Genomic DNA, 72,089 nt, shown 5'->3' with positions numbered 1-72,089 from the left:
AGCATTTGTACATCTTTAGTGAACTGCTTCTTCAGACCCTTTTTCCAGTGAAGTCCATTCTCTTCCAGATTATAAAACCATGCTTAGGAGCTTGAACATGTAAAGCAGTAGTTCTCATCCCGGTTGTACATTAAACTCATCTAGGGAGTTCCAAAGAAGTATGGTATAATGACCCCACTTCCAAAGATGCTGACTTAATTTATGTAAAGTATGTTTAAAAATCTTCCTTAGAGAGTCTAAGTTGCTTCCAGGGTTGAGAAATGCTAACACTCTCCCTCAAGCCTATCTATATTTCTTCCACACTGAACCTAACTTAAACCTTCTTTCATAGATTGCTTGGGAATCCTACAAGATAGCATAAATAGCTCTAGTAAAATGAAGCACTAATTCAAACACTGGGGAAAAAACAGAATGAGATGAATATTCATAGCCACTTAGTATATATAAGTCAAGCAATCAGCAGCTTATCCAGCAGGGTCAGTGCTAAAGTGCTTAGACTTACTGGAATCATTATTGGTCTCTTCCTTTCTGATTAAGAGAAAAAGGTAAAGATGTCCCTAAGAAACCCAATTCAGGAGCAGTATATTTGTAAACAGGGAGCTAAACAGAAATGTGTTCCTGTTGAAAAGCAGAAAAATATTTACTTCTATCTTGGTTGTTTATGGAATTGTAGCTGTACTGCAGAAACAAATGTTGTTGTGCTTGGTTTATTCCCACTCCTGAAATGCCCAAGGAAATGTGAGCAGACATTTTTTTTAAACAAATGGCAGTACTTTTATTAAGCAGCTATTCTGCATCTGCCTTCTTGTTGTTTAGGGAAAAGCAGGGTACTTGTTATTCCCAGGATGTGTTGAGTCAATGAAATCAAATGAGAAACTCTGTTCCTTCCAACATCGTCTTGACAAATTGGCTAGATTTTTTTTTTTAAAATCAGAAGCACCTCACTGCTTCAAATCATCAATCAGGAGAAATTGCTTCATAAATGTTCTTTTTCTTGGCCTTAAGTAAAATGTGTTTGCTCCTTCAATGTTCAAGAGGGCTGTTAATGCCTTTGAATACTAAGAGGGAAGCTAACATTCTTTCCTAACATTTCCTGCCATTGCCTGTGTTTATTTGACAAATCATCCCATATACTTGAATCTTACTTTATACATCTATCGTTGATTATCATTAATTATCTCATTCGGTCTTCTTGTAGATATATCCATAAGCAGTTTGTTAATATATCAAATTATAAAAATATTTAGCATTTTAAACAAACACATAAACACCATCTGTGCAACATAGTTGCAATTATTGTTAGACAGAGGTAACCAGAACTGAGGCATGGTAGACTGGTTGGCATTTGACAAGTACTTTTGTTTTCCTCAGGAAAAAAGACAAGGTGAATGTATTTTAAGAGAAGGCAAGACAAGCATAGGGCATTTAGAAACCCTCCCCTGTATAATATAGAACCCTGTACTTTATACATTTTAACTTAAACTTGTATACCTGCTTGTCCAAAAGATATAATAGAAATGGTTGAAGGAATTGAAAGAGTAAGGGAGGACGGGGGGGCGGGGGGTAGAAAGACTGATGTTATTATTATTCTCACAGCCTAATTTTACCTACCAAGCCCAGAGCAATATTCAGCTAGTGAAAGGAAGTCTATTATTTTTTGCCTCCTTGAGAGTTAATAATACAAAAATGCAGATTTTTGAAAAATATGATCAGTCCCTAAGGAGGTTGCTCCCATCTTCACAATATGCAAATCCAGCGAAATGTAGCCAACTGTGCAGTTTAGCAAGGATGGGGAAATCCAACCCTCGAAGAGACAGCATTGTTTATTACTGTCTGAAAATGCAAATGTCAAAGCCTAGGAAAGATATGGCTGAGATTTTTCTTGTCTGGCAGACAAGCAAACAACGTAGGCAGTAGCCCAGGTAATATCCACACATTATTTTCTTGAAGTAGAAGGCAAGAATAAACGAAGTTCTAGAATAGGCAGCTATCATCCAAAAGACACTGGGTGTACCGCCAGCTATTATTACAGGCCTTTCTCCTTCTACCCTGCCTTTCTAGACAGATACCATCCCCTGCTCTTACGCGGCCCCTATCTTCTCTTTTAGGCAGAGTACAGCAAAAAAAAAGTAAGAGCTTATGAACCAAAGTGAACTTGGTACAAATCTCCATCACAAACACACCATGTGACCTTAGGTAGAATATTGACCTTTTCAAACTCAGTTTCCTTAGTATGAAAATGGGCATAAATAAAAGCAGGAGCTCAAACAATACAAAGGAAAGAAGGAAGGAAAGAAGGAAGGAAGGAAGGAAGGAAGGAAGGAAGGAAGGAAGGAAGGAAGGAAGGAAGGAAAGGAGAGAGGAAGAGACAGTGAAAAGAGTGGAAGGAGAGGAGAAGAGGGAGAAGGAATGGGGAGAGGAAGGAATTGAAAGAGTAAGGGAGGACGGGGGGGGGGGTGGGTAGAAAGACTGATGTTATCATTAGAATTAAATCAAATAGTTTCTCAACCAACCGTAGTTCCCTATCTGTTCACTTTTTCTTCAGACTCTCTCAGTCCCTCTCCCTTTTTTTCTTCTCAGAGCATTGACAATACCATCAAAACCATTGACATAGGAGGGAACTACCACCTCCAGGACTGCTGATGGTCATGGCTAGGTAACCCATTAACAGCACAGCACAGAGATGACAGATGGCATTGACATGGTTCGATCAAGTTAACTCTCCCAGTGGCTGTCTTCATTATAGGGAATAGCAAAATATCATTGGGGAAGCCTGCTACTAATCCATCTGCTATGATTTGGCTTTTGTTTAATACCCCTCTCCCTAACTAAGGCTTATTTTTAAATTATCATTATTTTGCTCTACTGAGGAAGAAAACTAAAACATAAAATAAAACAAAAAAGATCTTGAGTGGGCTGCAAGGAAAAAAGGGACCTCAAAATGTAATGATAACTAGCATTTATGGATAACGATAATTAGCATTTATTGAGCACTTACTAAGTGGCATTCGGTTTAAGTGATTTATATATTTTATCTCACTTAATCATTATAACAAATTCATAAGGCAGGTATCATTACATATCATCACTCTTTTACAAGAGGCAATAGAGGCACAAAGAGTTTAAGAAATGTTGTCAACTAGACCTTGAGCTGGAAAATGTACAACTGGAATTAAAACCCAAACACTGATTCCAGAATTCTTGAGCTTAATCTTTATGCTGAGAGTAGGCATGGGCTTAGAGTGGACAGTCACAAATTCAAGTATTGGCCCTACCATATAAAGACTGAGGACATGTACGCTCCTTAAACTTAGTGAATCTTCATTGCTGCATTCGTAAAATGGAATTGTTCATAACTTCTTATCATAGAAGTTGGTTGAATGTTAAGTTAGGTAATAAATATAAAAACTTGAGCATCGGACTTGACATAGAGTAATGTTTTAATAAATGTTAGCTGTGAATAATTTCATTTTATTATGGAGGTAACAGAAATGGCAGCATTACTTTGTTTTAATGTGCTAATTTTTGTATATTCATCACAACATAGGCACAATAGACATTGGTGCAACTGTTTATATTTCTTGTTAAGCATTTATTCTTACCTTGGGAAAAAAATCAATTAGATTATGAACACTTCTCATGAAATGGTTTCTGCTGTTATGATAAATTCCTGAATAGGATTTAAAAATCCTGGAGAGAAGTGAACTGTGTACAATAATAAATTTCTACCCTATCATCCTGCTTTCTTAATACTATCTAATCCTTGTTGTTCCATCCAGGTCATTAAGAAACTGTATGTGAAGAGCCCAAAGGAAAGCAATGTTGTGGAAAAAATTAGAGTTTGAAAGTCAGACACTAAGATTCTTTTAGCTCACAGTCTTGAGACAAATACTTGTTTTGGTCTCACATGTTGGATATGCATGAATATACACAAACAACCCCTAAGTTTACTTTGAAAAGGGATCTGCTACAAAATAATAGCTCCGGGAGGAAGCAACCTTAAAATGATACCAACTTTATCAAATCTACTTTCATAGTTGTGTGCTATTTATTGGCCTTGAGCTAGCAGATTGAATAAAGTGAGGAAAACAATTTAAACTCCTTTTTTTCCTTGTAATGATATGTTGAAAAGTGTTCTCAGTTCTCCTAAATAACCCCAATCATCATGTCTGAATAATGTTTCAACTCTTCAATTTGAACTATTACCTAAGGTGTTTGTGATTAATGTATATTTTTCTCACACCAACCAATTCTAAAGAGCACTCAGTAATTTTCATCTTTCTTAAAAAGCCCTGTAGCTGGGGAAAAACTAAGACTTCTAGGAGTGAAATAAAGGTAAAGAGAGCAGTGAAAAGGAATAGAAAGTTGGGCCAGATTGGCTTGTGGTAACAGAGGCTTGGGAAAGGGCAACTCGGGGAAGAAAGGTGTGGTGGTTTCTCTAAATGCCATCCCCATCCCAGCCTCTTTAAAAGACACATGACCCCACATGAAAGAGCAAACAGCCTCTCTTTTCTCCAAAGCTATGTGGAAGCTTATGAGATTCTTTTTTAAAAAAAATATTGTCATCGTTTCAAGTACGATCTGTTTTAATTTTATATTTAAAACAAATCAGAAAGGAAGAGAAGATGATGGTGATGAAGATACTGGATCTCTTTCCCACTTGCCAACGAAGTAAGCAGTCCTAAGTAATATTTGATACTCACCAAAAATAGAAGCTCGTGAGAGAAGAAAAGAGGGCAAGAGTACATATGAGAGAGGGTGAGAGAAGAGAGAGAAGGAGGCAGGGGAAGTGGAGATATGGAGAGACTGGGAGAGCGAGAGACTGGCCAAAAGAATAATCATAGTTGAAATCCCTTCCTATCTTGCCTGATGGATTTTCTCAGAGGCTATCCAATCCACACATTAAATAAGCCTCCACAAGGCCACCCCACTATGATACCAGCCATGACACATATGTAGGCCAGTTAAGGAACTAGCTACATGCACTTTAATAAGCTGCCAAAAATAAAATTAAAATACAATAATAAAATAAAATAAAATTAAATTAAATTAAAATAAAATAAAATAAAAATAAAAAAGGTGAGAGACTCTATGTGTGTCATTTCTGGAGTAGAAGGTTATTTTATAAAGCAAATTTAAGAGTCAATGATTATTTTTACTTGCAAGTAATGCACATGCATATGGGCACATATTCAGGAGCAGAATTGGTAGTACTAAGAAGGAAAGTCATCTCTTATATTTATCAGAGAGCATTTCTGATGGCCAGACATACCTATGGGCAAAGACATTTGAATCTTGGGCTCCTCTAGAGGAGAGAGAGGGGGTGGGTGGGGAAGGAGAAAGAGAAGGAAGCAAGGAAGGAGGAAGAGAAGAAGGGGGGAATAGAGGGAGAGAATGAGGAAGGGAGAGAAAAGAAAAGAGAGAAAACAGCCATGGAAACAACACTCCTCACCCAACAGATACAGAGCTTAAAATATTCATGTAGATGAGTCTAGAAACTCTAGCTTAAGGTTGAGGAAACTACAGTTTGAATCAGAAATGACTTGTCCAAGGCCAGTATTTATTGTATGACATAAATAACAAAAAATCCTGGCTTTTCAATCAGGCAAGTTCTTTTTAAAATTACCCTCCATTTCTTCTTAAAGAGACAGCAGATCGGGGGCCCAGTGTGCTCTCGTCCCCAAGTCTTTAATGACTACCAGTGTTAAGAATATGTAAATGACCTGACCCCATCACCCAGTTGTCTTAAGACATCTCTAGAATGCTCCCCCTTCGCCCACACACATACACACACATACACAAAATACCCAGTTTGTTCTATTCTTTTCTTGTATTCAATTCTTGTACTATTTTGAGTCTTCATAAATTGCTGACTCCAATCTGATGGATCAAAGAGAACTATCGAAGCTGAAATCTGAAGAACACAATTCTGTGCATATGTGCTAGAGAGAAGTGGTTACAGAGTATGGGAGTTATCAGTCAGAATACGTCCAGTTCTGCTGAAGTAGCATACATTCCAAAATCTCAGTGGCTTGAAAAAGATCAAAGATTTCTTTCCCACTCATTGTACTTGTTTACTGAGGAGCAGATAAAGAGGCCCAACTGAAGTGAGATTCTAAGCTGACTTTCAGGTTCACTGAGATAGAAGCAAAGAGGATAGAATGACTGTACACTGACTCTGTAATCACTAGCCCAGAAGTTTTGCAAGTCACCTCTGCTTAAATGTCACGAGCCAAAAAGATTGACATGGAAACCCTAATTATAAGAGGGCAAGGAAATACAACCATACTGTGCTTGGATGGAAAAAGAGTCAGAGTATTTGTAGACAACCTTTATTACTCCTATGAGGAAAACGACTTTTATGGAAGTGTTTCAGGTATGTGCAAAGTCCCAAAGACAAGAGACAGAAAAGACTGTGCTGAGATCCAATGGGAGTTCAGAATTACTGAAGCACAAGGTCCAAGAGTAGAAATTGTAAAAGATAAAGCTTGAGTACAAAGCCAGGGGAAGATCACTCAGAGTCTTGAAAGCTACACTAAATAACTTGGAATTTTATCCTAAAAGCAATGAAGCAATGAGGACCGATCAAAGGTTTAATGGTGCAGCAATACAATTAGATTAGCTTTTGAGATCACCCTGATGAAAAGTCTGGAGAGAAACAAGAATAAATTCATTCATTTAAAAAAATTCAAATACAGTACTGTGTGTCAGGCACTGTGCTAGTTTAATGGAGTGAAATAGAACAGATTCCCTTACTTTTGAGCTTGAAATACAGTGAATGTAGGGAGAGCAGTTAGGAGCCTGTTGCAATATGCAGGTAAGCAATGAAAGAGGCCTGGACTGAAGTATTAAGGTATTGGAGATGAGGATAGAGAGAAGTGGGCTTATTTGAGAAAAAGTGATTGGCTGTGTGTGGTCGAGGAGGGGAGAATTCTGTAAAAATATTTTTTTCTGATTGAGACCATAGGGTGGATGAGGACGTCACTTACTGAGAGGGGGAATACTGCTGAAGAAGCAGATATGGGCAGAGAGGAAATTGGAAGAGTTCCATTATGGCCCAATGTTTGAGCTTATAACTAGATTCCTGTGTCTGTTTGTTTTTATCAGTTGGATTTGATAATACCTTAAGTATTCAGAATATTTTTTATAGCTAACCTCTGGGGTTTGGTGACTGGGCATTTATAGCACTCTCCAGATGCTGCCATTGGTAGCTCCATTCTCATCTCCTCCCACAAGTTTCTGTCAAAAGGAAGATGGAGAGATTCGTAGGGCACTCGCCTTACCTCTCCCAAAGATGAGGCGCTTATTCAGATAACTTCATCAAGTGTTCATTCCATTCAGAGGCTGTTATGGACTGAATGTTTGTGTACTCTCAAAATTCATATATTGAAATCCTAAGCCCAAATACAATGACATTGGAAAGTGAGGCCTTTGGGAGGTGACTAGGTCATAAAGGTGGAGCCCTCATGAATGGGATTGGTGCCTTTACGAAAGAGGCCCCAGAGAGCTCCCTCACCCTTTCCATTATGTAAGGACACAGCAAGAAGACAGCTGTCTATTAATTAGGAAACAGGTTTTTACCAGGCACTAAATCTTCCAACACCTTGATCTTGGACTTTTGAGCCTCCAGAGCTGTGAGAAATAGATGTCTGTTGTTTATAAGACACCAGGATATAGTATTTTGTTATATAGCAGCCCAAACTAAGACAGAGACCTACATGCCATCTGTCTTATTCATGAGTGTTTATATTCCATCGTATATTATTAATTATTATTATTTTTATTAGTATTATTATTTTAAATTAAGTTTATTGGGTAACATTGGTTAATACAATTATGTAATTTTCAGGTGTACATTATCATTTGACATCTGTATATTCTATTGTGTGTTTATCACCCAAAGTCCAGTTTTCTTCAGCTACCATATATTTGATCTCCTTTACCCACTTTACCCTCCCCCAAACCCTATATTTGACCCTCTTTACCCCATCTACCTCCCCTGACAACCCTCACCCCATTAGTAACCATTAGTCTATAGAACTCTGGTAACCACTAGCCTATAGTCTATGTCTATGAGTCTCTGTTTGTTTGTCCTGTTCATTTGTTGCTTTTAGGTTTATATCCCACGTATAAGTGATATCATGGGATTTTCAAATTTTTCTGTCTTGCTTATTTTGTTTAGCATGATTATCTCGAGGTCCATCCATGTTGTCACAAATGGCAGTATTTCATCTCTTCTTATGGCTGAGTAATATTTCATTGTGTATATGTGCCATAGCTTCTTTAGCCAATCTATTGCAAGACACTTTGGTTGTTTCCATGTCCTGGCCACCATGAATAATGCTGCTATGAACATAGGTGTGGACTATCTTTTCAGATATGGGTTTTCAAGTCTTTGGGGGTAAATAACCAGTAGAGGGATTGCTGGATCATATGATAGATCAACTCGTAGTTTTTCAAGGAAACTCCATACTGTTTTCCATAGTGGCTGTACCAATTTGCAGTCCCACCAGCAGTGTATAAGGGTTCTTTTTTCTCCGCATCCTCTCCAACATTTGTTATTACTTGTCCTGTTGATTATAGCCATTCTAACAGGTGTGAAATGGTATCTCATTGTGGTTTTGATTTGCATTTCCCTAGTAACTAGAGATGTTGAGCATCTTTTCAAATATTTGTTGGCCATTTGTATGTCCTCTGGGGAGAAGTGTCTGTTCATGTCTTCTGCCCATTTTTTGATTGGATTATTTGTTTTTTGTTGTTGTTGTTATTGAGTCGTATGAGTTCTTTGTATATTTTGAATATTAGGCCCTTATTGGAGGTGCTGCTTACAAATATATTTTCCCATTAGGATGGTTTTCTCTTTACCTTGTTGATGGTTTCTTTTGCTGAGCAGAAGCTTTTTAGTTTGATGCGGTTCCATTCATTTATTTTAGCTTTTACTTCCCTTGCTTTTGAGGTCAAATTCATAAAATCCTCTTTAAGTCCAAGGTTCTTCAATTTAGTTCCTATGTTTTTTCTATGTGTTTTATTGCTGCAGGTCTTATATTTAGTTCCTTAATCCAGTTTGAGTTAATTTTGATGTGTGTTGATAGACAACAGTGTAGTTTAATTCTTTCGCAGGTGGCTTTCCAGTTTTCCCAGCACCATTTATTGAAGAGGCTTTCCTTTTGCCACTGTATGTTTTTGGCTTCTTTGTCGAAAATTATTTGCCCATATACATATAGGTTTACTTCTGGACTCTCGATTCTGTTCCACTGGCCCATGTGTCTGTTTTGCTGCCAATACCATGCCGTTTTGATTACTGTAACTTTGTAGTATAATTTGAAGTTGAGCAGCATGATGCCTCCAGCCTCATTCTTTTTTCTCAGGATGACTTTGGCAATTCAGGGTCTTCTGTGCTTCCATACAAATCCAATAATGTTTTGTTCTATTTCTTTAAAAAACGCTGATGAGATTTTGATGTGAGTTAAATTAAATTTGTATAATGCTTTAGATAATATGGTCATTTTAACTATGTCAATTCTTCTGATCTAAGAACACAGAGTATCTTTTAAGTTCTTTGTATCTTATTCGATTTCTTTTAATAAAGCCTTATAGTTTTCATTATATAGGTCCTTCACTTGTTTCATTAAATTTATTCCTAGGTATTTTATTCTTTTTGTTGCAATTGCAAATGGAATTATTTTTTCTATTTATTTTTCTGACATCTCATTATTACAATATAGAAAAGCTATAGATTATTGAATGTTGACTTTATATCTGGAGACTTGACTGTATTTTCTTATTGTTTCTAGTGGTGTTCTTGTGGAGTCTTTAGGGTTTTCTGTATAGAGAATCATGTCATCTACAAATAGTGATAGTTTGATTTCTTCATTTCCTATTTGGATGCCTTTTATATCTTTCTCTTGTACTCGCTAGGACCTCCAATGTTATATTGAATAAGAGTGGTGATAGTAGACAGCCTTGCCTTGTCCCTGATCTTAGAGGGAAAGCTTTCAGTTTTTCACCATTAAGTATTATACTTAATTGGTTGAGGGCTTGTCATAGATGGCATTTATTATATTAAGTTACTTTCCTTCTATACTGATTTTGTGAAGTGTTTTGTTCATAAATGGATGCTGTATTTTGTCGAAGGCTTCTTCTGCATCTATTGATATAATCATACAATTGTTATGTTTTAATTTGTTTATGTGGCGTATCACATGAATCAATTTGCATATGTTGAACCATCCCTGTGCCTCTGGGATAAAGTTCACTTGGTCGTAGTATATAATCTTTTTAATATGTTGCTGTATTCGGTTCACTAGTGTATCATTTAGGATTTTTGCATCTGCGTTCATGAGAGATATTGGTCTGCTTTTTTTGCGTGTGTGTTATCTTTACCAGGTTTTGATATCAGAGTAATATTGGCCTCATAAAATGAGTTGGGAGGAATTGCCTCCTCCTTGATTTTTTGGAAGAATTTGAAGAGAATAGGTGTTAAATCTTCTTTGCATGTTTGGTAGAATTCACTGATGAACCCATCTGGACTTTTACTTTTTGGTAGGGTTTTATGATTGTTTCAATTTCCATACTGCTGATTGGTCTATTTAGATTTTCCAGTTCTTCTTGATTCAGTCTAGGAAGGTTGTGTTTTCTAAGTACTGGTCCATTTCTCCTAGGTTATTAAATTTGGTGTTATATACTTTTTCTTAGTATTCTTGTATGATCCTTTGTATAGCTACAACGTCAGTCGTAACTTCCCCTCTTTCATCACTGATTTTGTTTATCTGTGTCCTTTCTCTTTTCTCTTTAGTGAGTTTAGCCAGGAGTTTGTCAATTTTATTACCCTTTTCAAAGAACCATCTCTTTGTTGCATTTGTTTTTTCTATTATTTTTTTGTTTGTTTTCAATTTCATTTATTCCTGCTCTAATTTTGATTATTTCTTTTCTTCTGCTGACTTTAGGCTTCATTTGTTCTCCCCTTTCTAGTTTTTTAAGATGAAGCATAAGGTCGTTTATTTGGGCTCTTTTTTTGTTTTTGGAGCTAAGCCTGTAATGATATGAACTTTCCTCTTATGATCACTTTTGTCATGTCCCAAAAGTTTTGATTGTTATACTATCATTATCATTTTTTTCTATGTATCTTTTGATCTCTCTTTTTATTATTTCTTCTCTGACCCAGTTATTCTTAAGTAACATGTTGTTTAGTCGCCATGTATTTGTGTTTCCTCCTGATTTGTTTTTGCAGTCGATCTCTAGTTTCAAAGCATTATGATTAGAGAATATGGTTGATATGATTTCAACCCTCTTATATTTGTTGAGGCTATCTTTGTGTCCCAGTATGTGGTAGATTCTTGAGAAAGTTCCATGCGCACTAGAGAAGAATGTGTAAGCAGCTATTTTGGGATGAAAGGCTCTGTAAATGTAAATGATGTCCATTTGGTCTAATGTGTCATTTAAGGATATTATTTCCTTATTAATTTTCTGTTTGGATGATCTGTCCATATCCAACGGTGGGGTATTTATTTCCCTTATTATGATAGTGTTTTGGTCTGTTTCTCTCTTTAATGCTGTTAGTAATAGCTTTACATATTTTTGGACTCCCTGATTGAGAGCATAGATATTAATAAGTGTTATGTCTTCTTTGTGCATGATTCCCTTTATCATTATGAAATGTCCCTCAGTATCTTGCTTTACCTTTTTGATTTTGAAGTCCATTTCATCTGATATTAGCACTGCTACTCCCGCTTTTCTCTGAATGCCATTTACTTGAAATATCATTTTCCATCCTTTCACTTTGAGTCTATATTTATTTGTCTTTGGAACTGAGATGTGTCTCTTAGAGGCAGCATATGGTTGGGTTTTGTTTTTTGATCCAATCTGTAACTCTATGCCTTTTTATTGGTGAGTTCAATCCATTTACATTTAGGGTGATTATTGAAATATGAGGTTTTCTTATAGCCATTTTATCTTTTGCTTTCTGGTAGCTCAGTGTTTCCATTGCTTCCTTATCCATGTGTTTCTGTTTTCTTTATTTTGGTTGGCTTTTGTGTGTTTCCCCTCTGGTCCTTTTTGTTTTATGTTATATACAACAGTTCTGAATCTTTGGCATGTGGTTACCATTACAAATATGTAGAGGATAGTTATATGTATACAGTTGTCCATTTTCTTCTACACGTGCTTTATCTCCATTCCCCTTTGTGAATTTGGATCTTCGAATTCCCCCTTTTTCAGTCATTGTTGTCTTAATATGTTCCTATGTATGCTGAAAGTTCATCACTATCTTGTTAAACAATTCTCTTATTATTTAAGCTTAAAATAACCTGTTCTTAGTAAGGTTCCACTCCTTTGCTTCTATTTGTCTTAATTGTGTTTTTGTTGTTGTTGTTGTTTTTGGTCATTTTGTTTTAAGTGAATTGACCCCTTTCAGTATTTCCTGTAGTGCAGGCCTTGTGCTGGAGAATTCCCTCAGTTTTCGTATGTCTGGACAAGTCTTAATTTCTCCTTCATATCTAAAGGATAGCTTAGCTAGGTACATTATTCTATGCTGGTAGTTCCTTTCACTTAATAGTTTAAATATTTGATTCCATTTCTTTCTGGCTTGTAAGGTTTGTGATGAGAAGTCTGATGATAATCTAATGGGTTTACCTTTATATGTTACCATTTTTTTTCTTCTTGGCTGCCTTGAGAATTCTGTCTTTGTCATTGATTTTTGATAATTTAATACAATGTGTCTTGGTGAAGGCCTTTTTGGGTTGAGATAATTGGGTGTTCTGTTGACTTTTTGAATTTAAGCTCTAGCTCATTCATTCCTTTGGGAAGTTTTCATCAACTATTTGCCTAAAAATGCTTTCTAATCCCTGTTTCTTTTCCTCACCTTCGTTAATACCCATTATTCTTATGTTTCCTCTCCTGATGGTATCAGCTAGTTCTTGAATTTCTCTTTCATTATTTTTCATTCTTCAGTTTCTCTCTTCTTCCTTCTGATTTATATCTAGATTTCTCTCTTCGTTATCACTGATCCTTTCCTCCATTTGGTTGACTCTATTTCCCAAGCTTGCTATTTCATTTTTCAACTCTTGCAGTGTGTTCTTCATCTCCAGAAGTTCTATTTGGTTCTTTTTGAGGGTTTCACTTTCCTTGCTCTGCTCATCTAGTTGTTTTTTCAATTCCTGAAATTGTCGATATGATTTTTTTTGGGATCTCATTGAGTTTTTCAGAAGTACCATCCTGAATTCTCTGTCATTTAAATTGCATATTTCTATGTCTGTAAGCTTATTTTCTGGAGATTTTTCTCTTTCTTTCTGAAATGGCTTGTTACCTTGGTTGTTCATGGTGTTTAATGGACTATTTCTCCACCTGGGCATTGATGGAAGTGTATTCTGCTGTTTTTCCAGAAAGAAGATTTATTATACAAAGGTCTCTATTTAGCCCGTTGCAAAGAAGGTGCTTTTCTTTTGGTTTCCAGTAGGTGGCATCTAAGCCTCTTGGATCTCTGCTTTATATAAAGTCTTAATAATGTTTTAAAAATTGTCTCGTAAATATTTAATCACACTCACTTCCGTCAGTTTCAGTCCCTGTCAGTGGCAGTGGCAGTCTTGGCAGCATTTGCTCAGATTCCCCTGGGGCTCTGAGGTGATCAGTTTTGGAGGGTATGAAGGGAGGGGTCCTCTAGGTTGGGGGTTCGGGCCAGCAGCTCAACCTTGGTTTTGCAACTGTGGCTGGCACAATTCAACTGTTGTTCCTCTGTAGGCTCATCCCACTCTCTGCTTTCTGCCTCAATTATTGGACCCTGCAGCTTTCCCAGGCAGGGCTGTTCAGTGAACTTGCTGCAGGAACTTGCAGCAGGAACTTGCTGCTTCTTCTCCCCTCCCCCTCTTCCTACAGGGAGCTCTGGTGGCTGGGGGAAGCAATTTCTTTATTACTCCCATTCCACCACCCAACGCCTGGAATTCTGACCTGTGGTAGCTCTTATACACAGTTCCCACATTCAGACATGCTGGATGTTTTTTTTTTTTTTTTTTTTTTTTTTTGGTTGAGTTTTATATGTTTAGCTTATTGTTGTTTCAAGGGGAGAGATCTGGGGATGTCTCTCACTCTGCCATGTTTCCAAAGATCTATCTTCATTGTATATTATTAAAAGGCAAGATCCATATTAACATTTTAATGGCTTTGGACAGTCAAGTGTTGGTGAGGATGTGGAGTGATGGTAACTTTTCTTTAGTGCTTTCAAGAGTTTAAATCATGCACAGATCCTTTGACACAGTTAATTCACTCCTAGGTACATACCCTAGAGACTCTTATGCATATATGCCCAGGACCCATGAACTGAAAAGAAATATATTGCACAAGTGTAATAATGAAGATTGGAAGGATCCAAATATCCAGAAAAAGTAGAACCTACAAATAAATTTTGTAGATTCACAAAACAAGTACACCTACAAAAATAGGTTGGTAAATAATACCAAATCACAAAAGTGGTCAACATTATAGATAATTCTCACAAACGTGATGATGAATGTAAGGAGCAAGATGAGAAAGAATACACAGTATGATTTTTTTTAAGCAAGGTTCAAAATAGGCAAATTATTTAGAGATGCATACATACATAGTAAACCATTAAAAAAAAAAACCAGGAATATGTCTATCAAAAAGTCAAGTAGTCATTACCTCTGGAAAGATTGGAGTTGGAGCAAGAGAGAGACACAGGAATTGGGAGCTTCTGGAGAGCTGTCAGTGCTCTTTCTTGATGAAGTTAACTGTTACACTTGGGAGAGGAATGAACCTAAATCCTGTTCTTAAATTTTGATTCTGAACGCAAAGTTTAAATCTTGCCTTAATGTGGGTTCTGGAATCTCCATATTTATCAAGAAAGGAGGTTTTTAGTGGTAGGTCTAGCTGAAGAAAAGTGGACGAAGGAATTGGCTGCTGTTGGATTGCAGTAACTGTGAGAAGACATTAATGCTGGGATCCTTTGACTAGCTTTGTTCTGGGGACTGGCACACTGCTGCCCCAAACGCAGGGGTTACATCTTTTGTTTTTTTCTACATAGATGGGGCATCCTATAGTTTTATTATTTCTTTTAATTTCAATCTCAGTCACAGTGGCTTTCAGGGGGCTCTTCTTTTCACCAGAGGGTTAGACATGCCCCAGAGTCACCTTCTGCACTGTATTTGTACAGAGTGATGGTTTCCTGAAGGTCTTTGTCTTGATTATGATTGCATACATTTCTTATTTATAAGTTTCTATTGCATTTCTTTTTTTTTATTTTAATGTAATAGATGAGATTTACATGAATTAACTTATAAATACCGCTAAGACATAACATTAAATTTAAAAAGCAGGTTACAGATATATACAGAATAATACCATTTACTTTTTAATGATTTATTTCTATAGGAGTGTATATGTTTGCTAATGCAGAAAAAAGGCCTAGCAGCCAGACACCAGTGTTCTCAACCTAGGGTACGGGTGTAATTTTTATCCCCTAGAGAATATTTGACAATGTCTGGAGACATTTTTGGTTGTTACAACCAAGAAGTGGGCGCTCCTGGCATCTAATGGATAGAGATTAAAGATGCTGCAAACTATAGCAATGAACACCATACCTCTCACTTCCAAAAAGAGTTATCCTCCCCTAAATGTCCATAGTACCATTGTTGATAAACTCTGCTGTTCATCAAAATTAGTAGCAGTGTTACTTTCTGGGGAGGGAACTGAGTTGGTAAGATATTTAAGGATAATTTAGCTCTAACTGTAGAGTTTGAGCATTAAATAAGAGACTGCTTTATTCCATAAAATATTAATAAGAGTAATAAAGTATAAAAGTAATGCATTTCTATTACAAAAAGCAGGAAATATATAAAAAATGATTACAAAGAAAGAAATTAAAACTGTCTCAAAGCCACCATCCAGAATTATTTGGCATATTCTTTCTAATCATTTATCCTGTGTATATTTCTGAATACATATAGAATTAAGTTATGAAAATAATGTTCATACTCTGCATACAGTTTGCATATTTTCACACCTATATTTTTATGAACATTTTCCATGTCAACAAATATTCTTTAAATACAGAATTTAAGTGCCTTAAATTCATGAAGCATTCACTCTTCATGAATGTACCAGAGTGGTATTTTCTAAAATAAACTAAGAAGTATTTCTAATAAAGCAGTGTTTATATGGTTAGAATATATTCAAGTGGAGACAAATTTCTAAAGCAAGAGGTTTCTGGGGAGAATAAGCTGTAGTAAAAAATATCAACTTCAAATTTCAGTCAGATGATGATCTTTTTCCATTTTCAATGCTGAACAAAATTAATGAAAATTAATATAGAACACACATTTGGATATAGAAATTTGAGAGCTGGTTGAAAACTTAGAAATATATTACTTAAAAATGTTGCTATAGCAAGAAGCCTACTAAAATACATATAATTGCCACTTGTGGTTTAATTATTCCATTTTCTCAAGAATGTAGTTTGGAGCTCAAGTATGCATACTGGCTAGTGATTAACCTTCAATTGGAATGTAGAGGACACCAAATAGCTGTTTAAACATCTCCCTTCTTGAAATGCCACTAAAGTGAATTAAATTGCAATTTCTATTCACGGATTAGAGCAAATTGCTCATTATGGTCAGGCGGATGGAGACCTTGTGACGAGTAGGAGGACACTGGAGTGGGAAATGACTGCCTGCAAGGGGGTTTGTGACAGTGAAAAGATGAAGAAGGTGAAAAAGCAAAAGCCCTCCCTGGCTAGCAGGCCCCCCACCCTCCCCCAGCTCAGCTTTTCTGCATTTGATGAACCTGTTAATTGAGTTCCGGCTGGCTTGAAAATGCTTCAAGATCACCACCAGATTTTCATTTGCCTTACCTCTGCCCCGTGCATTTGCCCTTACATGCCTTCAGAGTAGCAGGGAGATTCAGTGGAACAACTGGAATTAGTTTTCTTAAGTGCCATCTATTCAGAAAATATTTTTCTCTTTTCTGGCAACAGAGTGATGAGATAATGATTCTGAAATGAGGCAAAATTGTGACAGCTATGTTTCTCTGTGGCTGAAGAACTTTGGAATCAGAATCGCCACTGGTTAGCTGTGTAACTTTGGGAAAGTTGCCCACTGTCTCTATAACTCAGTTTCTTCTATCTATCCAAAGGTAAGAGCACTAATACCCATTTCTTGGGATTTTTTTGAGGATTGGGTGGAATAGGGAGATATTTGAACAGGCCTCAACTGAATGATGAAGGTTGTTAGCAAGCAAAACACACACACACACACACACACACACACACACACACAATCACCGACTCCTTCTATACAGCCTTTTCCTATTTTTCTTTAAAAAAAAAAAAAACCTGCCTCTTCTCATAGCTGCTGATAAAGAAGCAGAACATCAATATTTAACATACAGAAGCTGTGATGTACATTCAAATTGTTGAACATCTTTTTGGAAATTCTTAAAGCAAGTAACTCTTTTATTGCCCTTGCCTCACAGAATGCACTGGCCTTCACTGCTGTAGAGTTCTTCTTTTTTTTATGATGAAAGGAAAATATGTTAACATTAAGGAAAGGTTTGTGATGTTTGAGCTGGATCCAATTCTAGAGCTTAAATCCAAAGCTGGAAAGTGTTGATTTCCAGAAAAAACTCTCTACAAGGTTATCATGTCCCTAATTCTATTACATGTTTGACAGCAATTTTAGTTGTATGGCCTATTTTGTCTTAAGGTTGAGATTTTTTTCTAGTTGGTCAGAGTTAAAATGATTCCTTTCTGGCTTGCCCAGAAAGCTTTGTTACTGAAGCTGATTTGGAGGCTTGGCAGAAATGGTAGACACCAGATGGCATCTAGTGAAGTACCATGAACAAGTTCTCCACTGAAATTCTTAGACCATGGAGTAGTAACAATCTGATGACTCAGATGGAAAAAAACATGGAATATATCTTAAAGAATGTTATTTGGCAAGAACGCCAACATACAGGCCCAAGAAGAACAAAAGTTCTTTACAAACAACTTGATACTGGGGAAAGTAGATAACCCTCTGAGGGAACAATAAATACACTGCACACTGCAGACTTGGGAATCTGTTCTTGCCTTGCCTCTTTGCCTGGCTTCCAAGTGGATTGCCTGATGGATAGTCCGTGCAAAGTAACCACTGGATGTTGCCTTGTTAGTCAAGTCAGTTTCGCCTTCCTAATGATTGAATAACCTGACAGGTGAAATGATCTCCTTAGTCCTTGTCTTCAAATCTCTCAGGTTTCCATATTAAGAGGCCTTTAGCCTCCATCTGCAGGCCAATTTTTCCTCCAGTCTCTAGAACCAATTATTTTCTTGAATTTTAGAAAATCCAAGGATTCCTGTAGACTACTTTCTCTCCCTTGCTCTGTCCTCACTATGACCTTGAGCTGCAGGCCTAATAGATGTGTTCTTATCTTTTCTTGATGCCCCAACATTTGTTCTATACATTGATTTCAGTAATTGATCTCTACCTTAGTATCTTGACCCAATCAGATTTCTTTGGGACTGGACTTGCTCCTTGTGTTGGAAAACCTCCCTAAAGACAAGACTCAGGGTGCTGAATGGTTATCCCCATACTAAGTACTTGCAACCTAAAGCCAGACTCCTTCATGCAGGTTTTTTTGTGGTCTCAGGGACACACCTACCTGTAGTAGCCCTTAGCCGGCACTACTAATATGTCTACCTGCTCAGTCTTCCTTAACACTTTACCTGTTTATTTTCATTTTTTAATTCCCTAAACCATTACCTCATCACATGTTGTAAAATTAGTTCATTCAGAAAAAATATTCATTGAGTGCCTATGGTAGGGACATTGGTCACAGTGATGTACAAGACAGAGGACATCATCTTCACAATGCTTCTCACCTGGTGGGGCATGCAGACCATGAGATGGGAAGTTATCAAATGCAAAATGCTGTGGTAGGGACAATGTTGGATGCTATAGAAGCATTTTGGGGAAAAATCTGACACAAATTTGGGTTTGAAAGAGGACATCTTGAAGGAAGTGACACAACTCAATATCAGAAAGTTAAGCCAGACACTTGGAAAAAGGTGACAGAGAAAGTAAGGAGAAATTATATCAAGCAGAAAATTTAGATCAGTTGAAGACCAGGGTATGAGAAAAAGAGAACATAGCACATTTGGAAAAAGTTGGGGAAAAAAGCGAGCAAATGAGCTGGTTGGGTCCCAGATCACACAGGTAAGAAGTCTGATCTCTATCCTAAAAGCAATGGCAGAGCCTTGAACATTTGTAGATAGAGAAGTGGTAAGCCATGTGGGGGATATAGATACCTAATCTTATTCCTTTGATCTGGTACATTCTGTTTGAAACCCAAATCAGGATTCTGACAGCTAGTTGTATTAATTATCATTGAAGGTTTTGTCAAAATGCACCAGAAAAGCTTTATTCATATCTCATAGACATATTCTCATCTTAATAGTGGATATGGATGATTCTACTAAAAATAACAGTTCTTCATTTGATGGCCACAGGCAACTTTGGTTGCTGATAACTTTGCTATTCTAATGACTGAGGTATATTTTGAAATAATAATCCACAAAAGGCATCTTATTGTAGGAAATGAAGCCAGATTGTTCTCCAGATGCTATCCTAAGAAAGAAAACATTGGAGTCTAATTAAAATTCAGCTTAAGTTATATTTCACTAAGGCTTTATGATAAGTATTTCCAATTGCTAGAGAAAAAAAAAGACTCTTACTGATAATCTATGTCTATACCCTTCCAGTCAGCCTTATGCTTATTTTTAAATATTGAGAGAGCAAGTGAACTTGCAAGAATCCAGTCATATCATCTTTAAATGCACTTTATCCCCCAATTAATATTTAATAAATATTTTGGAAAACTTGTTAACTCCTAGCTTCATAAGGAGAATTTTTTATTTTTATTTTTTGAAGAAAAAATAACCAAAACATCAGAATGAGCCCTTAGTAAGAATTAATATAATGTGTCAATAGATGCTGCAGTCTGCAGTATTATTACTATAATCATCTTTCTTCATTTTTCCATTGTTTATTTGGAGCTAGACTGGATGGGTGAGACATAAATTACTTTTTTCTTCTTAAACAAAAATGAGGAATATGTTTTCTATTCTAGGCCCTTGCCTTACCTTTAATCTTTACCCTTTCCTATGAGACACACACACACACACACACACACACACACACACACACACACATGTTTAAGTGCATGCACACATGCAATCATCCAGATGCTAGATAGGTGACAACTGTTTGTTTTAATTACAGATAATTTAGAACATTTTACTTACCTTTTTAGAAATTTTAAAAAATACTTCAAGAAACATGGAATACATGATATTCAGGAAACTCTACTATTCAAGAAATACAAAGTATGTTTCTCAATTCTATGTTACAGAAAATGAAAGAAGAAAAAACAAAACAAAACAAAACAAAAGGACAGAAAAAGTGAAGAGAGGTGGAAATCTAGAAATATTCCAACAAACTCTCCACCTCTTTAATCATCTTTTTTCCAGGAAAAAAGTACTTTCCCCAGGCTTTTTAAAGCTTCATTAGACATAATTGTAGGTAAAAATTTGTGCACATTTAATTATACATCTTGATGAGTTTGGACATACACATACATCTGTAATATCATTACCTCTATCAAAGTACTAAACATATCCATCACCTCTAAAATTTTCCTTATGTGTGTATATGTGTGCATGTCTGTGTATAACAAGAACACAACATGAGATCTTTGCTCTTAATATATTTTAAACCACACAATACCATATCGTTAACTACAGATACTGTGTTGTACAGTAATTCTCTAGAACTTATTCACCTTGCATAACTGAAAAGTTAATACTCATTGAATAACTCTCATTTCCCTCTCCCTCAGTCTCTGGCAGTCACTTTTCTATACTCTGCTTCTATGAGTATGACTACTTTAGATACCTCATTTAAGTGGAATCATGCGAAGTGTCCTTCTGTGACTAAATTATTTCACTTGGTATGTTGGCCTCTAGGTTCATCCAGTTGTTGAAAATGGCAGGCTTTTCTTCTTTTTAAGGCTGAATAACATTCTACTGTATGTTTATACCACATCGAAAATAATTATTTCTCCTTCCATCTACAGATTTCAAATTTATACTTTTTCTACATAAGAATTAAACTTAATTTGAAGCCTAGATCAACACCAGAGGCCACAGTTTCCCCAGACTGATGATGTCCAGGACTCTTGGAAGTGCAGCATGTACCCCCTACTGTTTGTCACTGTTGCCTCATTACTGCCCTGCTGGCCACTGCCTACACATTCTGGGTGGGTGCCCTTTTTCAGGGGCTATGTGTATAATCTGGCTCCTTTATGCATGAGCCAGTTCAGAATCCTGCATACTGTGAATCCCTCTCTAGTTAGAGAGAAACCAAACAGAGAGATAGGCAAGACGTGGCATCCCCAGTACTTAACAGGAGTACATGGTCTGTGGTGGGCACCAAACAAATATTTTATGAATATTAAGTAAGTTAGAGGCTGTACTTTTTGTTCTCACTGAAATACAAACAAATTAAGTAATATACACAAATCTCTGGTATTTACATTTCAAATCCTATTACTTTTTGATGTTTTCAACCAAAGCTCTCTGTATTGTCTTATGTTGATTAGTTTTTGAAATCAGCTTGGATTTTTGGCATTTGTTAGTCTCAAAATATTTTTAAAGACCTAATTTGGTTATTCAGGAATGCAATTGCACCTTGTTCTCTAAATGTTTATCTCGTTTTCACTTTAACACTGAAATGCTATGTCATTATCCTTTGGGGGGAAAAATGTTTTGGTTTATTAACCCTCATCCCACTTTGGGTGTGCTTTAGAATGTCACTTATTTTTTCATGCGAATTTACAAATATACACCCTAAACCATTTAGGTGAATGTGAGCCACTGTAAGATAAAATGAATGCATTTGTGTCTCAGGACTCTTGCTATAACCCCAAATGTATTACTAGCCATTAGTTTCATTTTCAAGCTTCAGTGCAATTCTTCTTGGCAAGAGATGTTATTTAAGTTTTTCTTTTTACCCTCTGAAAGCTTTTCTAATATAAGATTTAAGATTGAGGTATAGCAATGGCATTCGTTGATTTTTTTCTTTCTTCCCTACCATAAGCATCCACGCAGGAGACTAAGAAATGGAATGGAAAGAAGCCAACTTGCAGCCTTTCTGTTCTTCTCACCATCCCTGCCTGTGTCTATACTTCCTTAACCCTGTTCAACTTTCAAGGCAAAATGAGCATGTGAGGAGGGTAGATTGATAGTTCCTGAGTGAAAATGAGTCAAATGACAGCAGAACCCAGAACAATGATATAGTGCTCTATGTTTGCTACAGTTAAATTGCTTTTCAGGATTTCTGTATTATGATAATGCAGGGATTTTTAACAAAAACACTTGCTTATATGATTTAATCCTCATCCCATCCCAGAAAAGCCTAATGTAAGGCAAACTACTATTAGCTCCTCTCGCTTTTCTGCCTCAGTCCATGAAATAAGACTTCTGCTCTCAGAATTCTTGAAAGGGTGGGAACATAGCCTAAGTCATTTCTTCTCTCACTGATTTCTCCCCATAGGAAAAGAGTGCTCTAATTTCTGATATGAGTAGAGCTCGACCTTTATTGGTCTGAGTTTTTCCATTGCATTGAGTTTATGTGTTTACAGTTTTGCACAAAAGTGGCCTCAGAACTTTGGGCTTTTAACTTTTCTATGACTTGCTTTTTGTACTCTGTGTACTCAGTAAGTGATAGGTGGTCATGGTTCTCCATGCTATGGGCTCAGTTAGTGTCTGCACAGCAGTCCAAAGTCTCACTCAGATATTCATAAGATTTAAGATTTGTAGTCACTCCAAACCCCAACAAAAGATTTTATCATCTCCATGTTCAGATGTGGAAAATATCCCAGAGAGGTTAATAACTTGTCCAAGACTATATAGTTAGTAAGTAAGAGGATGCAAGTTTAAACCAAGTATACCTGGCTCCAAGTACACACCTTCTAATTATTACTGTCCTGTAACACAAGTCCTGTAGTTCCTGGGCCAATATTGTGGTTGGAAAGCACCAGAATGTCCTTTCCTGTTCTTATAAGTACCTGTTTCTATACCTGAGCATGGAGATTAGAGAGGAAGCAGTGGCCAGGATACTTAAGTTCTGTTTATGTCTTCCTTCTATGTGTAATTGTGGAGAAATGTAAGATATAATTCATGCATAGAAGGCTTATTATATAAAAATTTCAGAAATCTCAAAGAATTTAGTGATGTGAAGACCTTCCTGATCTGCACTGATTGTCCATCCAGATATAATAGGTCTTGCCCAATACTCATTCTACAAGGTGTGCTGTTTAATTGGCTACATAAATGAGAAAATTCAAAGTATCAATGGCTTATATAAAAAGAAATCTTACAAAAAAAATCATAGAAGTAGACAGTCTAGGGAAGGTATGGTTCTTCCACTCCATGGTCTTCAAGACCCAGGTTATTTCTATCTTTCTTCTCTGCCATCTTTTCCATGATTCTTAGTTATGCAAATTGGCTGCTAGAGCACCATATCTATATCTATATAGACATTTCAATATAGGCAGTAGGAAAGAAGAAGGGAGGGAGGGCAAATGAATTTTCCTATATGCTCTACAACAACTTTTGCTTATATCCTATTGACACCTGTCCACCAGGGAAATATGAGTTTTTAGCTGGGCATTCTATAATCCAGAATAAAAATCAGTGTGTAATTAGTAAGAAAGAAGGGTTGAATGGATATTAGGTAGGCAATGTGTAGTTTCTACCACATCTGCACACATGTGAACACACACTTACACACACCCCAACACGCAGGCTGCCATGTCATACAAATCCAAGTGTTATTCACATTGTATTCCATGAGCACAGAAATTTAAATATTAGCTGCATTCACCTGGTTCAGGTGCCTTTCCTGAATGAGTTTATTTAAATTTATACATTTAAATAAATTTATACTTTTATACATTCTACATTAAAATTAGTTAAGAAATACTGATTCTATGCAATTGAAGCATTTTTTCTAAAATGGTTAATTTAAAATTTTAAATACACATATGAAACGAGTATAGATAATGATCAGATAGGACTTCAGTAGGTTTCTCCAGTAACCTGCCATTCCTCTATCACTAGGAAATGGGAGAGACAGAATTCTGTGTCTCACCATCAAAAATTTTCCCCTTCCCTCATGGGCAACAAGTAAAGCTAAAGTCTCTCCTTCTGTTTCCTTGCTAAATTTTTGTCATTTAATCATGTACGTGTATCTGTTTACATATGTGCAATACACCTGTGATAAATACGTATTAGGAAAATCATGAGAAATAGGCCACAACTTAAAATCACAGTCCAGCGGCCACTCTGATACACAGATGTTCCCTTTAAAAAAAATTATCCCTTCAGAGAGGAAAGAAATCTTCTCTCTGATTACCAGGTTTGAAAGATAAATGTCTGGTGATGCTTGTTGCCATGGGTTGTTAGGACAGCCAGCCTAAGAAAATAGAGTTGATAAAGGAGATATAAAAGAGAGAGAATGTCTGAGGGTGTACAAGCCCCTGGCATCCCTGGCATCCCTGGCATCATCTGCCATTCCTCCAATGAACCCATATTTTTCTTAAGCTAATATGGGTTGGCATTTTGTCACTTGGAGTCCTGACCAAGTTAGCCTGGACTATCATCCATTATAATACCGTGATAGCACATTCTCATATTTCTGAATGAAAGATTCTCTCTACAAGTCATTAACTGGATTTGGATTTGGCTTAGGGATTTATGCCCCAAACCTCCCAAATTTTTGCATGGTAGAGACCACCTTGAGAAGTACCTAGTGCTGCATGATTCCCAGAAGGAATAACTATGGAGAATGGGCCTTTTCCATCTCCAGCTTGAGATGGGAAATGTCAGTCTGCCTTCAGAGGTACAAGACTAGAGTCAAATGTGAGTGCAGCTTTCTGTCATGGAAGGGTGGCCATGTGACAGACCAGGCTTATGAGATCACAGGTGAGATGTATAAAGGAGTGCTAACATGCATTACAGGTATTTTCACTCTACTGGGAGAAGACTTTTTCAACCTAAAGGATAACAATGAGAAGTATCACCAAATTAGAAAATGGAAGTCCCATTCTGAATACTAATGAGTTTTTCAAGCCCTTAAGTGGCAAGAACACAGCTCTGAGTGTGTGGAAAGGGTACATACACTTTGCCAAAGTATTACAAGAAGGAAGTGATAAAAGTCAGGTTAACTGATATCCTTCTAAAACATAGGAAGTTCCAGCATCTTCCCTCACTGATGCTGTTTTCACTAAAAAGTTGCATTATTTTATGTCTTCTGCTTCATCCTCCTTTATATTTTCCTCCTCAACTCACAGCTGGTTACTAATAAATAATAAAATGAGCAAAGACAGACAAGAGAGAGACGCAGAGAAGCAAAATGGAATGGATAACCCCAGACAACAAGAGATTTGCCCTGAGCAATCAAGAGCTGCTGATTTGAAAATGATCATGGATCCTAGACAGCCCCTTGCTTTTCAAAGGCTGCAAATGCTACTGTAATTATCTGATCAATAAGCATGATCTCCTGCATTGAGAAGATTTGCAATTTGGAGGTGGAGAAAAGAGGAACAGAGTTAGTGAGGAAATTACTTCATTAAGATCCTTGCATGCATACTCAGTTTTATAGCTCTCGCTGTACTTCCACATTCATTATCTTGTATCTGCCAGCCATATTGTAACATAGAAGAGATATATAGTTATTCACATCCCATAGGTGGGCAAGCTCAGACTCATAAAAGAGAAGTTCTGTGGGCAGTCCAAGTTTACACATGTGGAAGTCCTAAAGGTGTGACTTCAAATCAGCACCTGTATTCCTAGATTAGGAGCCTTTTATCAAATTGACTGGACTCCCAATCAGAAGCACCTGACCCTTTGTACCACTCCATTTTTATAAAGTTTTTCTTCCCTGATTATTTACTGAACATATGACTTTTATGGAAATTATATAACACAAAATAAAATGCATGCAAATCACTTAGAATCCATAGCCTGGAGATTGAATGTTGAAAATACTTTAGCATGCATTTTTTTCTAACATTTTTGTTGCATAACTAATAATTAATTGCTAACAGTGTAAGTATGTTAGACACTACTATATGTACTTTATATATATTAATGTATTTCTCACAATAACCCTTTGAGGAAGGTACTGTTAATATCCTCATTTTATGAGTGAAGAAACTGAGGAACTGCTATGCCAGATGTGACATAACTACTGTATGTGACTCTCAAGCTTATGCTCTTACTTACAATACCATATAAATACATCCCACTAAAAACACACATGTACACACTCACACAAATCAACATAAACATACAGATTTGGGATCATGTTTACAATTCTTTGGAAGCTTCCTTTTTCATTTATCTATATTTCTTCCATGTTTTCACATTATAAATCTATAATAAAATATTAGTATGTATACTTTAGATTTACGATAATTTTCTTGACCTTCCTTTATTAACAAATATTTAACTTGCTTCTATTTTTTCACTTATAAATAAATCAAAAGTGAACATTTTAAATATAGGCCATTTTATCCAGCTCTAGTTATTTTCTTAAGGTAAATTCTTAGCCCCTGATGAAAGTTCAATACATTTTTTTCCAGTAACATTTCTTTGCATACTTACATTGTTGAGATCAAATTTTACTTACACCATTTTATCCTGCTTTTTAATTTACTGGCATATTATAATCATTTTCCCATGTAATTAAAAAATCTATATAAATGTTAATATGACAACAGCTAAATAGATACAAAAGACATTAAAGCAAAGAGACATGAAAAGATGAGGTCTATGATGATGACTTGCTTCCAGTTTTGATCCCTCAAATTCATTCTCCACACCACAGGCAGGGTGCTCTCTCTAGTACGGAAAACACCCCATGTACTCCCTTTGTTTACAATTCCCCGTGGCTCCTGTTACCTGTAGGTTATTATCCAGGTTCCTCTTCAGGGAACACTGTGACCTGCAGGATCCAGCTATACTCAAAAGTGGAGGGGCTCTAGTCACCTTGAGGAAAAATGTAAGGCTCTCTACCATGCTAATTCCAGATTCCAGTTTCGGGTAGTTCTCATCCCTGGAATGCTTTCTCTTTCCTCCCCTTCCCCTACCCCTTCTCCCCCATTAACTCTTAATTCTTTAAGACGCTGCTTAGAAGTTATTTCTTTCAGAAAAAATTTTTTCTTGGACTCCACCACACACTGAGCTGTGTACCTGAGCCCCATCTGTGTTGTCTCATGGCACCCTGAGACAAAATAAGAAGCTTTGGAACCATTCCGTGTTTGGGATAAATTTTTTCAAGGACAGACCTTCCCAGACATTATATTTGAGTTATTCCCCAGCCTCCATTTATGATTTTACTCTGAAGTGATCTAGTAGAATCTCGTAGAAATCTTGGATCAGAATTTCTCTGGATCATGAGAAACCTCAGGGGGTGGGCGCTCATGACTGTCCTTCTTTGTTCGTTCTCCCCGGCCCCCCACCCCCACCCACACACATACGGCTTGCCTGGTTTCCTGTTGAAAAAGCCAGTCTGTGTCTTAGAAGACTTTTTAAAAAGGTTTCCTTCTGCTGCTATGATTGCCAATTATTCTCACTAGCTTCTGGCTTAGATTAGTGAAAAAAAAAATTCCCCAAGGGCTAATACTGTTTTTATTAGTATTCTATATCTTAGTATGAATGATAGATCTAAAAGAAGGACCTGGAAAAGGAAGGAAAAACAGCTAAGCGTTCTGAATTTTGCTGAAGGCCATTCTACTCTCAGAGTTGCAGCCACCAACTAACCCTTTGGGGAGTGCACTTAGGTAGGACCTGGGCCTGGAAACCCACCAAGATTTTTAATAGGCGGCAAGGGTAATATTCACATTTTTGCCTTCACTGCCAGCCAGAGTAGCTAGAAAATGCCTGCTGGGACCTGATTTGGCCACCTAGTCCCTGTTCACAAGGTTCCATTGCCTCCTCACTCAGAGACCAGGTAGGAATTACCTCTGCACCCCAGGCAAATACAGTTTGGACGTTTTATTATTGCCTGGAGGATCTGTTGTTTGTGGAGGACTCTGTAGCTAATGTGTCTACCTCTCTATGATTCCTTTATAGATAATTTAAGGTCACTTATTTAAGCAGTATCTACATCTTTATGAATGGAACAATCTGTCGGTTATTTTTTACCTCAATTCCTTGTTCAAAATCAAAGTAACCTTTTTACAGATATTACTTCCTGTTTCCCTTATGCAGATCTTTATTTCAAATTCCTTCATGAAGCAGTTTACCAAAACCAGAATCCAAAATAGCTTAGCCCTCAGAGCAAATATTGTTTCATTAATGGAAGGCTCCTGGGACCAGAAGCCAGGCTGGGAATTCAGATTGCTAGGTGATACTCAGTTTTCTTATAGAGGCTATTAGGAACTGAATCAAATCATTTCACTTCTGAGTTTCAATTTCTTCCTAAATGAGGAAAATGGTACCTCCTTCCTTCATCCTGGTGCTGATAGAGAGCAGCTGACAAATGTCCCTAAAGCTCTAGCATTGCTCTTAGTGGCTCAAAGCTTTTTATAGCATCATCGCTTTGCTGGTAAAGGTTCTCAGAGGCTCAGTGTGGCTCAGGTAAAAATTGCTTTTCATCTATTTCTTTCTTGCTTTCCAGATAATTTGTGGCTAAAATTAGCAATGCTTAGATCAGTAAAAAATATTGTTACAGCAGGCAGCCATGGAAACGGTGTTTGAGCATCTTCCCCTTCAGGGAGCTGCCTTTTGTAGGATATGCTTTCTTGCTGATTAAATGAAACAACTCACTGCTTTTGAAGCTGGGATTTGAAATTAGTTAAAAATGTAGGTAAATCTTTCAAAAAAAACCCCAAACAAACCATCCTCCTCATTTTTTCTGTCTTTCAAATGAGGGAAGAAAAATGCAGGACAGGGCAAATTTCCCTGAGTGTGGGAAGACCAAGCCCTGTACCAAGAGAAGAGGGCCCTTTGGTGAAGAGTGAAAAAAGAATTCAACACACATGCCGAAGGTACAAAAAGGAAAGTTTATTAGAAAAGGGGTAACACTCCACAGACAGATCGTGGTCTCCTTTCAGAGGCAGAGAGTTAGAGGGATCCCAGGGTGTTCAGGGAATTCCATTTATATGTCATTCTTTAGTTCCCATTTCCTTCGATACATACATACAGTGAGGAAAGGGAAGGGGAAGAATACGTAGAATGAAAGGCCTGCTGGAAGTCCTCAGCCTTTAACTAGAGGTTCCCCAGGCTTTTACACATAGGAAACGAATAATTTTATTTGTTTAGGGCATCCACTTAAAACACTGTTTTTCCTGTTTCCCCTTCACAGATGTGAGAAATGGGTTGTTAGCAATCCCAGCAGAAATCTTCCTTAGTTCTGCAGGTAACAGTAAGCCTGGCTGCAGGGCTGATCAGCATATTGCAGTCTCGTAGCTTGATTTAACATTTTAATTCTCTTGTCTCCTGCCTACCTTAAGTTGACCCACCAGCCTGCATTTGATGTATCCTTTCAGTAGTAACACTGGAAAATGATATCAGTGTTAATTAATGCCTTTCTCCACACATCCTTTTATAGTTTACTAAAAAGCTTCCTTGTGAAGTCTTATGATAAATCCAGAAGGTAGAGAGATTATGATGAAATTTCCAGTCAGATGAGGAAACTGAGGCTCTGCCATTCTAACTGGAGGACATGGAATGACAGTGCACATTTATCACCTCTGACTTCATTGTTCTTTTCCATACCCTGCCTTGTCTCCTTGTGCCTGGGGCACCAAACCCAAGTGGCCAGGGCTGGGAAACCTTCAAAGAAATGGAGCTGACTCTCCCATGGGCAGACTTGTACCCACTGATGTCTGCGTTTGGTGAAATCTTAGTCTTGCCTTGGGAAACCTACCTGACGAGAGGTCTCCATTCCCTCAGAGAACAGAGTCCTTCTGATGCTCCCTGGGTGGAGACCAGAAGGAAAAGGGGTTTGTCCATCTAAATATGTTTATAAACCATAATGAATTAATTGATTCCAGGGCAAGGGATTTTTCATTTTAACAGACTTTAACTGTTTTGGCTCCAGTAAATGGCTCTTTCAAGCAAGTTTGGCCAACCTGACCAAGGTCCGGAGCCGGACCCTAATGTCTTACGCTAGTGCCACAAAAAGGATGAAAGGATAATGATTTTAGGGAGAATGAATGTAATAGACTATTCCTGTGTAAACATTTTTTCCATTTTGCTGCTTGATAGAGAATCCTTGGCAAATTGCAGTTTAAATTATTCAAAAGATTTAGTACTGTTTTAAACTTTACTATTACTATAATTTATCATGTAAGTTTTTATACACTGTCCATCCCATACCCCTAAATGCTTCAGTAGCTTCCCAAGAAGCTGTGGGGCCAGAGTAGGGTTTCTGGTTACCGCAGCTACTATAGTCACACATAGACCGCTTTCCCCTTGCCTCCAGGTGCCTGACCAGAGCTTCAGTGTGGAATCTATGAGCTCACTAGCCACACACCACTTTGTGAGGTGGGGAAAGGAAAGAACTAACCACAGGGTGGTTTACTTCACCCAGAAAATAACCAATTCTATTACATTTAGTTTTGTTTTCACTCTGTATAAGAGACCAATTTTTCAAAATGATGATTATTTTGATGAGCTTTCAAAGTTGGTGTTATTATCAAGTGCTTGTGTGGAAATTCTCTGTCCTTGGTAGTAGAGGAGGACATTTTGCATAGTGAAGTTCTCCCGCCAATATAGCGATTCATTTAAAGCTGCAAAAGGAAGAAACATCAGGACAGCAACAGTGCATAACCCTCGCTGCCAAATTCACTGTGTAGGTCACAGAAAACAACTACACATGACTTTATGATGTCATAAGATTATCATAAGATTATCAAACTGTATTATACTTGCCCTTATTCTTAGTTTCCCCCTGAAAGAAATAACTGTTTATCTCTATAATTCCAATATCTACCATTTTATCAGTTGAATGAGTTTAGACTAAGGGCTTTCATAAAAATACAAATGACAAATAGATCTTATTTTATATGCTAATGCTCATCGGCTGAAAGTGGCTGGCTAGAAATAGTGGTTGATTACTAATGCTTGACATGGATTAGGTTCTGGTGTCTCTAGTCTGGTATCGGATGCCCTTCTAGTCAGAGAATTAATGAATACATGGCACATCAGGAACCCCTGTATGTTGTCAGTTTTTCATATCTGCCTTTATTTTTAAAAATGTTTTTTTTTTTAAAGTTTGGCTGGATAAATATACATTCAGAAGGCTATTCTGCTTAGGTTTTAACCTTTTCCCCTGCCCTATTCCTATGAGAGAGGTTCTTAGGAGTCTATAACCAGGATTATATAAGCTAAATTCTTTAGAATAAGAGTATGGCCATAAAATACACATTTTGAAAAATTGTGCCTTTTCGGTTGAAGTATTGTGAAATGGGAGAAAATATGAACTAAACATTGTGCAATGTTCTACATTTCAGGTTTAATGAACGCCATATCCTAAGAAAAAATTACAAATTCTGTGAAGTTTTATTTCCAATAATGTGATAGCCCTAGTTTTTATACCTGTAAATATAATTATGTTCTTGTATTATCTTATATTTACTATCACAATAATAAAGTTAAATATTAATATGTATTAATATATAAATTATATGTAACATGTATATATCTATGTATACATATAAACATGTATTGCTATTATTGCTAAATAAATGATTGGATATATGTATTTGATTAGATATCACCACATATCTGGTAGACATCTGCCAAAATCTGTTATCTTATGAACATCTAACACTTCTTTTAACTGAAATGTATACATAATTGACGTACATATGTAATCTAGAGAAAGTGTATTTTTATTTAAAAAACAATAAATCATTGCTAACAACCCTAATAAGAACTAAATTACAATCATAGCATTTATAAAAATTAGTATTTTAATAAAAAAATTAAAAAATTTAAATATAAAAAGACATGAAAGATTGAAGTTCTGAGGTAAAATAGTCTGATTCTAATGGTGAGAAAATGAATAGCTAAATTTACTGTTCTTGATTTATCAATGCTGACTTTCTTCTGAATCTCTAAGAAACATTCATGCTGGGAGAACTTTAATACCCATAAATTTTATTGGCTGTGGCACAGGTAGTTAGTGACGTCCCAATACTTCCTGTCCCCTTCTTTTTGTTATAGAAGCCTCAAGTTTTCTCTGGGCATATGCATTTTATATCTTTCTTTTTAGCTAAAAGTGGCCATTTGATTAAGTTCTGGCTAATGGATTATGAAGAGAAGCGAAGTTTGTAACTACCAGTTGTGTCTTTCACTTTGTTTTCCCCCTTTCCACTAGCTGGAATGAAGAGTACAATATGGAACTGTGAAAATCATCTTAGACCAAAGGTAGAAGCCATATGTTGAAGACAGCAAATCTCTGAAAGAAGCTGGAGTTCCTGATATTATGGAGCTTCCATGTCAGTCCTGGCCTGCCTTCACTTAGATTATTGTATGAAAGATACATCAGCTATCTTCTTTAAGCCACCAATATTTTGACTTTGATTCTATCTAAACTCTTACAGTATCTTCTTTTTGTCACTCTTCATAACAAGAACACTAAACTCACATGTTTTACTGGAGCAGGATAGGCTCTGGAAGACTACACTGGTAAAAGAGAGACGGCATTACTCAAATCACAAAGACCAAGGAACACGCATACACAGGTAGTTAGGTGCAATTACTTGTCTCTACTGTCACAAACTGGAATGAAGTGACTTCAACCACAGGCTTGGTTGTAAGATAGACCTGGATTTAAGTCCTGAGTATGCGCTAGAATCTTTTTTGTGTCTGACTTTATTGGCTATGGCATAGATGGTTAATGTATTAATTAGGGTTCTCTAGAGAAACAAAACCAATAGGATATAGAGGTAGAGGTGTGTGTGTGTGTGTGTGTGTGTGTGTGTGTGTGTGTGTGTGTGTTATGAGGAATTGGCTCCCATGGTTATGGAGACTGAGAAGTCCCAGGATCTGCTGTCTACAAGTTAGAGAATTGGGAGAGTCAGTGGTATAATTTCGTCTGAGTCTAAAGGCCTGAGAACCAGGTGAGATGATGGTATAACTCTCAGTTCAAGGCTGAACTGAGAACCAGGAGCTCCTATGCCCATGTCTGAGGGCAGGAGAATGTAGATATCTCAGCTCCAAATGAGAAAGAATTTTCCTTTCATCTTTTCACTCCATTTAGGCACCCACCAGATTGGATGATGCCTGCCCACATTAGTAGGGGAAGATCTCTTCAATCAACCTACTGAACCAAATGCTAATCTGTTCCAGAAACACTTTCACAGACATGCCTAGGCATAAAGTCTCACCAACTATCTGGGCATCCATTAGCCCAGTCAAGATGACACAAAATAATCATCACAAGTCTACCCGTTGTCACTTCAACACATACACATATTTCAAATGCATGTTAAGTATTAAACCATACTTAATCTCCAAAAAAGTTTGACTCTGCATTGGTTAAGTCATTGATCCATTTAGCAATAACGTATTGTGAACCTGCCGAGTATTGTCCTTAGTGCTGGCATATGACAGTGAACAAGAACTTGGCATAGTCCCTATCCTCAAGAAACTTACTTCTAGTACTAACAACTAAGTAGTCCATTATAATTCAGCTCATTCATGGTTCTGATACAAAAAATACATAACATAGACTTGCGTGTATAGAGGCACAGAGAAGAAACAGAGAATGCATGGTCACTGGCAATAGTTAAGGTTGAAATAGTGCCAGGTTATGAAAGACCCTGTAGCCACATATAGTGCCCTGGAATTTATTTGAGGGCAATAGAGATCTGTTCAAGTGTCTAAACTAGATGAATAATGTGAGATTTCTATTGTGTACATGTCATTCTGGAAACATTGTAGGGAAGGATTGGAGTAAGAAGACTAGAGATGGAGAGTCCAGCTAGGAGATTAGAGGCATCTGTTTAGTGGATAACTCCTAGTTTATGCCCTCAACAATGGGAGAGTCTGCACTTACCACCCCTCACTGGAAGGATTGATAATATTATCTGATTAAGAGCACATATAGAGTCGAGAAGTGATGCAAAACATTTTCTCTACACTCCTTTATATATATATATAATTCATCTCCACCTTTCCTGAAGACAGGAGTTCTTTATCCGCCAAGTCACCTTCTCTCCTCCCACTTTCCTATAGGATAATGTAGGGGAAATGCAAGTGGTTATATTCATGGTAGTAGGAGTGGGATGGCCAGTGAGCATAGACGAGAGGATGTAGGTGCCATGTTGTGAGAAGACACTGAAAGTGGAATCTGAAGTTTCAGTCATAAGGTCAAGAAGGAGCCAGGTGCAAAGGGAAGAAAGTGGACATTGGGTAGAGGCCAGTCTCTGCTCAAGTGGGAAAGATATTGATTCCTGCAATGCAGGTAGGTTGTAGGATATGCTTCTAGAGAGTGACTAGTTGATACTACCATCTGAGTATAGCCACACAGGCCAGACATTCCAGCCAGGAATAAGGCTTTTTGGGTGAAAGATGAGCATCACAAGAAAACTTGTGAAGAGTGAACCCACCTGAGCTCTGTGGTGAGCTGAGGTAGTATCCCACCTGTAGGGGCAGAACTCTTTTTGTTACACTTGTTTTCAATCTGCTCCAGTGCACAGAGACTTAGGCAGTCAAGGAACTGGACACTTCATGTTAAACACAGAGATGCCTCATCCCCACAGACCTCTCTTGCCAGCACTGTTTCCCTGATCTTTCACCTTCATATGCGCCTCTGCCCCAGTTATGTCCACACCTGATACACGTGCTCATTTAGTCATTTCTTTCTTTCATAGGTTTGATTTCTACCAGACCTGTGAGGATTCTCCTGATTTCTCTGGCTGTCAGCTTTGCTTACATTAGGATAAATTAAGAGAGAGCATGAGAGAGAGAGAAAAAGAAATTTGGGGATAACATGGACATGAAGGGAATTAGATAACCTAGGTAAGATTATAAATTTCATATACCTTGGACTGAATTTACCTACCAGAGGAAAACAGTCATTTATTAACACCTGCAAAATTTGAAGCTACAGGAGAAATGTTTGAAAATTGTTGTGCCCTAATACCTGAGCACCTATGTAATGGAAGGGTTTCTTTGCACCTTTTGTCTGACTCTAGAGAAGTACAAATGAGTTTAGGGATATCAGCCAGCATTTCAAAAATTTGACAGAATTGAATCTGGTCTTCTGAATAGCAAGTAGCACTTGCCCAAAGATTTCTTAGAACTTGACTGATATATGTCTATGCTTTCTTTGTTTCAACAACAGATATTATTGTACACTCAACTTGGATTGAGAGTTTTAAATACATAGGCTTGATTGTGCAAGTCAGTGAGTAAATGAGATGAATTCTTTCTCTCATCAACATGACCAGTGCATACTTGAGCAAGCACTTACTACTATGGATTTTTACTGTTATTGTATGTGTGGCTTTCTCCTCATCCAACTCCCAACACACACAGACACCCACCACATTCTCTGCCACCAACATACTGCAACTCCTCTGAGGAAAGGGCAGATCTTTTTGTACCTTTGCTATTCCATAGTATCCAGCAGACTGTGTTGTTGTGATCACCAGCACCAAGTGTCTTCCACATAGAAAGTATTCAATATTTATACAATTAATGAATTGCGGAAGCCTTTGCAGCAGTAGCTGAAACCTCAAAAGATAAATAAGCTCAACAATTGTCAATAATTTTTCTTTATCCAACAATCCCCACCATCACTACCTCAGAGACTATTCTCCTTGAGCATTTTTATTATCAACTCACAAAAGATTCTGAGGTCAGAAGGTGGGATTTTCCTTTAATATTCCCAAAGAAAGAAAAATTGATTTTATTGTTCTGGCTAACACATTTTTCTTAACAACATCTCTTCATTTCCCGTGATGACCTATGGAAAGTCTAAGAAATGAACTTCTTCAAGTCTGATGGTTCAGTCAAACTAGCAATCTGCCTCCAGCTGAGTCTGTAATAGCAAACCCAAAAAGGTAACTGACAATTTGAGAGAGTTATGAGTGGACTAACTACAGTCCCTAAGACAGTCGCGCTGTGGTACCATAAGCTTTCCAGAGGTGTCAAACACTAAGACCATTTGAAGCTGAGCAGCTTACAGAATATTACCTTAAAAAAATAGGTAACAGCTGTCCTGTCTGCCATGGGAAACATTCTGAAATAGACTTTTCTATTCTTTGCTCATAGTCAAAGTGTTGCAATAAAATATCTTTCCTCCTCAAAGTATGAGGACAGATATAGCAAGGTAACAAAGAAAAGTAAAATGTGGAATCTTTTTGCAAATATTACATTAGTCATTTCTCTATTGATATAAAGCTAAAATCTCCATTGGGTATAGCTAAATAAACATTGTGCTTTTATTACCAAAATACAAGACATAGTTCCAGGTCTGCTTCTCAGCTTATACCTGAGCCTGCTTAAGCTTTACTGTCCAAAGTTGAGTTTAGTCAGAATTAACCACTGACCAGAGATTTATTAGACAATCAGATCATAATTTGAATTCAGATTATGTAGTTTCCATAAACTTTTACATATCTTTTATATTTTAACGAGTTGGAAGTGACTACAGAATGTTAGAAAGGGCTGCTGGGGCTGAGAAGAGATCGAATTGAAGAGAATCGGTCCTTGTTATAGGTTAACTTTCATATAGCTGAAGAATATTGTGAAGAAATAGAATAAACTCTATGCCAATTTTGCTCTTTCATATTTTTTGTGTGCTAAATCCTGGGAAAATTCATTCAGCTATGCTTCCTTTTATCTAATATATAACTGCTTTTAACACAAAACAGGAAGAAAAGCAAAGCTAATGCATCACATTGTCCCATAACACTTTTTCTCAGAGGAGTAAAAGGCCTTCTCTTCATCTTGCATACAGAAATAGTTTTTGCAAGTTTCTATGAAGTTCCTCTGCCTAATGAGATCTGAATATTTGCACCAAGTGGCAGAAGCAGTTCTTAGCTCTTAGGTTTTACTCTGTAAATCAGTACTATTTTTGGTTCCTATAGTTCCTACTTAGTGAAATATCTCCTGTTATTGATATTATAAATACAAAGATGATACTTTCATTAGAAACTCTTTCATTTAACAAACATTTAATGATCACTGCACTTGGCATTATGGGAATAGAAAGTCTAATGAAAAAAGGACTTCCATTTCCAGCCAAGATAGAGAGATCATGAATACTGTCCCAAGTAAACCAAAAATATAGACAATGGAGATCAAATAATGGTTTAGAGACACTGGAAATCAAACAATAAAAGGCAGTGATCCTTGTGAGATGGAAAACAAATTATATATAACTTACAATTGTCTAATCTTAATGCCTTGAAAGAATTTCTAGGCTGCAGCACAGGGAAGGGGAAATTCAGGAGGAACTTGGAAGATTCCCTGAGTTGGGAAAATGAAGCTGAAATTCAGAAAGGCCACAGTGGTTAGAATTCATAGGACAGTGTACGAGATACCAGAGAGAGCTGCACAAAGAGAACCCTGGAGATCTACAGAGGGTCCCTCTGAGTATTCAGCAGAGTACTTTGTTTTCTGCATACTTGTGAAAAACAATCTGTGACTGGGGAAAGAACCACCTGAAAGAAATAGGAATAACTGTGTCTAGTGCTCACATATGAGTAGGACTACTGCCTATTACTGCAACCAGACTGGAAATCCTTATGACTCATGGGGCATGGTGTTGAATACAAAGAAGAGCCCTGCCTCAAGAGTGGAAAACTTGAACAATATTCTTTTCTTGCCTAATACATCTTAAAAGAATATCTGAAAAGATCAAATTATTTTAAGAAACAACTACATTCCAGAACACATCTCAAGAATATTTATAGGAATACAAAAATATCCAGAAAGCAACAAAGTAAAATTCACAATGTTTGGCATCCAATAAAAAATTGACACATACAAAAAGAAGCAGAAAATAGGACTCTGAAAATAATCAGTCTAGTAAAACTGACACAGTAGTGACAAAGAATCTAAAATTTGCAGGCAGACAAAGACATTATGAAATAATGGTTTACTTGGCACTGTATTGCATATATTTGAAAAGTTAAGTAACGAAAATAAAAATTATAAAGCCTAAATCAAATTTCTGTAGATGAAAATTGCAATGTAAGAGATTTTAAAATGCACTGCATAGGATTAGCCACTGATTAGACACTGCAGAAGAAAATATTAGTGAACTTGAAGACAAAGCAACAGAAACTATCCAAAATAAAGTACAGAAAAAAACATTTTTAAAATATCAAACAATACATTGGTGGCCTGTAGAATAACTTCAATCAATCTAATGTGTAGATGATTGGAGTCCCAACAAAGAGGAGAAAAGTGGGATAGAAAAAAAATATTTGAGAAAATAACTTTTTCAAACTTGTTGAAACTATAAATCCACACATCCAAAATGCTCAACAATTCCAAGTACAGGAAACAAGAAGAAGAAAAAACCTACACCAAAGCACATTATAATAAAAAACCAGTGATAAAGAAAAAACTCATAAATGCAGGCATAGAAAAAGGATGTTATGTACTAAGAAACAAAATAAGGAGGCCAGCACATTTCTTATTGGAAACAGTATAAGCAAGAAGACAATGGAGCAACATCTTTAAAGTTCTGAGAGAAAAAAAAAAAAAACAACTGAAAAAAACTAAAAGACAAAAAAATTCTGTAACTGGTAAAAATATCATTCAGAAGTAAAAGTAAAAATAAATACTTTTCCAGATATAAGAAAGTAGAAATAATCCATCGCTGATAGAAAGGCACTACAAGAAAAGTTAAAGGAAGTCCTTCGGACAGAAAGAAAATGATACCAAATGGAATTTATGAGGTTTTAGGATGACTCCTATATACATCTCTTCATCTCTATTCTTTGGGCAAGGCCATCCTTAAGTTCTATTGAAAACCTGCAGAACCATTGTCTTCTCAACCCAAAAATACTTAGAACAACTCTCACTTCTCTGTTATTTTAGTTTTTCTACTCCTCATTGCTTCACTGTTCTCTGGTATCTTTAAAAATATGACTTTGCAAATCAACTAGAATTTTCCAATTTTGCAATTAGAACTTTATTTAGTCTTCTCTAATCTACAATATCTTATCTGGAAGTCTCACCCACTTATATTATATGTATTTATCAGGAATCAAATTCATATGAAATATATGATGAAAGTATAAATAGTTTTAGCTTAAACTGTTTTTGTTATCTTTAGTCAAGAAGCTTGAACAGTAAATCTATGTAATAAGTTCAGTGGTATAGAAGCCATTTGAATATAAGAGAGAAAAGAAATAGTAAGTACATCAAAAGTGAATGAAGTGAGAAACATTAAATGTTTTCTGGTTTGTACTAGTTTCTGAATTACTGAGTACATGTACAATGTCCCATTTATTAATATCCATTACGACATCTCCAACATCTAACAGAGTGCATGACACAAAGTCAGTGTCAAAAAGTATTTAGTAAATAAATAGACAAACCAATGAATTCATCTCCAGGCACTTAATACATATATAAATATATAAGATACTAACATACGTGCAAGTCTTATTCTCTTTTTATACCTTCCTAATTCTTTTGTCTTTCCATAGCACTTTTTTTCTAAACTAAATTAAAGAGAATGGCATAGTGTTTTACACTTCATACTTACTCAGTATTTATTGAGTGAAATGACCAACCCCAGTGGGGAACTCTATCTCTATTTCACTTATTTTTCTAACATTAATTATTTTCTAACATCTATCATTAGAACTTCATTTCTTTAGTACAGATCCTTCGCCACAATTATATTTATAAAATTTCTCTCTTACACTGTAAAAAATGTGGTTTCATTAATTCAGAGAGTTACAAATAAAATTGACTATACCTAGCAATTCTGAAATCTTGTCTTTTAAGAATTCATAGTGTGTTTTCTGCTTTTAGACATGATGGAGTAAGTAGCACTGTACTTACCCTCCTACCATAAACAGTGATCAAACCGGAAATATCCGGATAGATAAGAAAGAAGGAAGGAAGGGAGGAAGGGAGGGAGGGAGGGAGGAAGGAAGGAAGGAAGGAAGGAAGGAAGGAAGGAAGGACGGAAGGACAGACGGAAGGAAGGAAGGAAGGAAAGATAGGGATGCTTTCAATCATTGAACAATAAACAGTGCAGGAACGTGATATCTGAGACAAGGAAATGTGAAGTGATCCTCCTATTTGCCCTAGCTTTCTGCTACAGGAACTTCCTAAAAGGAAGTAGCATTGTGGATCCCAAGCAGAAGAAGGACTGAAACCCAACATATTTCTTAATGTCAATATAACCCATTTACCAAAATCTGAAGATATAGGTAAGGTAATTACAGATTGATATCACCCATTAACATAATTGCAAAAGATACTAACAAAATATAAAGAAATAAAACTCAACAATGTATAAAATGGATAAAACACCATGCCCAAATGGGGTGGGTTCCTTGTAATGCAAGTTTAACATTTATAAAGTAATAGATGTAATTCAACCCATGAATAGGATAAAAGATTAAAACCAATGATTGCCAATGGACACAGAAAAAACACTTAACAAAATTTGTCACCCTTGCATGATAAAATGCTCAACAAAACAGGAAGAGAAAAAAATTTCAATATGATAAAGGACATCTATGAAAACTTACACTAACCTCATAATTAATGGTAAAATTAAACACTTTTCTCCCAAGACCAAGATCAAAACAAGGATGTCCATCTTACTACTTCTATTTAATTTTGTGATGAAAGTCCTAGCTAGTATAACAATGCAAGAAAAAGAATGGAATAAAATTAAGAAAGGCAGAAAAAACCTGTTTTTATTTGTGGGCCACATGACTGCTTATGTAGACTATCCTAAGGAACAAGCTACTATAAAAAGCAAAGTCACAAGGCATAAAATTAATATACCAAAATCAATGGTATTTATAATACAATTTGTAAATATAATATTTAGAATATGAAATGTAAGGAAAAAGCAATTCTACTTACAATATAATCAAACTTAAAATACTTAATCAATTTAACAAAAGATATGCAAGATCTCTACACTGAAAATTACAATCTCCACACTGAAAAGAATTGCTGAGAATATTTAAAGAAATTTTAAATAAGAGATGAGATATATGTATTGATTGGAAGACACAATAATGTTAATGATGTCGGTTTTCTCTGTATTAATCTATAGATTTGATACAATTATAAGAAAAATACAGGAAGATGTTTCTTGTAGACATTTGCAAGCTAATTCTAAAATTGATGTTGAAAAAACAAAGGATGTAGAATGGTCAAAATGATATTGAAGGAGGACAGAGTATGAAGAGTATGAAGATTTACAATAACTAATTTCAAAACTCAGCATAAAGCTACTATGATTAAGACTGGCATGTGCTTATGCTATATCAAAGGAAAAGAATTGAGAGTCCAGAAATAGACCTACAAATATAGGGTCAATTGATTTTCAACAAATGTACCAAGGAATTTCAATGGGAAAGTAAATTTTCAACTAATTTCACATCATAAACAAAAATTAACACCTAAGCAGAAAACTTAAGCTTATAGATGAATGCTGAGGGACAAAGATTTCTTAGGAAAAAAACCCACAAAAAACAATAATCATAAAAAAGTTGGTTAATTATATGTCATTAAATTTTAAAACTTCTGTTTTTAAGGAACATCATTTTAAAATGTAGAGCAAACACCAGATTCAAAGAAAAAATATATATGTTTATAAATTTCTATTCAGAAAGTATTAAAAACTCTAGATATTAATAATAAAAATAAACAATTGAATAAAAATGAGTAAAAGGTTTGAACAGATAGGTCAGCAAAGAAAATAAATCAATGGCAAATAAGTGTGAAAAGATGCTTGATGTCATTAGTCATCAGCAAAATTTAAGTTAAAACCACAGTGAGATATCGCTATACACATTATAATGATTAAATTAAAATGACAACACCAACAAATTTTGGCAAGCATTTTAATCAACTGGAACTCTCATATGTCTTTTGAAGATGTGTAAAACTTCAAGATTACTTTGAAAAACTGTTTGACCGTTTCTTATAATGTTAAAATTTCTCCTCCCCAATGACCCCAAAATTTCCCTCCTAGAAAATTATTTAATAGGAATGAAAATGTATGTTCCCAAAATTGCTTATAGAAATAAGATTCTAGCTTTTTTTATTTATAATAGACCACATGAAGAAATAACCTAATGCCCATGCGCAGGGTAGTACATAATCACTTTTAGTATACTCATTTAATGGAATAGTACTCAGCAATAAAAATATTAACTGCTGATACATGCAATAACACAGGCTGACCTCAAACATTATTTTATGTGAAAGAATTCAGGTACAAAATATTATATTCTCAATGATTCCCTTCATATAAAGTTCAGGGATATGCAAAACTAATAGTAGTAGTAATCAGAACTGTAGTTGTGGGAGTTGACTGAAAGTGACAAAAGAATTTGGGGAAATTATGAAAATACTCTTATGTCTTCACTGAAGTGTTGATTACATTAATGTATACCTTTATCAAAATTTATCAAATTATATGTTTAAAATACTGGTAGTTTACCTTAATTAAAAAAATTTGTGATTGGAGATTGGTTATGAAATCTTTGCTTCATCTCAATCATTTCTATGATAAAATGAAGTTTGTCTCTTAAGTTATTGATTTTTTAAGCCCCAAAATAAAATCCTTTGATATCAAGAACCCCACTACAATTATTTGCAAATGAGGAAACAGAACCCCGGAAAAGTATTTGTCTCAAATTCACTAGGGAAGAAAGAGACAGTGCTCAGAAAAAATTCTGATTCTAAACCCAATACATTTAATATTACCTCATGGTATAATTATTCAAAATGATTTAACAGATCCAGACTAAATTTAGAAGATCATTTAAAAAGGTAAAATAAATTATTGGAGGTAAATTTGAACAAGATTTATAGCTCTATTATATAACAAAATAGAATTCTAACATCAAGTCTTGGTATCTGGGCTTCATGGTTTAGTCCAAATATGTGCTTCTATGAATTTTTAAAAATAAGCTATATCATTAACTTATAAAATTATTGCCTATGATCCTAACTTAGAATTAAAATGTTTTGGGTGGAAAACTTTTTATGGCACATATGATAATGCACTATTATTAATTCCATGCTTATTGAGTGCCTCATATGTGACAGCACTGTCCTGGATTATTTTCTGACAGAAATTTTAACACTGAGTCATCATTTAGAGTCATTTTTATTGGCTTACTTTTTCCATCCACTTAATTTGGGGTTAGCATTATAGTTAATAATATTATTTCATGATATACCTTATATTTAAAAAAATTATAGATAGAAGTATAATTTCAGACTAAACTATGAAATCTGGGTACCATCCCTTGATGTTAGAAGTCCACTTTGTTATCTGATAGAGCTGTAGTTTCTGTTTTAGTTTATTCCATTTTTTAAAAATCTTTTTAATCATTTAACAAATTTAGCTTAGATTTTTTGGTATACATACTATGATGTAGTATTAAAAGTACTGATACGCCAATGAATCAAATCTCCTATGTAATTAGTGATTCTCTCTTTGTGGTATGTAATTGGACATAAATTTACAAGTGTTTCTCAGATAATAAACAGATAGAGGACCTGATCTATTCTGAGATGTCAAAGAAGAATGAGGCCAACGAACAAAGAGGCTCCCGGTCTGCATTTCTAGATACAGCTATTCACATCAGTAGTAACTACCAGAATGTGGCTATCCCAATTGCTCTATGTAGGATCAGCTACTAGATGCTCAAATAGTATCCTTGAGGCATATTGCTGCCTCAAACATTGCTTGTGTCAGCTGTCGGACAGTTCCAAATTACTCTCTTAGCCTCAGCACCACCTCTAGAGGGCGCTTCATAGTTGGTTGTGTGCTATCTCTAGGCCCAAGGCTTTCAAACCTTTTTGAGAAAAATGTACAATAAGAAATACACTTTATACTGTGACCCATTAAACACATATGTTCGTATATAAAACCAAAACAAACATCACAAAATAATATCCTCATTGCATGTGATTTTGCATTTTATTTAATTCTTATGAGAATCACAGCCACCTGAATTGATTTCATGACTAATGGGACACATTTTGTCATCTGAAAAATAGGAAGAAGATAAAACAGGGTACTTCTGGAAAAGTAGCGACTAGTGGGGGCATCAACTTCAATAAAATATATATTTTTTAAGAATTTAAACAAAATGACTGGTTTAGAAAAGTGAGTAATTTCCAACACTTTGAATATGAGATTCCATTATATGGAACTTAATTAGGGATTCTTATAATGGAGAAGGTGAAGGTGAATGCTTTCTGCACCACCACTGAGAATTTTTGGTAACATGTTTTGTTTATTTCAGCATCCATCTTTATATAATCATATACCCTAAACAACCCTTCTTATGTTAATACATAAAAGAATATGACTGGCTATTTTTAGCTTATTAGAGCACATCTTATACTTTTTATTTTTTTCTTATAATAAAAATTTGCTTCGATGTAATATTTTTGGACTACGCATATCTAGGATTGGATAGATTCAGATAAGTGCACACACATTCACACACATATACATGCACACCTCTCGCTTTGTTCTTGCTTCCAGCTACTGCCAACCGAGCTCCCTAGTTTGACGCACTGTTTTCAATTCTTATCTAAGAGTTAAGTCCACAGTCACTAAATGATGCCAGAATCTCACATGGAGAAAACTACCCATGAAATTCCTCGTGGAAGGCAATTTGCATCTCTCAGGAAGTCCAACACAGGCAGTTTCCCCCAGTATCAGAACAGATCTCAGCTTTCAGACAAACACTCCAGGAAGCCACTGACTTGTGTTGTGTATTGAGCTGTATGAAAAATTATAAAACCTTAAACACTAGACTCACAGACGCACAGTGAGATGCATATGCTATAAAAGGCAGAGTCTTATCTTCTATCTCACTCCAGAGCATTCGATCACTGAAAGGACTAATCAGTGGAATCACCTACTGTTTCTATTAGGATAGTGTTTGCCTGGAATTAACATGAACACAAAACAAAAATGCTCCAGTGGCTTAAACAAATAGGAACCAGTTTGTTCTAAGCAATGAGAATATACAAAGGCAGGCTAGAGCTGGTTCTGTGGCTCAGCCATGCAATCGGAGACCTGGTTTTTAACTCTTCATCCCACTGTTTTTAACACATTGGCCTTTGTTTTCATTCTTATAGCCTTGTGGGCTCAAGATGACTACTCAGGTCTCATGTTCACATCTTAGACAGTAAAGGGGTGGGGAGAAGGCAAAAAAGGCAAGAAGAAAAGTACCTTCTTCCAAGGAGGCCAGTAAGGATGCCCTCCCTGAGGACTTTTTATAGACACCTACTAGCCAGAACAACATGACCATTCCTTTGCTGCTAGAGAGAGTGTGAAACGAGATATTTTTAGTTGGGCATATAGGTACCCTGCACTAAAAACATAAAATGGAAATTGTCAAATGACAGCCTCTCTCTTTCTCTCTCTCTCCATCTCTATTTTTTTCTGAGTGCATACAGCTAAATTCAGTTACATAAACTTCACGTATGATATGAGTTCACTAAAAACCATTCACATATTTCTGAGGAAGGAATTTGGAAGAGAATTAAAAAATTTACTGAGTACCTTAAACATGTTAGGCATATCGTTAGGGTTTTTGCATGTATATACACACAGATATATATATATATATATACATATATATATACATATATATTTTACATATATATGTAAAATGCACTTTATGTGTGTATATATTATCCTATGTATATCTTATTCTATATATTATTATCCCATGTATGTATTATCCTTTATTATTCATTTTCCTATTATAGTATACATACAGAATATATATTATCTACAAAAACCTATGAGAAATGTATCATAAAGATATAATAATGTCTATTTTATAGATTGAGAAAATGATACTCAGACAGATTAAGAAAGTTGCCTATGGCCTCTTAGTGGCAAAACTAGAGTATGATTTAGACATAATTCTGTCCATAACCATGCTGCCTCACACCTAGAAGATAAAACAAGCAAGAGAAAATATGCACACAGTGTTTAGATGTCTGCACAGAATTTTAAATTGATCATTACTGAGGCACTCAAGTCACTAGGACAATATACTCAGCCAGAAAATAAGTCTCTTGTGCCCAATAGTTCATATGAGAGTGTCGACTATCTTCCAAGTCCAGCTCCAGTGTGACAGGGGCTTGGAGCATCTGTTGCTCAGTAAGCAGCAGGGCTACATTTTTGACTTGATTGACTAGCTGTTCTGGTATCACTTAGAACAGCCTAAAGGGAAATGTGTTTTCTTACTCCTGTTGCCTGAATTCCAAATGAACAGGGTTTATTTCAGAGCCCCATGCCAGGAACAGCTTTGGCACAAACCCCAGAGCCACCATGTGGCCACCAGAGCCCTCAGACTTTTTCTGCTCTGGCATAGCAAAAGTAGGCTCTATTCTGAATTGAAAAAGGGAACTCTGTGCGGTTCCCAGGGGAAGAGAGGGTGAAAAGAAAAAAATTTCACTGATATCATCAAAATATAGCTCACAAATTTTATCACTAGGGAATGTAGGAGCATTTCAGATACTGTTTATTTAACACAGGCTCTGGGATGATTTTTACCATACTCCACAATAGGTAAGGCATGCACAGAATAATAGGGTTTTCCTTTGAATAATGTACAACTGCTCAAGGCTATGATATTTCTGGGGGGAAATGAGACTTTGATCTACTAAATACAACAAGAAATGGATTTAGTTAAAAAATGGATTGAATTCAGAACAGATATACAAAACAAGTGCTGAAATAGTTACATCTTGCCTCCTTTAAAAAAATAAACAAGATGAGCTCTCATAGTCATTTGAAAAGCTGAAATTGTCTTCCCAGTATCTCGTTACTGGTACACTGCTTCTACTACCTGTAATGATCAGTTCTTATAGCAGCATCATGTACCATTTCTTTCGGTGAGAGGAGAAATGACAATCATCCTTCTTCCTGTGGTTAAGACCTGTTGAGATCAATCCCTATTAGGAAAGTAGAGAAATGAGCTATGAAAAATAATTTTCTTTGTGATTTTCTGCAAGACTGAAGAATATTTGCATCCAACACATTCTGTATTAATTACTATAAATAGAAAGTGGGGACAATAATTATAGGTGGCCAGTAGACCCCCAAACCTGCTTTTAAGACTCTGAAAATCAACTGGATGAGCAGAAAATCATTAACCGTGAATGTCTGAATGTTCTGTCAGGATCAGAAATACAGGAGAAGCTAGTATTTATTTCTTGTTGTTATGTGGATATGTCATTTTATTCTGTGCTCCCTCAACTGAGGGAAAATGGAAGAAGCAAAGATTGCTCACAGAGCCCTAACTTAATGTCTTTCAAAGCACTTAGCATACTTTTCTTTATCCCTATAGGAGATAGGTATTATTACTTCCATTTTACAGAAGAAGAAATTGAAGTTATATGTGGTAAAGACACTTGTGTATGGTCTCAAGATAATAAATAGCAGAGCTGAAACACGAACAAAGATGAGAATAATTCCAGAAGCCATTTTCTCTCTTCTATATTGTGCTCACAGATAGGGAAAACTAGACTTAATTATTTCTTCATTATCACCAATTGTGCGATAGAAGGTGACACCCCTGTGGCAGAGTATGTGGAGATCCTCATATGTGAACATATGGTGATACTCATATCTGAGTATGTAGTGATATTCTACATCTGGGCCTTTATATTTTGTAAAGGGACTGGATAAGCTGGAGGCAATTTTGAAGAAGGGTAACCAGGATTGGGAGGTATATGGACAGTATGACATAAGGAAAGTCTAAGAAAGGGAGGAAATAGAGCAGCTTGATGAGCATCTTCGATGTAAGAAGAGTTTGCATAAGAGAGAAGGATTGCTCATATTCTGAGGATCAATGGATGGCTGTTAGAAAGAGGGAAGTGTTAGCCCACCATAGGGAATGATTTGTTGTAATTTGAGGTTACTTCCAAAACTGAATAGGCTTTATCATATGGTACTGACATCGAGACTTAACAATCCTGTATCTAAGAGGCTGAAAAGTGGCCTTCTACACTGGGTAAAGGATAGGATGAGATGACTTTTATTGTAGCTCCCTCCTATTATTCTTTGATTCTATGATTATAATTCTGTGTGAGTTAGGAGGAGTACATGACTTCTGCTTTTGGTGTACTGGTATCAGTAGTCATGGAGCAAAAAGAGATGATGCAGAGAAACCAGAAGCAAAAATAACATGACTAAAAGCATGATTTTGTCAAGAATTGGTAAGTCATCAATGAGATTTCTAAAGAGGCTGCCTTCTTGCATTAGACATTATTGAAAACTAAGAGTAAACAGTTTAGAAAGCTATCCTTCTAGATCAAAGGAAAGAAAAGGTAACAGAAGGGGAAATGGCAGGATTATACAATTAGATTATAAAACTGAAAGCTCTCAGGGTAAATTTTAGGGTTCTTTGAGCTTAGTGATCATATTTTATTCTTCTAGTTGTCCAATTCAGCATCTACCATCTATTCTTTATGCATAGAAGATATTATATATTTGTTGGAGCGTTCAGAAAGCAGAGTGAGATGAGAGGAAATTATGTGTTTTATACAGAGTAAAATATTTTATTCTATGCACATTTTACCCTTTTGTGGAGGTCAACAAATGCCTGCTGGAATACAGGCTTATTTTATGCCTAGAAAAGAAGATGCTATGGACTCCTTTGATAGATACATAGACATATGGAAGAGAGGGAGGTAAACTAGCATATATAAAAACCAGCATATCTTCTATCTGAAAGAAACAGCATATGGTATAAATACGTTTTTTTGTTGTTGTTGAAGCAGACTCATCACTCTGGTACACCATTTCACAGACCTTCTTGATTAGATTGGAGAATCATAAAGTTCTCTAAGTATATATTTCCATATATTGCCCATGTGAGCCTATCATAGCAATCTAAAACAATTGGGCTAGGGATGGATTTCTAAACCAGAGGTTTCTGTCTATGCACTAGCCAGAAGTCCATCAGATAGAATGGTATTAGGGGTCTGCTGGCAGGGACATTCTTTACTGGTTCTTAGCCAAATAGATCAGCTTTACAATTTTCAGACTTAGCCAATAAAAATACAGAATTCCTAGTTAAATTTGAATTTCAGATAGATTTATTATTTTTTAGTGTATGTCATATTGCATGGGTTATATTTATACAAAATTGCAGTTGCTATTTATTAGAAATTCAAATTTAATTGGATGTCCTGTATTTCATCTTGCAACACTACTCAGATTGGAGCTCATGATAGAAAGTTTCATAGTAATAGAGAAAAAAAATAGAATAGGACAAGGGGCAAAATGAGAAAATCGAGAGAGTTCATGAGTAGAAGGCAATAGTCATCTACTGCTGGAAAAACTAAAAACTGATTCAACTACTAGAGCTGCTACTATGTGAAAAGGATGCTATGGTACTCCTAACAACATCCCGTTCCTCATTAAGTCTATTTCGCTGTTGAGGTAATTGCCCTGGCTTTCTACTTCTTTATGATCTGGTGCAGTAATCCTCCAAAACTGAGAGAATAGGATGCATTTCTATTACTGAAAACATAAGAGAATATAACTGCTACAGACACTATTTGCCTATTCTATATCTTTTTTGCCATTTTCTTTACTAGTGAAATCCTGATTTTAGTTGGGACAGTAATGTGCTATTATAATCTAAATCAAGCATGACAATCTGGTTCCCTGTTTCACAGCCCCTCCCAGAGAAAAAGAACAGATGCTACTGGTATTGTCCCTCTCACCACCCTCTTTCTGCCTCAGGTGAGGACTGATATATCAAATGGCAGCAGCCTTCACATGATACAGCAAATATAAACAATCAAAGCTAACATGCTAAGTGACAGCATCATTGAGCAGCTGAAACAGCCCTAGCAATCATCTTCTAATGATTATATATCTTTTTATATAAGAAAAAAAAATCTTTGTTTGCTCAAGCTACTGTAAATTGAGGTTTCTGTTACTGGCAACCATATCCAATCCTAACTGTTAAATCAACCACAAGAATCATCTTAGAATCCACTGAATATGCCATACTTCAAGTTTCATAACAATTTATGACAAATAAGAAGATAGGATTGCCTTTAAATATTCCATGAACATTTCTAACTTTACAATTTTTTATAATGGCTCCCACCCATAATTTCCTCTTATTTCTCTCTGCTTATCTGAATTCTGTCTTTTGTTAAAATTTTATCTCCTTTCTGAGAGATTCAGTTATATTAGCTCACATTGATCCTTTTCCTATTTCGATGGCATGTACAGCCTGAAATTTGAAACATATATTTCACACTAGAGGAATGCAACCCTCTGTTTTATTGCTTGATTTTTGTGCTGTAATATATGCAACGTATCCCTTTATTGGATAGTAAACTTCTGGGGTGGCAAACACTATGCTTATGTTTCTGTTTTTAATGTCTAACACAGCATTTTCCAGGTATAATTATTAAATAAGCACTTGTCTTGACAATGACAGCAATAATGATGTTTTTAGAGGATATATGGGGGGATTTGATGAAACCCTTGGCCATGGGTTCTAGAGCATAGGCTAGACCAGATGGCTTTTCCCAAGGCAGCCATAGCCTGAGGGAGAACCAAGGAGGGCAGAAACTTACCAGGTATGTGACTTAATGTCTCTGAACCTCTTTCTATCTCCTGAAAAATAGAGTGTTAAGATTAAGATTAGAAATAATACTGGTAAACATATCCTCTGGTGCCTGTCACATAATAGCTGAATAGAATTCAGCTTTAATCTCCTAAATATGTAGGCTAAACAAACTATAAGCTCTTTTGTCAGTGTTGAGAAATAACAAAATTACATATTTTTCTTGACAAAATAGATGCAAGAGGAGGGAGGATAGTACATTTTAAATACACTGAACTAGTTAGTAAACAAAGATCCAGTTCTAATCTAATTTGGTGGCTAACTTGCCGTGTGATCTCGGGTAGGCTGCGATCAGTCTGAAACTTGGTTTTCTGTTTGTAAAATATAGATACTGGGACTTGATTTAACTACTTCGTAGAGTAATTACAAAAAGTTATGTGAAATAATATGGAAAATATACTTTGAAATACAAAGTACTATATTGACTTAAGGATGGAGGAGGGAATATATATATTCAAGGATCATTGGCAGATGTAAATTTATTGATAGCTTAGAAAAATCTTGTCCAAATTTCAAATTCATGTTGAGTGATTTAGCAAAACTCCAGCACTTATATTGTTCAACAACTAAATGAGCTAGATTTTCATTAAATGGAACTGAGATGAAATTAAAACAGAAAACTCATTTCCCTTGAACAAAATGCAAATGTATCTAAATGCATAAAATAGTAGTACTATTTCATTTTTAAGGAACATGTGTGGAAAACATTAACCACATTTAGAAGTATTGTCAATACTTCATACCTACATGTTAAACTAAAAGAGACGGGGGCAATAATTCTATCAGATAAGGATGTGCCATACAATCACGAGCTTTCAAATTATGCTCTGCTTGAAGAAGTGAAAATTCGGGATCAAGTCATAAAAATTTTCCATCAATACTGCTTATAACCTTATTTCCAATAATGCTTGAAGATATGATTGTGCACTTTTGTTTATTTGGGGATGGGATAAGGTGAGGAAGAATGTGCGAGTGAAAAAAATCATGCAAAACTAGATTTTTTTGAAAAGACACACAGTGTCAGCTGTGACAGGCCTCTTTTCCACTTGGGTCAGCAGACCTCCCTGGAGGAGAGTCTTTACAGTGACTGGAGTCTATGTCAATTCCAGTGCTCTTGACATATCCCTTATGAAATGATCGTTCCACCTTCTTGATGGAATGCTCCCTCATTCCCCCAGTTGGAAAGAATTGCTTGCTCTTTTAAGTTACTGTAGCAGATCTAATCTGTGCTAACCATCTAGGCATTTTTCACTCCCTAATAGAAGAGTATCTATGTGCATGTTTTATGGCCCATAGTAGATTGTGAACTCTTAAAAAACCACTAAATGTTTTTTTGCAACCCTACTCTAAGGGGTTCTAGGCCAGTGTTTTTAACTAAGGAAACAGACAATAAGCACATTGGATGATGAGCTAGTTAGTTATACCACCAGAGCCTTTAGCTTTGCTTGAGCTCTAACCAGTGGTTATTAGTCTGAGGCTCATTGGCTCCCAAAAGCTCCATGAGTGATCTTTCACACTATGAATCCTAGTTCTATCTGTCTGTCTGTCTGTCTGTCTAGCTCTTTTTCTCTCTCTCTGTCTCTCTCTCTCTCATCTATCTGTCTATCTATCTATCTATCTATCTATCTATCTATCTATCTATCTATCTTCATCATCATCATCTGTTATCTATCATCTATCTATAATCTATCATCTTCTATGTAATTTATCTATCATCTATCTAGCTATCATCTATCATTTACCTAATCATCCATTTAATGTCTACCTATGTTAATTGGTTTGTTGCAATGAATGATTTATGACTTTCATCAGATCTCTAGAAGAGTTAAGAATCATTGCATTCTACTCACCAAACATTGTAGACATTGATCTAGTAGTTTTTGACTTTGGCTGTACATTAGACAACTTTTCAAATATATGGGTACCACTTCAATAATTATGATACAATTGATTTGGGCTGAAGTTTAAGGGCAGGTACTTTAAAAAAATCGCTAGAAGATTGTAAACAAGGTTAGTCCTCAATCTCAGAACTCCTCTTAGTCATTGGATGTTTGGCTCTCACAGGCTGGACTGCTATCCTGACTCCCAGTTTGAAGAAGTCCTGACCATTCCTACAAGCATTAATTTTTTAGGGCATGCTCTTAATCCTGGACCTTTGAGCCCCAGACTCTAAAACATACCCTTAGGTCATTTAAAATTTCTATCACTATCCTTAGTGTTCTCTTATACTTTTAATTCTAGCAGGGAACACAACATTCTTTCTTAATATCAGTTGTGTACCTAGGGAAAGGAAACGTATTAACTGTAGTGCTAGGGGAACATGTTCCTATATGGTCATGAGTAAGCACAAAATAACCTTGGAACAAATAGCTCTAGCAGTAATTAGAATGGCCCCTTCAGACAGCTGGTGTCATAACATAGGCAAGAGCAGCCTTTGTCTATGAGATTTGATTTCCATGACTTACCAGGAGACTCCAAGCTTGATTTCCTTATCCTATTTACCCCACATTAAGAATTGATAGCATTTGGAATGGAAACATTTCTGATTTTTGAGACATTGTCAGATATCTTCTGGGATTTTTCTTGATTACAGTGTTTATCTCAATTTGCCATTTACTATAATTAGGCAGCACATCAGACATTTGATTCTTTGAGAGATAATTATTCACTATGTGGATCGTATAGACTCTGCTTCTCTGCCATTCCAAGGCAACCTCTTTGCACATTTCACTCTATATTAGCAATTCTGCCAAAGTGTGAAATGTTCTTCTTTCCCACATATTTGTCCAAATAAGTGAAGAGGTCAGATTTCATAGCTCAAGTTTATTTTACAGTTGCCTATGGATGTATAGTCATGCTATCCCAATCAAAAATATACAGAAAATTTAAAAATTTTAGCTACCTTTATAAATATCTTTTTAAATTACTTTTTTTCTTCCTTCACTAAAAGTGCCAGATGATTTTATTACTTCCCCTGAATGATTCTTCTGGTGCTAAAGGTTACATCACCAGTAAGAATCTGTTGTGACTATGATGAGCTGACCAACATAAAAGATGGCCAGAGAGAAATAGAAGGAATTTACAAGATCCTATGTATAGAAGGAATAATTATGCAAACAGAGGTTGAGGAGAAAATAGCTAATAGAGAATGTGACCAAAATATGTCTGTGAATAGAGAAAGTTACAAAACTAGAAGAACTCCTGTATTTATAAGAGAGCTAGTAGTTTCCATAGAGCACCCAGAGGATGCTGAGTGTTGAGAAATCAACCTCAATGAGCTGTGTAATCATGAGCAAACAGCATGGCAGGAACAAGGACATAGTCTTGCAAATTAGTCAAAGTCACAAGAGTGCAGATACTGTGCCATTATGAAATATACAGATCTTAGAGGCAGAAATCATTAATATTTAAAAAATAAAGCTCATTTGTGAAGAATTTGGGGCTCCCATCAATCTCTCTTATGGGGACGTTAATTTATATTGCTTTAGGGGAGTACTGTGACATAAAAATTTAAGATAAGGGTTTTAGAGTTAGGCAGCCAAGGGTTCAAATCCAAATGCTGTTATTTATTAGCTGTGTAATTTTGATATGTATTTTTTAACTTCTGTAAGTCTGGCACAAAAAGTATTAATATCTATTAGCTTCTATTAGTATCATAACAACTGTAAAAATAATATGTATTAACCATTTAGTGTTATGTTAGGCACTGAGTTACTTAATGGACCTAGCTCCTGAACTCTGCAAATAGTCTAACTTACTGAAGAGAAAAATTTTCATGACCTGGAGACTTTGGCTCTAGTCTGAGCCCTACCAGTTGCTCCTTTGTGACCTGGGGCAAGTTACCTTACCATTTAAACTTCAATTTCTTTACTTTAAAAATGGAAGTAATAAAACCTACCTCACAGTTATATAAGAATTAAATGACAACAACATAACATATGCTACATGATTAGTGAAATGACTGCTGCGTAATGGGCTCGCAAAATAATGATGATCTTTTTTAACCTCTGCAATCTTCCAGCTACCAAAATTGATGTGTAAAGTGGAACATTCTGACCCAAACATAAGCATTAAATACACAAGTTAAAGTAAGATTGAATGTACATGCATGGTCAGGTAGAGGAATCATAGTAGAACAACGAATGATGAAAACAGCAGTGAAATCAACACTTTAGACATGGAAGGGTCAAGAATTATTCACTATTAATGGGTGAGATTAATTTAAACAATGTCTTATAGGAAAGCATAGGGGAAAGCTAATTTCTGCAGGTTTCTGGAAACCTTATAAAGATTTAGCTGAGAGTTAATTATCTTGTGACTCTATCTGCGACTGATAGACATGTTTACAAGATAGGGCTATTTTGTAATATCTAGTACTGAAAGTCTATGCAGAGGTCCAATGGATAGAAAAAGATTTATTTTGTTGTCATTCTTCTAAATATAACCATCAGAAAATTAATAAGTTGAGTCTCGTAAGTTGGTTTTTCCATGATTGTTTGTTTAATTAGAGACTATTGTCTTCATTATAGTTAGTGCTCCAAAATGGCATTAACTGAGACAGAACTCAATTGACCAAGAAACACTGCATTTATATTTACTCTTCTTCTTCTCAAGATTAGTTTTTAAAACCAACATCTCCTTTTTGATGGGCTGACAGTCTCTAACAGGAACAGTTAAATAAACAAATCATTAGGCTGAGAACAGACGTTCCACCACAGGTCCAAGAGCCCAATTTAACTGATCACTGATGAATCTTAGTCATGACATATGACATCCTACTTTTCAGAAAACAAAATGCTTGCACTGTTTTGTCAATTATTATAAAGAGTGGCAGCTTACAAATGTGTTAAACCAAGAGAAAGAAAGAAAAGTTGTAACATGTCATTGGTGCTTGTTTTCTGAGATCTGTTCTCTTTCCTTTGTCAATAATAACTTATTTCTGTTGGATCACATAAATACAGCATGTTGCTCTAATCAGCATCTGCCCTGTATGAACATGCTTTTAGGAACAGGCAGCAACTGTAACACTTGTTATTCAAACCTCCAATTTTTCTTCTACTGAATAATAGCTTTTATTTGTAGCATTAGTGTTGATTCCATTCCAACCTCTTTTCTCAAGATGGAGGAGGGTTGGGCCCTTAGGGCCCTTATACTGCTTTTCCAGCTAGGAATTATTTTCTAATAATGTGGGCAGAAGGACCTTTCTTTCTGAGGATAAAGCATTAAATCCAAACCTTCGCCTTCTTGGGGCCCTGAGTTCTGAGTGCTCTGGCTGAGTCGACTTTGGGAAAGGAATCAGGTTTCTCTGTATTCAATAGATGTTCTTGGCATATGAAGTAAAAGATCATACCTTCCAAGGACATTGGAAATATTGTTTTGCAAACCTTAGTAAAGAGGTATGATAGAAGTGAGATAAAGGGCCCTAGTTTATTTCTTAGAGAATTTGTCTAAAGGAAACAGATTTGGAGAGTAGGAGGCAGTTGCTCCCTCTTGGTTCCTTTGCTAGTTAAGAAAAATGGCCTTAGTAAAATACACTTTTAATCTCTCCTTTTCTATGGAAGCAATACTCAAGAATGATCATATAGTGTCCTATCTATATTCAGGATGAGAAAGTAAAGATATTACAGCCAGTCCTGTTAAAATGTATTTTCTAGAAAAATATATCCCTGTCCTAGTAAGAGTTGCAGCTAAATTTTAGGGTGTATGTTAAACATCATGATAGATGTGGAAATTTGACAGGACTGCATGGGTATAGATTTTACGCTTATTCCAGAAATAATTAAAAAGAAAATAATAATAGCTGTCATTCATCAAATAGTTTAAATGTGTCAGTCTCGTGCTAAGCAATTCACATGGGTAACTCATTTACTCCTTTTAGCTACACCATAAGATAGGTATATCTCCATTTTTCAGATGGAGAAACTTAATGATTAAAGTAACTTGCAGAAGCTCCTACAGTTTAAAAAGTGGTTGAGACAAGAATTGAATCCAAGTTTGTCTAACACCAAATTTTGTACTCTAACCCTGCAGTAGTTAATTTTATGTGTCAACTTGACTGGGCTAAGGGACGTTCATATAGCTGGTGGGAGTTGGCCAGTATGGTCTGGGCTTGACTGGGGTAGCTCACCTGGAACACATGTCTCTCATCTGCCTCTTGGGACCAATGAGGAAGCAGAACAGTAACTGGGATCCAAGAAAGTAAGTCCGATTAGGTAAGTAGTTTTTAAGCCTTTGTTCGTGTCCTGTCTACTAACACTTCTTCAGTCAGAATAAGTCATATGGCCAAACTCTTGCCAGGGGCAAGGAAATACACTGCACTTTTATAGCAGAAGTAATTGCAAAGTCACTGGCAAAGGTGTGGCTGGAGGGATAGTGAAGGATTGAAGTCATTCACAGTGAAATCCACTGTGAATATAAACGTGCTTTAAATGACACAGGAAAATTATCCATTTTTTTTTTCCTATAACTGGATGTACAATTGATGTCCCAGAAGATGAGCCATGTTCATTATCAATCTCTTGATCTACTATATGTGGATGATAATGATATTATTGAGAGGAATGTGTGGCTTAGTCCAGGGCCTGGCACCTAGTAAACATTTGACAAATGTTATCAACAATATTACTTCTGGAATTAGGCTGAATATATATATATATATCTCCTCATAATACCTCCCTCAGCTTTTCAAAATTAGACTGTCACTAACATATATCATAGGAATTAGCCATAGATTTTGAAACTATTCTGATTAGTTTTTCTGATCATGCCATATTTATGCCTTCTACCACATCACCACATATGTCAGTTTGAAAAGCTCCTCAAAGCAAGATTATAGGAATTTTTATACTAAATTTATGGAGAAAGTGGTGGATGGCACGTCTTCCCCATCTTCTCCTGTAAATCTGCTCTTTCAGAAACCTGCAAGTTCAGAACCCTGGCAACTGAATTTCCCCTGAGGTCACTTCTAAATAAATTATTCCCTACCCACATTGCGCTTATTAACTGGAAATAAAAAGTAATTTGGACATAAATTCATTATGAATAGATCAATATTTCCTTCTGCTCCTTCCTGCAATTTTGTTACACAGGATTATAACACATTTTTTGCATTCAGCACCTAGGCCTTCAGTGGTTGTATTCTGTGAATTAATGTTTCATAATATAATTCAAACTAATCCTGTAATTGACTCTAATTAAGAACGGCTTCAGACAATTATTATAGAATTATTAGAAGCAGAGATTGAAGAGATTTGTTCATGAATTCCATGTTTCCCTGCTGAGACTAGCTTTTCTTTCTAGTGATCTGTCTGGTCTTGTTTTGAAGTCTTGTAAGAATTAGTCTGTCTGGTTTTTGTTCTTTGAGACATCATTTAGAAGTGTAATAGTTTTCACTGGATATTTTAGCATAATATTTATTTTTATTTGTAATTGCCTCTCATTATTCTTTTAAGATATGCGTTTCCTTTAAGGAGTTACAAGGCAATCTAGACTACAATACCTTCCCAAGAGAGGAAATGAAACTCTTAGAGGTAAAATGTATAGTGACTTACAATATGATCATGTATTGGCTTATTTAATAAAAAGCACAGCCAAATTAAAGTACCCATGCAGAACTTTATTTCTCCTTCTACAGGTGCTGTTTTGTTCTCATCAGTTTCCGTTCCTAGCAGGTTGTCCTTAAGAGGTGGCTGGATGTATTTATGGTCAGATGTGCCTTATCCTGTCTTTCCACTGTGCTCTTATTTGATGACGGTTGGAGAAAAAGATGAACAGAGAAAGGCATACTAGATTAGTGATAAACATAGACCCTCCTTCCTATCAGAATGACTTGCTCCAGATGAAGCAAGAACGTAAGTGCAATTCTACCCTCTTTATTATCGTTTTACCATTTAGCGCCTGTGAGAGAACGCTCACAATAATTACTCTCCACTCCTTGAATGGTAGAAGATCTTCTCAAACTGCCCCCAAATACTTTTTGTCTCCCTTAAATTCAGATTAGCATATTACTATTTGCTGGAGTCTTATCTTTTCTGGGCACAATAAATGCTGTCTACCAAGCTAATCTTAAAGTAAAAGTTTTCCTAAGCCAAAAGCTTAACCACAACAATAAAAATGGATAATGAGGGTAAGATATTCAAGGAACTATTCTTGCTAAATGGATCCGGACCAGAATTTCAGACAAAGACAAATAAACTTCTTGAGAAGAGAGTTTTCTTAGATTAAACAAACCAACAAAAATCTAATACTATCTTTTAAAATAAAAAATAACCTATCTGAAAGAGCTCAATATTCTCTGACAGCAGTTCATGACAAATACAGACCAAGAGAACTCAGTTCAGAAATGCTAATATCTGATATGTATCATAATTACCATTGTACAGTGGTAGATGTTTTTGCATTAATTTAGTCATTCAACAAATATTCACTAAGCTCCTGCTATGTGCCAAGAACCATCTAGCTGCAAATGCTACTTGAAAGAAATGTGAAGAAAAATGGCAGAACTAATAATATCTACAACTACAGTCTTCTTCAAAGCACAGACACAAAAATGTTAAGTTAAAAAAAGATCATTAGTTTTACCTAGTCTCAAGTCTCTCATCAACTGTATGAACAGCAGTTATAGACAACAACCTGTAGTCACTGCCTGCTCTTATACACTTTGAACCAAAGCGTGACTTTTATTCAGTGTCCAAATTGTAGCAACTTATGGATTATACATAGCCACACCAGAGTAATACAAACAGAATACACACACACACACACACACACACACACACACACACACACACACCATGTCCTTATTTCTTGGTTCATTGTTGTAAAGCAGCTTGGAATCCAAGGTGTAGGTTGAATTCAATTTTCCTGGAAAAAAAAAAGGCTATCTGAGGTCTCAGATATTAGAAAAACTACTAATGTATTTGAAATATCCTTTTCCTTGCTCCATGAAGTTTTATACTATACATGAAGTGGAATTCACGAAGTGCAATAAGGCACCTCCATATTTGTTCGGCATGATGTGGGGCGTTCCTCAAAAATTTTATAAATGTCATTTGTTTATAGTTTAGAACATTTTACTCAACAACCAGGAATTTCCTTAGAGAAAATTTAAGTCTTTTCTGTTTACATAGTTGGAAATAACACAATAGTCAAGAACACAGACTCTGAAGCTAGATTATCTGAGTTTAAATCTTGGCTCTGCTATTTATTGATTGTATAATCATAACAAAATTAATTATGTTCTCTACATCTCAGTTTCTCCATCTGTAAAATAGAAACAATGGTTAACATGAGATATTCATGTTAAGTACTCTGAACAGCACCTGGCCCTTATTATTATCATTATTATCTCAGGTATAACACTTAGAGAAAAAAAAAACTTACTAGAGTTTCTCTTTCAGAAGGGTTATTTAACCCCTTTCTTTACTCTGTGGCATGTGTTTGCCTTCCCTTTATTTCCCAATTAAAATATGGAACCTTTTACAATCTCTTTTTCTTGTCTTATTTACTTAATAAATTTAACAAAAATTACTTACATTTTTATAGGACTTTAATAGCTTGAAAACCAGGTTTCCACTTTTTGTTTTAGTCAATCAGAATAATATCATGATTATTATTATCATTCCATTTTCAAGATAGGAAAACAGATTAAGATATTAAGTGGTCTGTTTGGGGTCCACACTTAAATCCAGGTCCTTTAATCACAAATCCTGTGCTTTTTCTGTTACATCAAATAGCTTCCTTAAAGAAAGAAAAAGAAAGAAAGAAAGAAAGAAAGAAAGAAAGAAAGAAAGAAAGAAAGAAAGAGACAAGAAATTATCCATTTCAGTCTTTATACATTTCATTAAAATGAAATGACTTTAGCTCTGTGTCAGAAGAAAATTCTCACAGCAATGACTTCACATAGAGGGATACAGCTAGAAAGATGAATTCAGCCCAAGGCAATTCTACACCATTCTTGACAATGACTGTTCCTTTAGGTGATTCAATCTCCCAAACCCCTGGTGAGCTTAAAGCTTTGTTTAAGAAGAGTACAAGTAAGTCTCTAGCTACTGATCCCAACATTATTCAAAGCAAGCTGTCTGGATGTATATAGCTTTTAAATATATGTCCATGTTTATATTATAAATTTAAAGTGCAAATTTCAGAGAGGGGCAAAGTATTTCCTAAGGATTTGAAAACACCTGAAGGATCTGAAAACCAGATTAGTATTAAAATTTTAAAAAATCTATTGTTATTAGTTTTGTTGGTTTATAAACTTAAAGATATGGCAATACCTGATTCTGTCATATCTAATTTGAAAAATCAGGTATGGCAAATACATGATTTGCCTTTTATCCCTGGTAAGGAGGACATCCTGTAGCATCAAAGCACACTAAAGTTAGGCATTGAGAAGTGATTGGTATTAGTGCATTAGTGTTAGGCGTCAATATTAGTATTACTATCAGTATCAGTATTAGGGTTTTTGTCCTGTAGGTGCTGAGATATATCCAGTATCACCTGCAACACAAGAGGAGGAAAAGTTTCACCATCCTTGACAAAAAAGGGAAGGGAGCAAGAGAAATTGGGGACATAGTTCTCAAGGGAAGAAGAGTGGCATAAAAAGGAAGGGATGTAAGAGAAACAGGATGTTTCTCAAATGGACAGCGAATCTATATTTGAAAGCTGATCAATGACAACTGCAAAGAAATGGTTTGTATCCATCTCAGTATTCCCAGTGCATTTATGACTTAGCTCCTTCTAAGATTCATTAAAAAAATTATTATTTTTTTTTGTTTCGGTGACAAAATGTGCCACTATACCATAATTACAGACACTGTGGGACTTAACACAAGACTTTAGAGGCATGATTATTACTGAGGATGAGATGATAGATAATTGTACAATATAATGAAGTTCTTGAGAGTTGAGAAACCGTGCAATGATCTTCACTGATTTTTTTTCCCTTCTTTTTCTAAGCGTAAATGAGACAATTGTCCTAATCCCTGACTACGAGTGAAAACCCTACTTGAAGACAAAACATTAGGACATGAACAAGGCAATGATGCCAAAAACTTTCCGAGCCCCTGGGTTTTGTGCAATTAAAATCTTCTGTTAAATCAAGAATATTAAAAAGTTGAAAATATAGTTGAATAAATTATTTCATTCTTCAACATCTAACATTTCTGTATAATTAGATCCACACTTCTTCAATATCTTTTGTTTTAAGCATTTTATTTTTAATATAAATGGCACATAATCACCAAAAGATCTTTAAAGCTGATATACTTTGTTGTTTCCCTTTTGCATTTTTTTGTTTCAGCCTATAAATCAGAGGCAAAACAGAATAGTTTCTTGAATAGTAAAACATAGACGTCATGCATATAAGTCAAGCAGAGACTGTCTCATTATTCAGTGTGGCCAGAAAGACTTGATACTGAGTATTGTCACAGGGCTCTCTCAGCTCACCCCCTGTGGGATATAGGAACTCTCTCACCTCAATACAGAGGCTTAAATCTTAAAGGGAGGTAGCCTCAGACAGAAAGTAGAACAAACAACTTTTTATCTCAGATTATTCAAGAGTTCAGTGACAGCTTGGGAAAAATAACATTTGAAGCTATTTAAATCATTCTGGCCTTCTTCATTTTGGGGTTCTCAGGTGACCCCTTCCCTGAGGCTTAGGGTGCTCTCCAGAGGAGCCCGCCAAGGTGTACTGCCCTAGGAAATATGCTCACAGCCTGAGGCAGACAACTTTTCTCTTTGAGCCCAGTGGAGCCTGAGATAGACAATATTACCTCATGTTGGCCTTTTTTAATAACTAGCTCTGCCTTTTTCAAGGTAAGGCATTTTCCAAATCTTAAGTGGCATAAATAAACCCAATTTCTGAAAGCTCAATTTTGAGTGTAAAGACAGAATGAAATAAAACGTGGTATACAATTCTTTATGAAAACATTGGGATAGGAATATAAAAAAGAGTGATAATGGAAATTCCTGCTCTTCATTTTTGTCATTTGATCCTCTTCTGCACAAATCTTTTATCAGAGCTGTTTTGATAGCAATGCAATTGATAGATTCAGATTTTATTTCTTTTCTCTTTCTTTCAGCAGAGATAACAACAAAGCCAAGTTTGTCCAAAAACATGTACAAAAGATTGTGGAGAGTAAAAGAAAAAGCTGAGGTCTAGATCCCAACTCCTGTGTAATGGAGCGTTAGCTGCATAATGTTTCTATAATTTCACTCCAAGAGCCCAGATAGGGGTGTAAGACACAGTGTAAGTGTGTATAGGACTTGCTTTTAATAATATCTTTCTTTAGGCATGGGCATTCTAAACAAACGGATAATATCTTTGTCTAATTAGATGCATCAGCACATTTCCAGGATGTGGAAGGTAAATCAGTACCTTGTGTGATTGTGGGAAGGAGAAGATTCAGCTGGATGGAGCCGAGTGACTGAGAAGTTCCTCTTTTGTGATGGGCTGGCAGACTCCAGGAGGGCTCATTCTGTGAGCTGGGACTGCATCCAGCATCAGTGATGGGTAGTTTTAGGCAGGCTCACTCTAACACGCAGACCCACTGAGCCAGAGAGAATGGCCCACATCAAGCATTTCATCCCACCCTATTGTGAATCAGCTGCAGTTTCTACCTCACAGCATCTACCATGTGGAGTTTAGATGTAGGGAGTAACTACATACTGGGCAGCTGCAGAGTTTAAATAACTGTTGTCCCTGATTCAGAGAGAGACCATATCACTCTCTGGTTTGAGGTGGCAGCGTTTTAGACTTTAGTGAAAACCCATTCCAAATGGAGGTTGGGCTCAATTGCTTTTAGTGAATCTTAATGAATCAAATTTTCTCCCTCTCTTTTAAGAAGCAGCACAGAATTAAGCCAATGAGAAGCCAAAGGGAGTTGCTATTTTACTAAGTCAGATTTAGATGAAACTAATAGGCTTCACCAACATCTCAAAGGTTTCTGGAAATTTGATCAGGCAAGTTCACATCCATGAGGAGAGACCTGGACCAGGGAGTGGGTCTCTTCAGCAAGTGATTGAATGAGAAGAGTAGCACCACCTGCAAACAACAGTCCTGTTCTCTTTTTGAATGCAGAAGCCAGAGGGCAGGAGACAAGAGAGAGGCCAAAAAGGGGTTGAAATCAAAGGCTGTTTTTGGCAACAACCCTTGGTCTCTGGGGAAAATTGAAACTTGGGGCCAGAGAAAAAGGTGGCTGTGGAATGGAGTGGAGAAGTTGTACTCTGATCAGTACTTTGGAGAACAGCAACAGAAGCTGACGTCATGCTGACCTATCTTCATGTACAAGCTCATCATTTCTTATTCATTCTCTACTTTTGTCACCTACAGCAAGTTAATTTTCTCAGGAACAAAATGAATGCTATAATAATATCTCATCTTAGAGGGCACTTGTCAGAAGTAAAGGAAATAATGTTTGCAAGGCGTTTATCACCACACCCAAAACATAGTGAGTGCTGAATAGAGGGGCTTGTGGTGATGGCACTGTCACAGCTGCTGCTGAGGGAAAGTGTCTTTCTTCTCAAGGCCATTGTACGTTTCCTCCCAGGAAGGAGGAAGGTCACAGAAGCAAAAACAGTTGTTACTCCAGGACATCCACCTCTCTGGTAGTACAAATAATCATAGAAAAATTTAAAAAACACTTGAACTAGAAAAGACAGAAGGAGAATTTTTTTTAAAGGATCTTCAAATGCCCCAGGGAAATTCAAAGAGAGAAATGCATTTGGGCCTCAGAAATAACTAGAATCAGAAAGCTGGAAACCAATTGCTTTGTTTGTTAAGTAGGATTCTCTTTCCCTGTTTCCTGAGGCAGCACAGAGCTAAGCCTACAGAAAGCCAAAGAGAATTGCTACGACAGCCTAGACCCTATCCTTAACCTTTTCTTCTATATTTATTTCATTATCTCTTTTACAGAGATAATGGCAGTGGAGCCATGTAACTGTGGAATCCAAGTGGCAGATGATACTGTTGGATTTACATTTTACAGTCTAGACACCCAGAGAGACTAACTTATTTTTGTCAGCTCCAGTTCCAAACACTCTAGGAAAGGCACTTGTTGACCAGTTTAGGTGAGATAGCCACTCCTAGACAATAACCATGACTGCAGTGAGCACAGTGGGTCAGATGCTCAGGTCCGGATCAACCACCATGGTCCCAAAGCATGAATCATGTAAGATTAACAGAATGGTTCTCATGTTAACCATGTAATTAGGGGTGGAGGAGACAATTTTCAGAAGTGGAGTTATTGGCAGACCGAGTTTAGGACTCAGCCCAGAGCCTTCTACCTGCTGGAAGAGTAATGTGATTGAAGCAGATCCCTATTTACATATCCTTGGATTTCTTAGGACTTTCGTGCTCTAACCTGCTTTCTCCAGTGTCAAAATATACAATGTCATCAGGGCGAACTTAGAGTTCTGTAATCTTGGAAAGGGGGTGAGAGGTTGGAGGAACTCTGAATAAAAGACCTTAGCACCATCTTTTGAAATTAGTCTTTTGAAGTCTGCTGGTCCAATGCAAAAAACATAGGATTTACTTGACCTCAATTTATTGACAAAATATAAAGGTTAGGATATGGGTTTGAATCTTGGCTGTGCTACATAGTTACTGTATGGCTCAGGGTAGATTACTAAGCCTTTGTTTCTTTGTGTATGTGGCGAAGATAACACTGATACCATCCATCTAGTGTTGCGAGAGTTAAGTGAGAAAATATGTATAACATGCTTAGTCCAGTGTACATGACATCCATTCAGGAAACATTAGCTATTATTGTTTACACCTCTTACACGATTTTCATTCAGCAGACTCATAGTATGCAATCCTAAATTATAAATATTAGTGTCTTTCTCTTCTTTCAGAAAATATAAACTCTTGAGGGAAGGATTACTTCTTAAGATTTTTATATCACAGGCCTTCCACAGTACTCCCACAGCAGAAGCTCACTAAACGTTGACCAAATGAATAATGAGGGAATGACAACTGGCCATAATGCTCTATCTGTACTTTCCACTGTCTAGTAGGGCTCCACAAACAGGCAGTATCTCATGGTAACATAACTGAGGCATACTTTGTGATCTGGCATCTTTCACAACATTAGATGGATCAGTTATATTTATTTGTTCCTTTGTTCACTCGTTTGTTAAACAAAAATTTATTTAATGTTTACTGATATTCCAGATGTGAGCCAATTTCTGCTTACATAGCAATAAACAAACTCCTGCCTTTATGGAGTTTACATGAAATACTGCATACTAGTACAGGGTTCTGATGCCCACATGAGCAAACTCATTAGCCCCAGATTATAACTTCTGTTTAATTCTATCTGCCTTGCTTTTGATGACCTCCTTGAGTAAAAGAGCCATATATTTTATTCTGTGCCTAGCCTTGTGACTTTTACATAACAGGGTTCAATAAAGGATGAACAAATGAATGAGTAAATAAACGCATAATTTCCTAGAATTATTCTAGAGAAGCCTAATAACCTTAACGGATATTTATTCCTTATTGAATTCATAGATCTTTTGAGTGAAATAGGAAAAGCTGCAAGTTTTACAGGTTGAGCCCTTTCAGCCTTCCAACTCTTACATGAATGACTAGAGTGATAGATATTCCCATGGTCTCTGAAGCAAATAAAACAAAATAAAGCAAAACCTAACAGAATAAAATTTGATTTTAAGAAAATACCTCTTTCTCTAATCTTTCAATGTTCTCTTTTCTTAGAAGAGAGGATACGCATTCTCTCTCCCAACCTTAGCTTTTTGCCCTCCGAGCGCAAACTTATATTATTAATCATTTAAAACAATTGTTTCCATGGAGATGGTCTAGCAATTTCTCAGAGTAGAAGAGCAGCTCTGGAAACTTTTGTACACTTGGGTCAGACACATGACTGCTTTGAAAATACAAAATTTTAAAGGGGATTTTAAACAGATTTTTAAAAGCAAGCTTTGAAATAAGAATAAATTAGTTCAATGTTTTGTTCTAGTTAAAAAATACTATCTAAACAACCAGTGGGTTACCTCTACTCCTCCAAGAAAATAGTAGACAATAGGAATGGGGTAATTAAAAAATTAACTTGTAAAAAACATAGTTTTATTAGCATCTTTTTAAATGGAATACATGCTTATTATGAGAACTTTGGAAAACACACAAAAAGAACAAAATTTAGGTTTCTGTTTAAGATGGCAATCTCAGTACTCATTACAACTTCTCTCTCTTATCTCCAAGTTTCCAGACATTGGAAGAAATTAGTATTTATAGCTAGTGTCATCTCATCTCCTTTCCTGGTTTCCAAAGTTATCAGGATGTCATTACTGAATTAACACTGAATAGGCCATATCACTAACAGACACTACTCTTTGACTTGTTCATCTATAAAAGTTAAAATGATTTACTATCTAGTTCACTAAAAAGGTCCTTTTCCTCTGCTTTTAATAATAATAATAAAAAAAACAAATAAAACCAAATACTTTATTTTTCTAAAGCCAAGAGAAACTGCATAAGATTGCCTACCAAGTAATATTTTTATTTTTTTTTGTGATTTATTTATTTAACAAACATTTATGTAACCAGGCACCATTCTAAGTGCATTGAAAGTATTAACTTATTTAATTGTCAAAACAACCTTTTAAGGTATGTGCTATTATCTACATTTTATTGATGAGGAGACTGGGGCATTAAGAGGTTGACTAAATTAGAGAGCTATTAAATGGGTGCATTTATGATGCATTTATATTCTCTGGATAGTTGCTGAAATCCTCTCACGCTGAAGACCTGCTACACGTACAATTCTCCGCCATTTCCTTCTTACCGCCATTCTTTCTATCCCTCTACCCTGCCCCAAGGATGTACAACTATTGTCTGCAGCACCTTTTTATAGTAGTTTGGAAATTATTACATGTCTGCAGTTTATCTTAAAATACTTACCTATATAGACAAATACATTACCATGCACGTCATTGGCAGTTTAAGCCTCAACTTTAAGAACAATCAGTTGATTTTATGAAAATACACACTGCAGGGATAGTCAGTGTATTAGAAAGGCCGTACTCAGGGACAGCTAAGACAACTGCACTGTAACTTTATTCAGGTCTCACTCAGCACCTAAGACTTGGCTACCTGATATGAAAAATGAAATACATGGCTTGATTATTGGTGAAAATAGTGGCTTATCAATTAATTTGATAAATGTTAGAAATGGGCTTTCATTAATGAAATAATAGGTATTCAATATGTAGGTATTGGCTTTGGTAGTTTAGAAATAATTCCTGCCTTTGCTTGAAGAGAAAGTAAGACTTTAGTAAGCCTGATTCAAGTTGTACCCTTTGTCCTAGATTCAGCCAGTGCATAGAAGTATTTCTCTTTGGATGCTGTCAACTGTAAAGTAACAGAATCTAAACTCTAGAATCTTGTCCTGAATATTTCAGGTGACCCTTTGTGTGAAGTGGCATACAGTGCAATGACAGACAGCTGGGACTTCGCTCAGCTTAAAGGGCATGCTTAGTTATGTAATGTATGTTTGTTCAGTAAATGTCTACCCATATGACAGAATATTATCTGAGACTTGTTTCCATTAGAAGTAAGTTTTAACCTCATTATAATAAGGTTGTGGGGGAGTAGCTAACCCTTACCTACTGCAAACTTCTTTTGAGCTTACTGTTACTATCAAAAAGAACTTAAGAGTCATCCTTTGTGAAATGATCTAAGGTCAGTTGACAATGGCATAACAGAAGAGGATTCCAGAAGAGAACTGAGAATGAATCTGAACCCTGCTGTTTCTAAGTCCCAGGGGCTGCCTCAGGGACTCTCTTGTTTCTCTCCTTAAACCTAAGCCAATTGCCATGTCGCTAGAATCTCTACTCTTTTTTACTTCCCCCCTACTTGGCAGAAAGGGTTGTCACTTTATTGCCAGAGCAATTTTGCCTCTCCTGAGTCTTGACCTCTCTTATCCAAATTGCCTGTGAAGCCCTTTCCTTAACATATTTTTCTACACAGGTTGTAATGATGGTAGTCATCCTTGTCCTTTCCTTCATAATTCAAAAATATCTCTAGGCTTTACATATCACATTTGTTTTCTTCTTTTGTTCTGCTTATAGTTTATTGACCCATGATGAGTCAGCCCAGGTAAAGTTGGCACATTTTATCTTCAGGGCTGTAGGTGCTGGAAAGCGCTCTAACTACAAGATGCTCTATGGTGTTGATTGTTTCCTTATCCTAAACAGTTCTGGTGGAAGGGTATGATAACCTTGTTCCCACTGAGGTATTCTTGATTGGTAAGCTTTTGAGGAAGGTACAAAGGAAGGAAAACATAAGCGTGGTTTCCAGAGAAATAGTTTATTGAACAACTGCCATCTCTTACATGGTACATGCTAGCAGAAGGATGTATGAAGATTCAAACCCAAAACCTACCCTTGGAAGTGAACATCAGAATGTGGCTAGGTGCCATTTCTTCACAGCCAACCTCTCCCTCTAGGCTCTGGACTTTGCCACAGAGCCAAAATAACAGAGGCTATCATCACATAACCCTTAAAAAAAAAACAGTACTCAAGTGTGGTCTAAAAAAATCCTAAAGAAATATGTATTATATAACTTCTGGGAACAGAACACATTTGGCTCTGTGCATGAAAACTCACCTTTTAAATTATCTTACTCCTAAGTCACTCCTGGGAAAAGTGTAGCATATCTAAGATAGAGGTTTTTTAATTTTAATTTTACCCCCTAAAATCACATGTGACATTTCACTTGCAGGGCTTTGCCCCAACAGGCAGAGAGCACAGTCTACTGTGTTGATGAAGCCATTTCTCTTTCAGTAAGCAGTGGCCCAGCTGGAAGTTCAGCTCCCTCATTGATTGCAGTAAAGTGCTGAATGTTAAGTCTTCTGGGAATTGGCAGCTCCTTGAACCTGGCCTATGTTTTGATTACAGAAACCAAAAATAGGTAAGCAACTATGGAGCTCCAGGGACTTCTGCAGACAGAAGGCATCTAGTTCTGAGTAGAGGGAAGCAATCTTACTAACACCAGCTCCATCGCATCTTGTGATCCCGTGTTTGTGGGGGTGGGGGAATGAAGGTTTAGGGGTTGGGGAGTGGTGAAGTGTATTGTGACAGAAGGGTTTAGGGAGAGATACTACATGCCCATACTCTCTCTAGGGTCTTGAAGAACATCAAGTGAGAAAAAAAGTTCTGAATTCTTTTTCTAAATACTTAAAATATTACTTCCTATTCACATGTAAGATATTGCAACACTATCTTGAAATAAGTGCATTTTACACACAAGCTCTATAGCTCCCAATGAACTTTATGTACCCCATCCTCTAGCTTTTATTCTTTCTTTCACTAGGGAGGCCAGTTTTTATACCTTGAGTCTTCTCCTTTCACCTGACTCTCATATAAGATCTCTTTGGTTTGCAGGAGCCATTCCTGGTTCTCTCTCCTCCATTACTTCCTGAGACTAGAAATTAAAATACTGTCTGCAGAATGTTCTAATTACCTAGTTGTCCTATGATCACTTTATTTTCCTTCTCTTCCCTTTCTTTTTTTTTCTTTCCTGTTCTTCTTTTGGTCCCTAAAATAATGGTATAGTGTGAAGAAGGCAGAGAATTTGAAACCGACAGGTTCGAATCCCAACTATGTTTCTCCTAGCTGGGTTGTTTAAACACATTACCTGATCTTTCTGAATTTCAGACTCTTCATTTGAAAAGAAAAAAGAAATAAGGATAATAAGATACATCTCGCTGGTTGCTGTGAGACCTATGTCTGAAAAGCCTTTGGGGCAATGCTTTGCCCAGATTTGGTTAGATGCTGCCTGCCTTACCCTGTTCCCACCCTCTTTCATCTATCTACACCCTTCTGATCTCTGAAACAGATGCTTACCATTTAGGGGAACTCCGAGATTTTCTAAATCTGTTCCCTTGTTCCAAGAATAAGAATATCTTGTCCAAATCTCCTTTATACAGGTGAAAGGAATCTCTATACATATAAGATTATTGTATAGTTGACTCTTTTTAGCTATAATAACAAAAATACACTTACAAGAACCCATGCTTCATGACCCTGGGAAAATTATCTGAATAATCTGTGACCACGTTTCAACAACAGGTTTTATGATGATTAAATGAGCTAATGTAAGCAAAGTACTCATAATATTTCTTGGCATATAGTAAGCATTCAATAAATGTGAATTATTATTAGTAATGGTGATAGTAATATTTATTGAGTGCCAAAGAACTTCCAATAAAGTGAATGTCCTAGCTCTAGCATTCTGTGTTGCTTTAAAAATAAAATATAATAAAACTTAAAAAAAAGATCTATAGTCTCTATCTACTTTTTACTATCTCACCTTAAAGAATAAGATCTTGTAAGATGGCAAGCAAGAGAAATTACAGTGGAAAATTCATCAAGATAAAAGTCAGGACAACTGGGTTTTAATGAATGCTCCACCCCTAACTAGTTGTGTGACCTTGGGCAAGTAACCTTGTCTTTTGGGATGTTTCAATGACTTCCTCATTGCCTTATCAACTCTCTCTTGAAGATACCTTCTAGCTCTAACACTTCATGAATCTATGTTCTACATCAATGACTACAGAGTGGGGAAGGCATATACAGAGCCAGAGAATCTCTTTCTCAGTGCTTCACATTTGGCTGACTTTCTTGATCCTGACACTGAAACAAGAAACTCAGAACATTTTAATTTATGGACCAAACAAAAAGTATTCTTAATTAAAATTTAGAAGCCAATTCCATAGACAATATCTGGAAGCGAGCCCAGAAAAGAAGAGGGATTATGACATAACTAAAAAACCTGTAAAAGTTTTAAAAATGGTTGAAGAGAAATCAGTGTGTATCTGTGTAAATCAAGGTAAGGTCATTTGGAGATAGAAAAGGGTACAGTAAATTGACAGCCTATAGTCTTAGCTCAGCCTAACTGGTCAAGGTTTCATATATAATCAATGACTCATTTTTTTGCTTTGGAGGGTTATCTTCGGATAGGAATATATAACAAAAATACAGAGGAAACATCCATTTCGTAGAGAGATTTTTATGAATGGGAGATATGAGGAAACTTTGAGGGAAATAAATACGTTTATTATCTTGATCATGGTGATGGTTTTATGGGTGTACATGTCAAAACTTATCAAATTATGCACTTTACATTCTAGAGTTTATATCTCAGT

Source organism: Rousettus aegyptiacus, unplaced genomic scaffold, assembly GCF_014176215.1.
Source record: "Rousettus aegyptiacus isolate mRouAeg1 unplaced genomic scaffold, mRouAeg1.p scaffold_m13_p_5, whole genome shotgun sequence".
Taxonomy (NCBI): Eukaryota; Metazoa; Chordata; class Mammalia; order Chiroptera; family Pteropodidae; genus Rousettus; species Rousettus aegyptiacus.
The sequence above is the reverse complement of the archived record's forward strand: the minus strand, read 5'-3'. Positions refer to the sequence as shown.